Here is a 55,568-nt window from a genome sequence, read left to right as displayed (position 1 = left end):
AGTGCAAGGTTATGGTGACGCAGTTATCTCGCGTTTACTGCTAAATCGGCACAGAATTGTTTTTACAACTGTTTATCAGGGGACTTCTTTAGTGGAAACTGATTGATTAAAATGTCCTATGGCAGACACTATTCTATCGCGTCAGCTGGATTACTCGAAAAAGCGGACATTAGTTGCATACAAATCGTAGTGCGTTGCTACCTATATACTTAACAAAGGTTCACTTGTATACATTGCAGTTATTAACATTATAACTCGTGTGCCGATTGCGGAATTGAAGCCGTAATGTAGTTAGGTGAATAATTAGGTGAATTAGGTGAAGTCACGCGTCACGGCCACTTTATTCCTGTACTGTTTGGTGTTCCTGTGATGCAGGAAAACCAATAATTGTTGTAAATAAATAGAAATAAGTAAAATGTCGCATACAATCTAACAGAAACGTGCTTAGCACCGTTTTCGAGAAGTGCGTCCTCAAAATCTGTGGGGAATCGAATTGATGTTCCAGCGAGCACTTATCAGAAATGAATTTTTTAGAGATTTAACAGGGTTGACAGGAAACCGGAGGAAATACGGGGACTGAAAATTGTCTTTCATGATGATCAGTATTTTTCTTGTCTGCGTACTTTACGCATGTAAACATGTCGGTTCCGGAAGTAATTAAAGCAGTCGGTTGATACCTCGCTGTACTTGTGGTTCCTTCTTTGTCCTGTGTTGCGCGTTTCATTTGCCCTTTACCAAAATGTATAAACCAGCCCGACTAAGCGCGCAGTTTCCCGCTTCCATGACGCAATCTCGCGCGGCAAACATATCATTATGCAGGCACGTTCAGGAAACGCCCCCTTCACTGTCGTCACATCGAGGACGTCTGTGAGCCCGTTAAGGGACCGTTTACGCTCGAGCCGCCCATCGCCGAACGCCGCACCGCACGCGTGCGGTCGTCCGATAAATTGCACATATCGAACACTTGTGCACTAATTTCGGCTTACACTAGAAAACCGAAATGGCACACATCGAACGCTTGTGCACAAATTTCGGTTTACTAGTGTAAACCGAAATTTGAACACTAGTGTTCGATATGTGCCATTTCTCGCACCACCGCACGCGTGCGGTGTGGCGTGCGGCGATGGACGACTCGAGCTTAAACAGTCCCAATAAGAGTGCATCGCTGCGGCTTATCGGGCTGAGAGTTGCCGTTCTTGCTCAGTTAAATGCTAGCCGGTCAATCGGGATGAACTAGCATGACGGTCGAGCTCGTCGCGATGTCGGGGACGCGATGGATTAGGTCGGGTCGAGCGTGTAACGAAGGACCGGTGGCGCTGTTCGCGAGCTTTATCTCTCCTCGACGCAGGCTGGAGCAGCGATCTTGGCCCGTCTAAATCTCCAACGAGTTGACATAGTTGCTGTCGATCAGGTCGAAATGTCTCTGCCCGGCTCGTGACTGGATTCGCTCGCGTCAGTTTCATGTAATCGAAGACGATTGAATCTATAGCTATAGCGACGTCAGCACGCGTTTATGCAGCGTGCATTCGCGAGTAGGCCTTCTTCGCTAGTCTCGTACAATGCGCGTTCGCTATAGTTGCGACTGTTTTGTGTGTGAGTGTGCATGTATGTTCTTATATATTTCCCAGAGGCCAGACGCCGCGCGATGACACGTGGACGGTCCTCTTGGGGTTTATGGTCTTCTTCATGGTCACCGTGTGTGCCTCGTACCTAGCCTGGGTCTTCCTCGTCGGTGCGTTTTCGAACACTGTTCATTGAGTTGGTGTATATTTCTAGCCGGGATGAAATCGTAAGATGCAGGCGTGTTTCGTCCTCCCGATTTTCTAAGAACGAGATGGTAGAGCGCGCTCTGATGTCTCGAAGACGATAAGACCTTCCCCCCTCCGCCCCTTCGTTCCAGTCCATATGGATTCGAAAAAAAATATGTCGCTGGCTTCATTCCCAGCAGTGACAGTCACAATTCGATGACAGCGGAATGCTCGGGGACTTTAAGCGCAACTTAAATAAACGTATAATAATGTGAGCAAAATGAATCTCGAGCGCTACGACGTTTCTCGTAGCCCAAATTCTTACTTCTTGCGTTGTATGCAATCAATCAATCAATCAATCAATCAATCAATCAATCAATCAAACAACTGCGCACGTCGCACGCGTGACCATGTGCCACTGGCAGACAGGACCCACACAGATTGCGCCATAATTGATGTTAAGTAAACCATCGAGAAGAGAGGCAGAAAATTTATCCTTTTGCATTTTAAAGAAATTATGCTGATTTCACAGTATAACACGCTGTCACTGTGGGTTTGCAAAGCATTCTTGTTTTAATTTTTACGCGCGTCCTTACAGAACAGCGATGTGAGTTCGTGTCCGAAAACGTTCAGGCAACTGCCACCATAACAGAATGTCAAATCCGAGTGGTGATGCGATGATCGCTAGCGAATTCTGCGCCAGTCACATGGACGCTGAAGAAAAAAAAGAAGTTTAGTCGGTTATACACTGCGGGGAATTGCCGCGGATAGGTATACCAGCTTTATCGTGAGCAGAGGTTTGGTACGGCGGACAGAACGTAAAAGCGAGAAACAAGTCGCGACACCTTGCACTCTTTCCCTTGGTATTATCCTCACCAGTTACTCGTGACGTCATAAATGTTGGTAGCGTGTGCAAGATGACCGATTAACTGAAGAACTACGCTGGGCTACAAAGTGAGCTGAATCTCAACCTTACTGCTTTTGGTGGACTTTACGACCACAAGAGCGACCAAATACGCCGGGTGCCGCAAAACGTTTGACTTCGCATTCCCGTCATTCGCGGCGTGGTTAGGGCGCGAAACTTAAGAATAAAAGCTTGGGTTTTAATTTGTTCGACGTCGAGTTTGTTTTTGTTGAAAAAAAGTTGTCGCAGTTTCACCTGAAAGGCGAAGCATCAATTGCGATAGCAAATTTGTAGAGAGCTATACGGAGTAATGATATTAGCTTTATCAGCTGTATAAACTTGCACATGCAGCAGCACCGGCAACACGCAGAACTGTTGTCGATGCCGTCGGCGTTTTGCCCGCGTTCGTCAAAATGCGTGCGGCGTTGGTGACTGTTGCCGGAGCCTCTGATATAAATAGGCACTTCTTGAGGGAAAGGGAAAGGTTGGCGCTATCTTCTGCAGCCCTTGAGGGAGCACGGCTCAGCGCCAAAAGGCACTTGGTGCCGCAGCTAAACATCGCCTCCCTTACCTCCCCCCCTCCTCCCCCACGGCCTCTCGCGCGTCCTGAAGAAGGCGCGTTTGCTCTACATATATGGTGATTGTAAAGGAGGAAAGAGACGCCTACTTCGGCAGCCCTTAAGGGAGCACGGCGCAGAACGCGCGTTTGTTCTCCGCCGTGCGTTCACTCCCCGTGAAAGCGCGCGCCCTTCGCGCCCTTTCACTCGCACATACAGCGTTCGGCACGCGGCGACGATTTCATCTCCACTGACGTCATACGGAACCTCACGACGACGGCGACGGCGACGGCAGAAATCTGCTTTTGAGTGTCCATATAATTGCTATCGCAATAAAATCACAGCATATCCACGGGGTGAATGATGATGAGTGGGCGAAGCTCCGGAGGGAATCATCGGATCTCCCGCTTAAGGGGACGCTAGCACAAGCGCGTTAGAAACGTGCAGTACTCTCTTGTAAGGGGGAGCGGCCACAGCGTCTTACGCAGCCATTTACACATGCCGGAACGTGCACCGCGTTTGCCGACGCCATCATATGACTGCTGAGAGAGTATACCCCCCGTATTCATAAACGCTCCTCGACTTGACTTGCCACCGCCTTGGGCAGCGCGTTCGAAACGCGTTGAAGGTAAGGCGGAGAGGCCACAGCGTCTTACACCAGCTTCTTACACGGGCCGTAACGCGCTAGCACAAACGCGTCAGAAACGCGCTAGAAACGCGGCCTTTCGTTAATGTTGGGTATTTATTGCCATCGTGGTGCGTGTGTCTATGTGCGCTTCGTGGCGTAGTGGTTAGCGCCGCGTGTTCGGAAGCGAGGGGTCCCTGGTTCGATTCCGCGCTACGGACACAACTTTCGGAATTTTTTTTCATAAAACGCCGGAAGCGTTCTCCGGAAGCCGGAAGCGGAACCGGAAGTGGAAGTCGGCTTCCGGTTATACTATACGTATACATATATATGTATATATGGGTATACATACATATACGGACACACAACGCCATCTATTGAGCAATTCATAAAACTAGACGTGGCTACCTACTACGACGGGGACGAACGGGTGCCGCTATAAGGAGCTTCGCCCCTAAAAAATGTGCAGGTGGTATTTCGGAAACTTAGGCTAACATTCCAAAGTACTCATCCTTACAGAGTACCTGTAATGACACCACATGGCACACAAGGTCATTGGAAGCCTTATTAGTGCTTTGACTGGTTGGTTAATTGACGGAAGTAATATTACGCTCCCCAAAGCAATACTAATGCTCTAGGAAACGACGTAGTCGATGGCTTCGGCCTAATGTTGATTGCCGGTGGTTCCTTGACGAACCCGTAGTCTAAGTACAGGAGGCGTTTTTGTATTCTGCCTCCGTTGAAATGCGGTCACCGCGGTCGGTAATCGAACCCGTGTCCTCGTGTCTCGACAGTTGAACACCAATGTCACTGAGGCAACGCTGCAGTTTTACTCGCGTTTTGCTGCGGCGCTTACAGTGACGCTTGCTAGAAAGATGCACACTCGATAGAAAGTTGCATGCTTTGAACCATTCTTACGTCTTGATTTTCTAAGACCCATAATGAGACCCGCCGTGGTGGCTCGCAGTGGCTACGGCGTTGCCCTGGTAAACAAGAGATCGCGGGCTAGATTACCGCGGTAGCTGCGGCAGCATTTCGATGAATACGAAAAATATTATCCTGTGCCTATGTTTTGGTGCGCTGGTAAAGAACCCAAATTGGTCAAAATGAATCCGAGATCCTACATTGCACACTGTGCAGCTTCGCAGGGCGTTAAATCCCGCAGTTTAACAATAAGAAACGCGTGTGGGCCTGATGAGGAATTCTGCGAGCATGCAGTCCTAAAATTAGAGCCCCGCCCATACGAAAATGTGTGCTTACCTTCAACTAACAGTTTATTTCCCGGAGGAAGGAAAGGAAGCAGAGTCGCATTTCCTTTGTATTTTCCTCCATGCTGAAAATTGGTCACCGCTATGACGTTTCCTTTATGTTTGCATCCTTTGTATAGACTTTGTGCTTCCCTTATTCGTTAAGGCGCTGCGTTTCCAACCTTTTCATATTGTCTCCGCGGCTCTGTAATCACATCGCTGTTTAACACAAGACCTTGCGCCGTTGCAGAAAAGGAGGCTAACCTGCCCTCTTTTCCTTCTTGGATTCCCGAGAACGCTACGAATGGTGAGCAACGCCTGCACGTACATTGCGTGTAGCGGCTGCAGGTGTAACACTTTCGAGCACTTGCACAAGTAATTTACTGCAAACGCTGTAAACAACCCACACGCGTTAAACTTCGTATGGACATCAACCATTGCATTGTATCAAAGATGAACATGTCATTAAATACCTAAGCTATATTTTCCACCTTCAGTTTCTGAAGACCCCGGAAAACATTGTACGCGCTTTGTGGGAAGAAATGGGACGGGGGAAAACGAGTTGTGAGTAATTATCTTGAAAGCGGAAGAGAGCTGAACAGAGTGGTGTAGATCAGAGAGCAAACGGGGATAGCCGATATTCTAATTGACAATAAGAGAAAATACATGGAGCTGAGCAGGTCATGTAATGCTTAGGATGGATAACCGGTGGACCATTAGAGTTACATAATTTATACCAAGAGAAGGGAAGCGCAGTCGAGGACGGCAGCAAACTGGGTGGGGTGATGGAGTTGGGAGATTTGCAAGCGCAAGTTGGAATTAGCTAGCGTAAGACAGGGGCAATTGGAGATCGCAGGGAGAGGGCTTCGTCTTGCAGTGGACATAAATATAGGCTGATGGTGACGATGATCTTGAAATCTCGTAATTAACCCACAAACCTTAAACTTTAGCCACAGATAGCCCCCGACACGCTCCCTATTCTTCCTCAACGTTAAGTCGGTGCTAAATTCAATGATCCTTGAAATCTGCAATCATTGCGTTAACGGCACTATACATACCTCGATCTGTAATTTACTTACACAGTTTAAACTTTGATCGTGCATCGCCCATAACATGGCCCCATTCCCTATACAATTTGAATCTTGGTGCCAAGTTTAGTTCTATCAGGATACTGCATGGGCAAACAAAATATGCATTTAAGGATAGCTTGGTCTTGGGCAAGCTTGCACATGGTATATACAGGGTGTCCCAGCTATCACGCAGCACGATTTAAAAAAAGAGGAACGGCGTTACGCGACGCGAACCTAGTGCGTATTGTTTCCAGCACAGTGGGGTAGCCGCCAGTAATTTTTTGTTACAGGGATTTAATTAATTCATTGTAATTAATTATCTAACTCGAGAAGTACTGTCCTAATTATCAAAGTGTCAATGAGGAAGTTGTAGATCAACATGAAAAACTCCCGATACAGCTTTCTGTTGCTCAATACGTGCTACATGTGTTTTTCCGAGTGTTATATAAAGAAGCCCGCGAATACACGCAGAATTGCCGCACGACTGGCCGCTCGAGGCACTTTGCGTGTATTCGCGGGCTTCTTTCATGCTCGGAAAAACACTTTATGTAGCACGTATTGAGCAACAGAAAGCTGTATCGGGAGTTTTTCATGTTGCTCTACAACTTTCTCATTGGCACTTTGGTAATTAGGACAGTACTTCTCGAGTTAGATAATTTATTACAATTAATTAATTAAATCTCAGTAACGAGAAAAAATACTGGCGGCTACTCCACTGTACTGGAAACAATGCGCACTAGGTTTGCTTCGCGTAACGCCGTTCCTCTTTTTTAAATCGTGCTGCGTGATAGCTGGGACACCCTGTAGAACGGAAACAAGGTACAGCGAATGTAGGTATGTATATACCTACATACACTGTACCTATATTCTGCTCTAAAGGGACATTGTAAACCTGTAAAGGGGGAGAGAACGTGCATTTAGAAATTATTTGCGAAGCCCTTAACCTTCCCACTTTAAACTTTCGATGTAGGTTACCCATAACGTGAACCGCAACATTAATTCAATATGAAATTACTCCCGCATCTTGTTCTTCCAGGACACCGGGTTACGCTTTCCTTATAATGCGTATAAACAGAGAGAAAGCTAGAAATCAGAAATATTAATTTAGCCCCTATAATTAACCCACTCAATTCGATCTTTGGCCCCACATCACCCCTGACATTACCTCCATTACCGCCAAATTTAAACTCGGTGCATTCATTTAATTCTACCAGGACGCATAACGTTGCTCTTCATGTGTGACTAGACAGTGTGAAACTGCGCGTGTGGCTATACTTTGTTTCTATATCATGCAGAGGGCGCCTCGAACTGGTCAGTCACCGATGAGTTTGTGACTACGCCTCCATCTGACCGTGTGCGAAGTAAGTTGTCAACTAGGCAGATGCAATGTGCTTCACTGGTTTTGGCACGTAAAACCCCAGAAAGAAGAAGAAGAATGTGCTTCATTACCATATTTTTTTGTAACAGGCTTCGTTCCGAAAAAGGATGCATGCCAGGTTTTGTCCGTAGACTTTTTTATATAATGTCGTTACCATCATAGAGTTACTGATACCGGTTGCCATGATTGAGCATGCGCGGAATTTACCTGGTGAGAGCCAGGTAATTTCCGCGCATGCTCAATCATGCATGGTGTCTATACAGGGTGTCTATATATACAGTCTACAGGGTGCCTATACAGTCTATACAGGGTGTCCCATCATGCACCAAGATTTAAAAATATGCAAATGTCACGTAGCTAGACAGAACCAAGGTAATGTCATTTAGCCGTCGCTTAGAGATACTCATATGATTTTTTTGCATTCCGCCCAATTAAATAATTAGTGTTAATTAATCACGTCAGCTTCTCAAATATTATATTTAGATGAAAAGTGCCAAAGAGAAAATTGTATAGCAACAGGAAAAACTCCCAATACAGCTTTCTGTTACTCAATATGTGCACATAAAAGTGTTTTTCCGAGCGGAAAAGAAGCCCGCGAATGCGCGCAAAATTGCCGCGCGACTGGCCACTCGAGGCACTTTGCGTGTAATCGCGGGCTTCTTTCACGCTCCGAAAAACACTTATATGCAGCATGTATTGAGCAACAGAAACCTGTATCGGGAGATTTTCCTGTTGCTATACAATTTCCTCATTGGCACTGAATTTCTCGTTGACAAGCGTGTACCACGTGCACACTCACGTGCACACTCATGCTAACTCGTGCATACTCATGACAAGATTGCAGTGCAGACACAACATGCTAAAGAAATGTATACACACACTGCGTCTGTAGCTTTGGCCAAATTTTTATGTCTTCTATACCCACTCGTTGCTCACATTGGTAGCCGATATAGCGGCTGGCTGAGCCGTGCCTGCTGCGGCCGAGGCCATTCCAAGCGAACACACGTTGATCAGAAGGCGATAAATGGCGGAAGATGTCACGTGATCGAATGTCATGACTGCGTATGGCGGGGCCCATGGGTATGACGCTGCAAAATGTCTATACCGGCTCTTGTTCGTTTTATTCATACGACTCATCAGAAGCAAGACTGAATGTCTGTTCTTTTGATCATCGTTTCAAATACACCGTGCTGTACGGTATACTAGCTGTTTCTTCGCATATGCCTTCGCCCTCGCGCGCACGCAGGCAAGAGCCCCTGGCTAACGCCGTGATCTGCCACTACTCGTTTAACGAGGCTGCCGTCCAAGCCCTAGCGCCGGACGGCCTGTGCGACTACGCCTTCTGCGAGCAATTCTACCTTCCCTTGCACAAGGGTTTCGTCGAAGGGCCGGGCGTGGACCAGGAGACCTTCATGATAGCAGCCAGCAAGCACAGCAAGACGGAATACGGCATAAGCTTTCCCTTCTTGTGAGTAACTCGTCGTTATATGGGGCAGGATGAGAGGAAAGAACGCAAAGAATTTGGCGATCACGATTCTGCTGGACGAGTTGGTATCGAAGCCACCAGACAGGACAGCTCCAGAACACCAGACACCAGATAGGACGTCTGGTGTTCCCTTCTTCTGTACCAGTTTTTTTGCGCTTCAAGTCAAGTATGCAGCCTCAAAAACTCGCCCAAATTTGAGCTCTTATCGAGGAGGCGATGGCTTAGTACGATGCCTGCACATTTGCTACTTTTGAAGGCTCGTACGCAGGAAAAATGTCGCGTTGGCTACCTGGCTACTTTTTGGCCACATTTAAGACCAACATGCCCTGATAAAAACTATCAAGAAATGAGTTCATGATTATGCTCAAATGGTACACTTCGCGGTACTACACCTCTTAAAGCACAAGCAATGAGCACAACCATCATCATGCGCGCTTGTTTGAGGATTTACCATATCAGTACTTTTTTACCATATTGAGGATAAGGTCGTAGTGGTGATTAGGCCTGGACTGGTGACTCAGGAACATTACTCGTTAGGAATTTGTTGTCCTTCCGGAAATGGCTCCTAACGTAAACGCAGCTACTTATAGCCGTATCCTTGCATATATATTTATAGCTGTACTAAATATGTATACTTAAGGAAGGAGCGCCGACAGGACAAGACGCTGGCTTCCAACTTACGTTTTCTTATATGTTACGGCGGGTTTAACGCACAGGGTAACAAAATGGTTAGAGGGAACAGTCGCGCAGTGAATTCTTCGGCTACCATGGGAAGCATGTGTCGTGCATGGATTTGCATATCTTCGTGCTTGTGGTTTCAAACGTTCCTCCAGTGCTATTCTATTACGCTTTATGATTTCTCAATTTCCAGGCAACCATATATTTCTAAGCGCATAAAGGCAATAGCTTTCGGGGCGCATGCGTAATTATCGCGAACTGTTGTATTTCCGACGCAATAGTTTGTCGAAAATGATCTACCTGCAAATTAACAAAGTCGTTTGAAGCCAGAAGGACGAAGCTGGGGCAAATCCACGAATAACCAATCATTCTGATGCTGGCTGAACTTGCAGCTGCGATAGACACTAGTGTCAGAGGTCTCTCCAAAAGACTTTCGTAGAAACTTCTATGGACGTATGTACTTATACCTCGGTGCTGCCGCACACACCGGCACACCGGCGCAGAACATGACGCACAGTATGATACCAAAAGGAACACGACTGTTTACTGGGCTTTCCTAACTTAACGCGCCTGCTTCAGAGACGCTTTCGTATAGCGTGGCATGCGGGGGCAATGCAAGCGAGTGGCAGCAGTCAACAGAAAAAATGGACAAGTTTGCACTCGGTCGTGCAAAGCTTAGGCACAGCAAAACTGTCTATCCTCAAGTCTTACTGGCTGCTACTGCTAGATATTAACTTGGTTGCTGCTAGGTCTTAACTTGGTTTAACTTAACTACGCATGTAGGGAAGGTATTCTCGAGGGATCAGTTTCGGAGGTAGCTTCCCTTTTGGGACATTTCGCGTGACTAGCGCTGGACGCGTCGGCGCCTACGAGCGACAGCGTTCCTGGCACGCCAGAAACGCCGGCAGGCTAACCAAGGTTGGCACAGTGCCAAGAACGCTGTTGATTGCCGACGCCGAACGCGTTGGAGGCTAGCTGCTCGATACCTAGCGAAAGTTGACATGACTAGGCGCAGCCCCTTTTATGACAAACTCCGAGGCCAAGCGCATGTACACTGGGCGAAAGCTGAGCACAATCTACGGGCGGCGCGCAGCAGACGACACACAGGGATGACGTCACGGCGCATGCGCAGTAGCGCGCAGCTAGCGGGAGCTCGGCGGAGCCGTGTCTGTCGGGCGAAGCGAGCGCGCGCCTGCGCAGGCGGTTACTAAGCAACGCGAGTTGACGGCATCGCTGCTGTTTCGGCGCATGCGCCGCTAGGCGAGGTTGGGCCAGATGGTGCGCAGCTGTGGCTTGGTTGTTGCTAGGCAACGGCACGGAGTTTTCTGTGGACTTCGGACGTTTCTTCTCCATCTTTCACAGCTTCGCTCTTAGAAACAACATCAAGTTGAGGCGGGTCGGAACAAGTGCAACTTTAATTACAATTACAGCTTTGATGGGACACTAAAGGGAAATATTGGGTTGAACTGCATCTGCAAATAAGGTTTCTGCAATGGCAATACGCCCACTCCTATCACCAGAGCAGACGTGTCAAGCCAGGAACGACACAAAAGGATAGACCAGTGGCGACGCCGCCCTGAAATTTCTGCACTAGCTCGCTGTGTCGCCATGAATTTTGGCTGATTATACTCGGCTCTATTTAATCGCTTATTGGTGAGAAAAAAGAACGAAACATTGCATTCTAAGGTAACCGTGGGCACAACTTAGAACATTTCGAAACATTTTCCTGCGCCGAGGCAACCCGAAATGCGAGAAAATGCCTTAAAATTTGTGACATCACACTGACGTACAAGCGCCGAGTTTTGGGCGCGAAATTCAATAAAGGGAAGTTTGGTCATCATATTCGCCAGTAATAATCAGCCACTTCTCCCATAGCTGATAAAAATAGACCTTTGAAACGATATTTTATCAATGAACGCGTAAATTCGCCTAGTGTTGCTCATTGTAATGTCCCTTTAAAAGACTGTGCGTTAGGTGAGAGAAGTGACAACCAAGGTCTGAGAGGGTGGGGGAGGAGGTGAGGAGGTAGAGTAGGGAAGGGCCGCTATATGGTGCGTTATCTCTTCTGTTCTCCGTATTTTACATTCGCCTCGTATAGTTAAAGGAATAATATGACATGATATTGTCGCGAAGAACGTATGCCGCGGCCGACCTTGAGGAATCCCGAAACGGGTTTGAACGAGTGTGTGCACGTGTAGCACGGTCGCTCCACGCGCGGCTGTATCGGCAAGGGGGGGGGGGGGGGGAGGTTCATTAGGCATGACCAAATTTGTTGTTCACGGTCTATTGTTGCGACCATGTCTGAGTGGTCGCGAAAACTCTGGCCCCTATTGGAGCACGACGGCTTGCCTGATTGGCTAGAATTGGCGATTGGTGCAGAGGCTTGCGTCTCCCACGGGTCCGCGGGCCCCTTGAATGCTGTAGAAACACATTTAAGGAAGGGGTTTTGAGTATTTTGGAGAGAGCAAGGACACAGCAGCCCACGGCGCCACTTCACCACGGGAGACCAGGCGGGTCAGGCAGGCCGTCGACGATCGGTATGACATCGTTTCATGTATAATATGTGTGTGTACAGTTTTAAGGAACCAAGTTAATGCCAAGTTAAATAAATCTAGTTTCTTCAAATGTTACATCGCGTTGTTGTCGTACCTGCCGATCTGTACTTGCCGCTGCCAGAGCTCATTCCCCCTTCATCGTCGTCTCCCCGGTGAGCTGATGCGTCCGAAAACTAACTGGTGCGTCACTTCGCTACAACATTTACAACTTTCATTTTTTTGGTGGTGACTGAAGGCCATATATCTCAAAGCTCGAATAGACTTTCTACGGACCTCTTTCGTTTTCGTTCCCTAGGAGGTGTATATGTCATGACGTCATGATGGAGAAGGTGGTCGCGTGGGAGAAAGAGCATTGTGACGTTTTGGCACTCGCTTGCTTGTCAGCCATGCTGCTACTCACACGCACGCACATGCAGGCAAACACACTATGGGTGACTAGGTTTTTAAGGAAATAAATGTGAAGTGATGCGAAATATATATTTTTCTTTTTTTGTATAACGATAAAAAAAAACAAAAAAAAAACGTTTAACTCTGCTTGCCTCTTTATTTGTAGATTATTTTTTTCCGATTACATTTCTTCATTCACGTTCGCCGCCAAAATAGTTGTAAAAGTGAATCCGCGAATTGAATAAAAGATGTAACGAAGCCTTAAAGACATGATGCCTTTGAATGAAAATTTTGGTGTAATGAGCACTCTTGAAGTTGTCGCAGCCGTTCTTTTTTTAGCCTCCAAACTAGTTCCGCATTCGGGTTCGCAGATAGGCTTCTAACAGCGAATAGCAAAGGAGCCCTTTGTTTTTTTTTTTGTTTTTTTTTGTGCATGGAATGAGTGATAAAATTTTATCGTCAGAACACGTGATTGTGCTTTTGTTTAGAGACAGTCGGATAAAAAAAATTGCGTGACGATTGCAGCCTACGCAGTGACCGGCCGGTTGCTGAGCAAGACAATGAGCAGAGATAGTTGCAATGAACCACTTTTCGCGATCCCCTGGTGCCGCGGCGCCCTTACGCATATTCATGCGGCGCTTTTCACGTACTACGAGCAAAGCTGGGGAAATGATTATGCAGGACACAGCGCTCTGAAAACGACTGTTTTACGACGCAATAACAGCTTTCCCATCGGAACCCACGCCCTTAATTGAAAAATGAAGTAGTTGCCTAATTATTATCTTCTGTGATTGGTTATGCAATGTGTGCAGAAAAATTACACTGGGGGTGAAAGAGGACTGATTACCTAACACTGTAGATCTCATACCTCTATAACGTATCAGTGTTCCTTACCAGCATGCATAATGTAAGCTGGGACCCCCTGCATAAACTCCGTCAAGGAAAGCAGTTGTGGTCATGATGATCGAAGACAAGTTCTCTTGTCATAATGTTGATCACTCCAAGTGTCCATTTGCCTGCACCGTCGTGCCTTTTATAATATATATATATATATATATATATATATATATATATATATATATATATATATATATATATATATTGACACGTGTACTTGTTTATTTTTCTTCGGTGACCGCTTTCACCGGCTAACAAACGTTAAACGTTCTTCGTGTTAAACTTTTCTCTCAAACGTTCCGGTATTCTTCGTCACTACGACGTGAAAAAATACACACGTTGTTTTCAGGGCCATCAGTATGGTCCGCTATGACCTGTCTAGCGAGGCGGCCCCTACGAGCGTGTCTCGGTACTGGGCCATGCGCTTCTACCACTACGGCTTCGTCACCATGGATCTCGGACGGAGTTCCAAGGAGCTGAAACACGTCCTCGTGATCTTGAAAGTGAGAAGAAATAAATCTCATTTGTACAAAAAACAATGAAATCTTATTTGAGATATAACTTAATTAGTATACTAATAAATTATTTAGTAGTTTAACTATCCACACCTGAAACTTCGCTCCAGAATATCAAAAGCAAGCTCCCTGCAATATATCAGCATTTTCAGGCACCAAACTCTTGCACCCGCCTTGGTGGCTCAGTAAGCTAAGGCGTTGCGCCCCTGAGCGCAAGGTCGCGGGATCGAATCTCGCGGCCGCGGCAGCCGCATATCGATGGAGGCGAAATGCAAAAACGCCCGTGTGCTTGCGTTGTAGTGCACGTTAAAGAACCCCAGGTGGTAAAAATTAATCCCGAGCCCTCCACTACGGCGTGCCTCGTAATCAGAACTGGTTTTGGCACGTAAAACCCTAGAAAGAAGAAGAAAAAGGCACCAAACTCAGAGTAGCCCATAGAGTCTACGTTGGACATTGCAGGGTTAAATCTGCTTAGTTCTCAAATTAATGGAAACATCAACTGCGCGGCTAATATCAGTGTAACACTGAACAAGGCATCTGAAAAAATAAGACACTGAATGATTTATAGAGTTTTATATCTTAATGTAGGACTGTGCGCAAGTGCATAGCGCTGAAGGGCTCTGGATTTGACTTGACCTCCTGCAGCTCTTGAAGGCGGAGGGGAACTTTGCAAGACGAATGTGTTCATATTGTTGTGATTGCGACCACCTTGGCTGGCATAGCAAGGATGGTTGCTACGTGCTCGATCGAGTGCTGGCTTCCCCATATCTCGCAGTGCGGTTCGTGAGTCCAACCAGTTCCCCGGTGCCCGCAGCGCGCCTGTAGCTTCCTGCAGGACTCTGCTCCATCGCTAGCCTCTTATCTTAGTCGCGCATTTGTAACGTCTGACGCGCAGCTCAAGCTCGCGCGTGTCTGGCGCTACGACAATGGCGATCACTTGACGGTGGTGCAGCCGCTACGTATACAGTAAACTTATAGTGGCTTATACCGCTTAATTTAGGTTAACGATCCCCTGTGAAACAAAGCAGAGTCCTTTAATGAAGAAGTAAATATTCGGTTAGGAAACAAACAAGGTCATCAGAATCCGGAGACGCTGTTTGGTTGGCGGGGTTTAACGTCCCGAAGTAACTGGAGGTGCTAGGAGAGGCGTCGTACTGGAAAGCGGGGATAAACTTGGCAACCTAGAGTACGAGTGATGAATGTCTCAAAAGAACGAAGGAGGCGGATGTAGGGTACTACACAATAGCCGTTCAAAAATATGGAACTGCGTCGGTCTCGCGAAGCAGGGGCATCACTGTGGACAATCTTCGGACACGTCTAGGGCCGAAGGTCCTTTTTAGCGATAGTGCGGAACACCTTCGCAGTCCTCGTCATCAGCGGGGGTAAAGCCCGTGACCTCGTGCTAAGCAGGTCACAGCCACGGGTACATTCGCTCGATCACTAACGCGCGTACACACACACACACGCACACACACACACACACACACACACACACACACACACACACACACACACACACACACACACACACACACACACACACACACACACACACACACACACACACACACACACACACACACACACACACGCACGCACGCACGCACGCACGCACACACACACACACACACACACACACACACACACACACACACACACACACACACACACACGCGCACGCACGCACGCACGCACACTCCCATCCGCACGTTGCGAATGTATACTGACCTTTTTCTCTTGCCGGTGTGTGCAGATGGTCAAGAAACTGGTGGCCCCTCTGGCCAAGCGCGACGGCAGGCCGAGCTACACGGCCATCGCGTGGAACGAGAAAGACACGAGCGCGGTGAAGGGAGCCGTGAAAGTGATGAGGTACGCGGGGCACGCAGGGTGTCGGGCTCGAGCTTGCCTGTGAGGGTTTGTATACTACGACGTGTCGGGCTGAGGCACCCGTGCAGGCAGGTCGTCTCAGCCCGAAGTCCAAGAATGAGGCGACCCGAGGCGCTCGGTGTTTAGTGACAGCTAAGGAAAGCCATAGTAGGGGAATTCATGTACTTTTCGTGGACGGGAATATTGTCATCCACCCAAATGATAACATAAAACCGATATAGAATTTCCATAAAGAAAGCTCCGCAGTTGAAAAAATCCTTCTAGTCCGGGGATCGAACGTAGGCCCAACACCCTTCCGTGGCAGTCGCTCTACTTTCTGAGATAACAAGAAGGCTAGCAGATCACAGAGTGAGGCCGAATTTATCGACAACTGCGATAACAGGGACACAGAACATGGCAAGATATTCTGGTGGATGACAATTTTCTCTTTCATGGATCTTACGCCACCTTGTGGGCTTCCGCAGAACTGTTCTGCCACATTATTCTTTTTTATTTATTAAACTGCAATTACTAAGAATGGAACGATTGTTAAGTTTGCGGTGATCTTTATATTCTTGCAAATAAAAAAAAGTTAATTAAAGTAGAAGAATAAACAACTTTTGCCGCCGATGGTAGCTCCCGCATCACATTTGCGGCATCCGTCCTCTTTGTTGGATATTCATCTGCGTTTATTCAAGGAGGTTTTTGTTTAGAAAAAATAACCTCCTTGCGTGTATGTCTTATCTTGCCCTGTGAGCGCTAGCCTAAACCATCTGCGGTCATGGTAGCATATCTAGAATATAATTTAAACCACAGGCGTTGTGCTATAGCGCATGGTGGCGTGGCGGAAGTTGCTCTTCCCATTATTCGGCTACTAGTGTCTTTCGCTTTCGAAAATTATTTATCTGCAGCTGAAAACAGCGCAGAGGTAGCCCGTTAAACTTGAGTCACCTGAGACCACATTAATCATACACCAACCACGCTGCGGCTCGCTACATGAATTTTCGCACGGTTCGCCACACCACATAAAGTGAGGAGTGCAGAAAACAGCCGAAAACGGGGTTTTAAAATTTTCGTTCAGCACCCAATTGATACAAGCACTTCAAAATTTACCTGCAAACTTTGTGAGTGAATTAGTTTTCTTTTTTTTATATAACCGTGAAAATAGGCATACAGCCTGTTTGGGCGGTTCTAACAGCATCACTGTAAAAACAGCTTTAACAGCTTCACGGTAAAAACGTAGGCGACAAATACAAAGCCATCAGCTACAAGGTTGTCCATGAAGGTAAATTCACGCAGCCAAAATGCCTTTGGGGATGATGTTTGAGTTGATAGGTCGTCATGAAGGAAATAGAGGTTTCAGCCACGACTGTGCGACAAATAATGCAGTGCAGCAGGACACATATTAACCGGAGCTCCTCTCCAGTTATATAGTATGAGTTCAAGCTCAACGCGTACTGCAAAGTTGGAAGCACGGTGTGCTTGTGTTGGCAGTCTGGTTCCTGCATAAAAGATAGGGGTTGCTGATAAACATCCGAAAATGTTAAGGCACATCCAAAACTATCTTGGGTACTGTATTCGTTTTATTTATCTTTCTTCTCGCAGTAAAATAAAGTTTTTTTTTTGTTCCAGCACACGAATGTTGTCATTGATTTTGTGAGATCAAGCTGCCTTTCTTCGTGTTTCAAAAGAAACGTTTAAGTGGTATCTCGCGCTTGCGCAGCCAAACCTACATGCAGCTGACACATAGATAATGAACTCTCTAATGGCAGGAATGTTCGCAACAAACATATGTGAAACATGTCTGGTACCACTTGCTAGCTTGCCTGTACTATAGGAGCCATGCCTGCTACAGCGTTTTTCTTTAATGTCCATTAAACAATTTGATACACAAATTACTCCTCTGTTGGATTGCGATTCTTCGTTTTGTATTGCAATAAAACATTCCATTTACCTGTGCATACTTGTAAGTTTCATTTTGAAAGCCCTTTCATGGTTGTCCACTTCCTCATTGAGGTTGGCTGTTCATATAGTCTACCGGGTGTTCAAAATTAAGCTTTACGGAATTTTTAAATATCGCCTGTGGCAGGTAGCATAATTCTTATCATTGAGCTGGTTATTCTACGAGGCTAACATTAGTAGTACGATAAATCGAAACACATATTCAACTAATTAACAAAAACTGACTAATGAACTTCTTAGTTAATTAGATTACGACACATATTACAATTACGAATTGTAGCCGGTGAGTTACTAAGACGCATCCGCTTGAAGTGAACTTCCAGGATGACACCAGTTTCCAGATGTTATTTCCTAAAGCGTGGGACGAAATACATGGGCCTTCCAGTTACTTTTGTGCTTTAATGTATAAAACAGCATTTTGGGGAAAATAAAGTCAGTGGACCAACACTGCATTTTTACGGCGAGTTTGATGGCGCATATCTCCAAACTGGTGTCATTCTGGAAATTCGTTCCAAGTGGATACGCCTGACAAGCTCAGCTGCGACAATTCGTAAATTGCATTATGTGTCGTACAGTAATTAACTAAGAAGTCAATTGGTTAATTTTTGTGTAATAGTTAAATATGTGTTTCGATTTCTCGTGCTACTAATGTTCGCCTCATCGAATAACGCAGCTCAATGCTAAAAATTATGCTACCTGCCACTGGCGATTTCTAAAAATTCCGTAAAACTTAACAATAAACACCTTGTAGACAGTTTGCGCATACGTCATCGCAGACGCCATCTTTGGGTACTAGCAGGTCGAGAAGCGGCGTAATCAAGAAACATGACAGCATGACAGCACAACAGGCGCGTCTTGCGTCGAACGTCAGACCGATAACAGTGATAAACCGGTGAAAAACAGTCACCGTCAAAAATCAAAATAGTGTGCGCATGATAATAGGGTGCAAAGATGTCATCGTAGCCGCCATGATTAGGTACTAGAGCAGTGAGAGCTGCCTCCGTGACGTCACATGAAAACTATCTTATCAAGACTCACGCACTTTTTGCTTATCACTTTCAATGTCACCGACTGCACACCTCCGAGTGCGAAATTACAGTACCTTTTTTGTTTTTTCCCCGATCACCCGTTGCAAAATACAAAGGAAAATTACGAAACGTAAAAAGAATGCACCTGCTCTTTGATAGACAAGGTCACCGTGGTGCGGTACGCTTTGACGTTCTTCGTTTAGCGTTGTCAATGACTATCTACCCGAGTACAAGCACTTAGGCGGGACAAATGCTGGCGCATGCGCAGATAGATACGCATTCAGCAATCTAACACGCAGATAACGCGCCTGCTAATGCCAGGATTTTTCGAAATCATGTGTCCTTTCCGGTGGCTCGAAGCCCACAGCGTTTGCCAAGTCTCTGGCACCGTGCTTGAATTGATTCAGCGAAGGATCAGCGACGAGAAACACGTGTACGCACTGCAAAATGGCCATGGTTGTTTTGGAGCACTTACACGAAGAACATCCGAATGCAGCTGATCAACAGGCTCATGCACAGAAAATGACTGATAACGGCACAAGCTGGCGGTCCTGTTGACAGCACGGCAGTTTTGTCTCGGCGCCGCAGTAGAAAACGCTGTTGCCGAAGCGTTCCAGGGGATTTTAGGCGGCCCGTAAAACGTCGCCTTTAAGAATGCGTAGATCGTTATGGAAAGAAAAGCTGCTGAGGCAACTGGCATATATTGGGAAACGTCGACGATGCGAGCGACAGATCGCATGGCAGCCATGTTTACGCTAAAGGGGCCCTAGAGGAGCAATTCAAGGTAGCTGCGGCGTTAGCTTGGGATTCTCGAGTGAAACACTCGATACGTCTTCGACTCGCGGAGCGTTTGGAGTTGAGGTTGATCCGTGAAATAGAAAACCGCCCTCAAGGAGTGTTTCTAGTAGAGAGTCGAGTCGAGGAGCATTTGTGAATACGAGAGTCTCACACTGCTCATTGTATTTCGCCAGCTATCGCGTTACTGCCTTGCGTTACGGCTGAAACGGTTTCTTTTTTTTCTATTTAGAAGATCAGTACCTTCATTTTACGCAAAAAAAGAAGAAAAACAAAGAAAAAGGAAAGAAAACAAAAGAAAAGAAAAATGAAGATGAATGTGTCACATCAGTTCTCCTGAAGCGCGAGTGAATAGAAATAGTACGGTTAACTGTATTAGTAAATCACACTTAGGGGGGGGGGGGGGATAGCATCACGACCGCTGTAACTGTGAGGGGTGTCTTGGCAAACCAGAAAATACGCAAAAAAATGTGGTTGATCCCTCTTATATAGGAATCGGTATAGAACACGAAAGTGAAACGTGTCTTCACAGAAGTAGTGTAATGTTTATTGCACATTGATATATAATGTCTATTGGTGTTTTGTGGCTAAAGCGCCCTTAGGCGTTGATGCACCCACGCTGACGCCTGGTGGCACGTCTCCTCCATCACGACTACCAACGTCGATGACCATGAGCAACCGTCGTGCATATGGAAGCTGCACTACGCTGCACACGCTAGCACAACGCGAAAGACGAAGCACGTAACTGACACACTAATACAACGCGCAAGACAAAGCACGTAACTGAATCGTCACCGAGTCAAATCAGCGCGTACAGCGCGTCGTAATTGCAGCCTCCGCGATCAACTTCAGAAACATTTTCAGAGCTAATTGCGGAGGCCACGCTCCGCTGTGCTGAGTACGGTGAACGCCACCTAGGTGGCGTTGGTAGTGCTTCTTGATGCCAGCGTCCCTTCGAATGCTGGCATCGAGGCGTCGGAGTGCTGAGACCACCGAAGCGTTCACTGTCGGTGCGCGTTAGTGTCATAATGCAGTACTTCTCTTTTCTGCTCGTAGGCGGCGGCACCGCCCCGAGCAAGAGCGCGGGTACACGGAGGAGTGTTAGATATATAAGGCGCGTCTGTGTAGCTCTCTGCAAATGCGTTTGTGGCGCAATGGGTTAAACGCTCGGCGATCTATCGTCGCGGACCGAGAGGTCGTGGGTTCGATTTACAAATTTTGCATGTTTGTGGAACTTTTTCTTCTGGTTTCTTTCTTTGTATTATGTTCGTGTACATTGTAAGAACATCATTCCGTATTTCCGTATGACGTATTTCCGTGACGGAAATACGTCAGTGAAGTCTTGGTGGACCCCGGCATAAAACACTTTCGTGTTAAAAAAAAAGTCGGGTGGCGACGCTACGCTGTCGTTCCTGCTCCTAGTTCGCCGTGACGCCATGGACTTTTATAGCGGTTACTCCGGCGTGGTTCATTGTTTATCGGCAGATAAGCTGTGCATCGAATTCTAGAGGAACCAAAGGCCAACCATGCTATAGTTTCTAGATTGTTTATCCGTTCTATAATGGCCAATACGAATAAATACATGAGCAATAAATACGACCAATAAACGTGCCAATGCGAGCAAGTATGTTGAGATTCGTGCCATCAAATACCAGGTGGTAAAATCAGCGTCGTGCTTTTTAAAGCAAACGATTATCCACATCCGAAAGATAGAAGGACGCAGTGTTACTAGCGTTATCCCATTGGTTGCGGCCGCTCACCTTCTGTTATGACGAGAGCCGCTCCTGTATAGATCAATGTCGTCTGTGCCGCTGATGACCAACGGATCTCGCTGGCGAGGCACCCCAGAGCAGATGACGGACAGAGGCGGGGTCGCGGTTGCATCGTCAGAGTGGGTGACCACTCCATTGCGCGAGGGCTAGTCAACCGCGCCGGAGACACTGGAGACGACTTGGACACCAGGGACAATCTGACTACTTATAACGATCTCGTTAAGGCATTTTACCTTAGTCGCCGAACGTTCCCCCCACCTCACCCCAAGTTCAGCCGGGCGCAGGCTACCACCCTGCGTCTGCTACAAACAAATACGTACCCTTCACCCGCCCGCAGTGGCGCACCGACGGGGGGGGGGGGGGGGGGGGATTCGGGGGTTGTAACCCCCCCCCTCCCCCCCCTGAGGCCGACTTAACCCCCCTCTTTTGTTTAACCCCTTGTCTTTCCTTAGGCATTTGAGTGCTGCAACTAAGATGTAAGACGCGCAATCGTCTGCAAACTCGCAAAAAGCGCATTTTTTGACAATTTCCTTTGAAGAAATCGAAATTAGTGCTGTTTAGATGGTATTGGCAAACTGTCACCCCCCCCCCTCCCCCCTGGCAGAGATCCTGGGTGCGCAACTGCCCGCCCGCCTCCACCTTATATTCCCTGAAGTTTACAATACCCCCAACTGCCGATGCTGCGACACTCACCCGGCTACGCTTCCGTATATGCTGTGGGAGTGCCCAGCACAGTACACACACATTAACACCACGACCCTCTCGTCGAGGTTGCGTGAGGCTCTGCGGAGCTCCGCCCTCGACGACCAAACCTGGGCGACCCAGCACGCCCGTGAGGCGGCGGCGAGGCAAGCCCTCGATGTCCCCTCATGGGAGGCTTAGGCCCGGCCATCTTAAAGTGCGGGTTCCGCAATAAAAGTTTATTCCTCCTGCTTTTACCAGTATTGTATAGCGTTGACGGTGAATAACTAAATGCTGCCAAAACTTTGAGTTAAGGCTCTCTATAGGGCGAACTCCGTGCCCAGAAAGGCTAACAGCACTCAAATCAACGGCAGTGGCAGCACAGTTGAGGTCATCCAATCTGACTTCACGGGTCCAAATCTGGCCGCTATTTATGTATGTGTCATCGTACATTTTATCGCTGGTGATCGCGTCCATTCGAGAATGTACAACAGTATTTGCGTCGCGCACGCTGAATGATTATACAAGAAGACTCTTTCGCTGAAGAATCAGTGACAACATTCAAGAAATTTCGGATACACTAGGTGCGTCTTGCCACGAGCGAAAGGAGTTTTATTTACAAGCACTTCTTTGAGGGTGGCCTTGAATGCGGACCAGGTGGTAAAATCAGCGTCGTGCTTTTTGAACCAAACGATCATTCACATCCGAAAGATAGAAGGACGCAGTGTTAGTAGCGTTATCCCATTGGTTGCGGCCGCTCACCTTCTCTTATGACGAGAGCCACTCCTGTATAGATCAATGTCGTCTGTGCCGCTGATGACCAATGGATCTCGATCGCTGGCGAGGCACCCCAGAGCAGATGACAGACATAGGCGGGATTGTGGTTGCATCGTCAAGCATAAGGGCTGCAGCTTACGGGCGTGGAGTTTGTCGATTCAATCTTGACATTTGACGCAGCTCCTCCACCAATCGACGGAAGGTTTATTTACAAGGAATATGCTGCTAGAACAGCCACTTCGGGCAGCGCACGGTAACCTAACTTCAGCGTAGTGTTGGAAGCGTTGGAGATGCTTCTGCTGCGTTTGGTGTTCTTCACTCTTCGTACAATAAAGTTTATTCATTCATTCATTCTTCACACGAGCAACAACTTGATAATGGCGATACTCCGGTGAAAATGGATGCCGCCAACAATTAAACAACGGCGCATGGCAGTCTAATTCAGAGTTCACCTACTAATGTCCTTGCCCTTTAAAACGTTTAGATCGTCGTTGACTCTTGTGCAACACGCATTCTTTTGCAGAGAGGTGCTGATGCCCGACTTCATCATCGTACATGGGCATCGTGTATATCTTGGGCAAAATCCCTCGCCAGAACGAGTGTCCGCGCCCACCAATATATTTGTCGAGAAGGACGCCAGCAATATTGTGCAGACGCTTGTAAGTTTTCGTATCCACTCTCACGAGAGAATTTAGTGAATGCTTTTTTTCAACTCGGAGTTTTCTTTTATTCTTGACTGCGTACACGTGGGCGCTTTTCTTGTCTGTCACTCTGGTTGCCACCAGAAAAAAACAGGCGTCATTCTTTTTTTCTTCTTTTTTTGCTGGATCATGGTGGTTGAATAAGAAACGTGGCAAAGCTGCGCCGATACCTCAAAGAACAAAGCGCTCCGCGTTACACGCGGCCTCCAATATTTCGCCAGCGCTCCACCGGTGCAATCTCAGAGGCGACGCGTTAAGGCACGGTTGCACTAGTGGAAAAACGCGCGCTATGCGCCGGTGGCGCATTGCGCCACCGGCGCACTGAGCTTTCTTTTACAATGACAGCTCAGTGTCCTTGTAAAGCAGCGCGAAGCGAGTGAGAGGACGGCAAAAGAGGAGGTGGGGCGAAGACAAGCGCTGTTTAGAAAGGAGGAGTGCATAAGCACCTAGTTGTGAGGGCCCGAGAAACTAGAAATAAACTGCAGTAAGGTGGGAGACCGGGCCAGTTGGATAATTGTCCTGCCGCTATAGCCGCTGCTGTAGCTCAGTGGCTATGGCCTCGCGGTGCTGAGTTCGGATTGTGGGTTTGATCCCGGCCGCTGTGGCCGCAATGCGATGGAGGCAGGGTGCAAAAAGGCGCTAGTATCCCGTGCATTGGGTGCACGTTAACAGCTGGTCAAATACATCGGGAGTTCCTTACTACGGCATGCTTGATAATCAGATCGTGGTTTTGGCACGTGGTACAGCAGAATTACATTTTTAAGCTTTTTCCTGCCTCCGAAAGAATGGGAATGGGTCTGGGAGCGATCTTTTGCAGCGTGTTGCTCGCTGAATACCGAGGACACCAATGGGGAGAGCACGATTCAGTCACGTGGCCACAACAAGGACATAGGGCGAGAAAAACTGCTTCGACAAGCTATCCCTAACTGTTCAGCGAAATACTGCAAAGTGCTTCTCTGTGCCTAAAGGAGGCTGCGCATTTCCGGAGAATAACGATGGGTTAAAAGCCAAATGTCAACAAAATTGTACTTGACTATAGCATTAAATAGAAATGAGTAGCATATATAGTACTATTGAAGCAATAGTGGTCAAGCTGCAGGGCTAGTAGTTGCCTAATGTTCTTATGAACAGCCCGTAAACAGCACACCAGGAGACGACGCGTGCACCCAGTGGTTAGCGGATATGGCACAAATCCCACACAATGGCCTCTGAGATTTCCAGCACACCGTGGGCTTAGCCTAATCTCGGAGGTGATGTCGAAGAGCGACGCTGGTTGCCAAATTTGTGGCTTTACGTAATTTCCAGCTTAACGATAATGGTGGCGCGATAATTTTTTTGTCGGTTTCGGTATCAGAGACATCGATGTTTTGGAGTTTCTCGTGACGCATTTTGCACGGAGGCTATCTATCTACGTTATAGTCAACTGTAGTCTTCTGTGCCGTCCAGAATTGTGTTGCGATTGCTATTCGAGAGGCGCGAGCATGGCGCTACATGATCCATATTCCTTATTTTACCACTGAATGAAATTTTGAGGTTTGAAGTGCCAGAATCACGATCTGATTATGACGCACGCTGTAGTGGAAGACTCCGGAATAATTTTCACCACCTGCGGTTCTTTGACGTGCACCTAAATCTAGCGTTCTTGCATTTCATTCCCATCGAAATGCGACCACCGTGGCTGGGTATCGAACCCACGACGTCGTGCTTATATCAGTGCTACACCATAGCCACTAAGCCACCCCGGCGGGTCGTTTTACCACTGTGAGTTGGACACTTTAAAAGAGCGATTGCCTTCTATATTCACCGAAATGGAGACCAAAAGAATTCAAAGCGCATCTTGTCGCCACCAGCTGGAGTGGTTGCAAGTTCTGGTCGAGCTCACGCTTTGTGCTCTCACGGGTCGCTGGTCGTTATTTACGATTGCCCAGCTCATGGCACAGCTTCACTAAGGAACTATGGGTATCTTATGCTAAACGATGTGATTTGATAATTTCTTACCGCGAAATGCGGATTTATTGCCTTCGTTCTTTAGAGCAGGACGCAGCAGATATCCAAAAAGAAATAGCGTGACGGCAATTGCCACCACCCGTGCTGGCTGAAATGAGGTACTTGTATTTATTACATGTCTGCCCATCCGGTCGTACGTGGAAGTCGAGGAAAAAGGTAGATGAGGCGCGCTTGCGTACGCGGGATGTCGCATACGTGCTCTCTAGGAACATCCCTAGTGAAACCCTGGGCTCTCGAGTTGGCCTGTCTAGCTTGCCTACAGCGGCTGGTCTTTCTCAAATGGGATTTTATTTGTTTTCTATGAGCTCATCGCTTTTTCACGCATTGTTCGCCGTCGAAAGGAATGACGGAACTATTTGTGGCGCTCCTTGTTGCAGGGCCAGGCGGTCAAGTCCTTGAGGGAGCTGTCGCGCATGCGCATTCCTGCTGCGCTAGCGCTCTCCGTGTCGATGTCGGCCTATGCGTACAACCTCAAAAACGTGGGTGAGCTTCCGGATGGCGCTGCCGCGATGTTCCAAGAGGCAAATTACAGCAGCGTGCTACCGTTTGTGGCCTACGAACACGTAAGTACGAACACTACGCGGCAAAAGAAGCATCGCAAGAGAGCCGGGAAATCGCGGACTGTATAGGTTAGTACAGTCGGTGCGAGGGAATATACTTGTATGCTATACCTACCGGATTTCACTAATGGAGTCTCGAAGCTGTCAGCTTGCGAATATAGGATTGCATGTTATCCAGCATGGTCTCGGTTGTGCACATTCTTGCAGTACGACAACGAACAAAATGAATCAGATGTGTGCCGCGATCGCTTTAGCGGTGAAATGCGCCAAAACCTAAGTAAAATACAAACAAAACCAGGCAGGTCTTGAGGAAACCACTCATATTTCCCCAGCATGGTTTCATTAGAACGTTGTTGCCCGAAATATGCGCGAAGTACGTTCCGTATGGTTGGCATTTCATTCGAACGATCATAGCTTAATTGATATACGTCGAATCTCGCATTCGATCAGTCATATGTAGAGCTTAGAATGGCTAAAAATACAGAAGGAGTGGGTGGTACAGAACGCCGACGGTCGTCCTGGATCTCAGCGTGAATGTCTTGTGTTTTCACGCTGTTATAGAAATAATCATTTTAAAACAACGAGTCAAAGCGTCTTGCCAGTTGCGTTGCCTTCTCCCAATGTTGCAAGAATGACGATCGCTGAACCTGACGAAGTGTTGCGTGGATATGGTCAACAAAAGCGACGTGGCGTATATATATTGCAGAGCCATGCAATTACGCGTTTGGAGATATAGGGGCTCTTCGAGAAACGCATCAATGTTTCCAGCATTCGAGTAAAACACCGAGAACTTGATGGAATTACAATAGGGGTGTGCGAATAGTGATTATTGAGGCCGTATCGAATACGAATCGAACAGTGCCAGAAGCGAATCGAATATCGAATACTTTTCGAATATTGAACAGCCGTTATCACAAAATATAAAACGACATCCCAGTATTCTTAAAGTTAGCAAGTTTCTCTCATTGCGTAGTACGTTATGAAGCGTTGTTAATTAAAAGCACAAAGGAGTATTAGGATCAAACAAGTAGTTTCTTCATGTGCACAGGACTCTTCAGAGAGCGCGAATGATTGCTGTATTGCCTGTAAAGTCTGGCTACTTCAGCGACATAGCCTGCTGCACTACGCAAGCTCTCATGTTTTATGTCTGTACTATGCCCGCGACGGGATAACTTCCCATACTTGTGCCCCAGTCTTACGTTTATTTGGGCGCAATTGACGTTCTGAAAAATGAGAAAAGTATTCGAAAAATATCCGCATTTACAAATAGTGAATATTCGATTCGAAGAGCGAATCGAATAGGATACTATTCGATTCGTTATTCGAAAGTTTTGAATATTCGCGCGCCCCTAAATTACAATAAGGAGTAAGGAGCTTCGGCGGCTGCGTGCCGATGCTTTTGGCACAATGCCTGAAAACAGCAGCTTGAGTGCCTGATTGCGGAACAAGTCATTTCTTAAAATTTCAAACTTAAGTCGTTCATGGGTTTGCACGAACCTTTTAGTCCAAGAATCTGAGGGTGCTTTTCAGGGTTCAGCATAATGATTTATATCGAAGAATACAAGCCCTACTTATGTAGTTTACGTTTTCTCTCTCTCTCTTTTTTTATGTCTTCGGTCAACCTTTACCACAGGCTGTCACCACATGTATTGCTTCTGGTCTTTACGGACGGTGTTGTTTCTTTCATGACGGTAATAATTTTAACTTTGCTGCAGGTTTGTGGCTACCCAGGAGATTTTTTCTTCTATAGAGAGCGATACAACTCGACGTACCACGTGAGGTACCGATACAACCAAGACGGGCGTCTCTTGTTCTGGGACACAGAAGGAAGCCTCCGGGAAAAGGTGAGGGTATTTCGCGGGATGGATCTCTGTGACATGGTGAGGGTTCGTGTGTTCCAGAGTAAGCGAGGGCGTGGTAATGCATAGGAAAAAAAAAAACAATATGCACGGTATGCGCATGTTGTCCGCGTTTTGCCAAACATTTTGCGACGTATACTTCGCACATACCGAAGCATATATATTAGTTTTCGTGGCATGCCATGTTAGTTCGTGTCCCGGCTGAAAACGGCCGTCCTCGTTAGATGATCGCGAAGCTAAGCATAAAGAATCAGGTGTGAGGATCAGTGGGAAATAATTTAGCAACCTGCTCTTTGCAGATGACGTCCTGTAACACTAGAGATGACTTGCAACAAATGATCCAAGACATTAGCCCACAAAGCCTAAGGGCAGATTTGAGGATTGATGCGCAATAGGGTAAGGTGATATCATGCAGGGTGTCCTATCTATCATGCACCAAGGTTTAAATGTACGCAAATGCCACGTAGCTGGATAGAACCAAGGCAATGTTGTTTGCCGTCGCTTGGAGATAATCATATTATTTCTCGCATTCCGCCTAATTACATAATTAGTCTTTAAAAATAAATTAATAGACTTCTCAAATATTGTAATTACGGGGAAATGTGTCAATGAGAAAATGGTAGAGCAATATGAAAAACTCCCGATACAGCTTAATGTTGTTCAATACGTGCTACATAAAAGTGTTCTTCCGAGCATGCATGAAGCCCGCGAACACACGCAAAGTACCTCGAGTGGCCAGTCGCGCGGCAATTTTGCATGTATTCGCGGGCTTCTTTCACGCTCGGAAAAAAAAAAAAACAACTCATATGTAGCACGTATTAAGCAACACAAAGCTGTATCGGGAGATTTTCATGTTGCTCTACAATTTTCTCATTGACACCTTTCCACGTAATTATAACACTTGAGAAGTCGATTGATTATTCATGACGAATTATGTAATTAGGCGGAATGTAAGAAATAGTCTGAGTATCTCCACGCGAGGGCAAACAACATTACCTTGGTTCTGAGCAGCCGCGTGACATTTGCATATTTTTAAATCTTGGTGCATGATAGTTGGGACACCCTGTAAAGTCCTCGCAATAAGCATCTTGTGATTTCGTGAACGTAACTCTGTCGATGAGTTACATTTGCGTACACACAACTCTGACGTGGTGAGTTTTCTGGGTTTTGCGACGCCGCGTGACATTCAAGGTGCAGCCCGAAAACGTTTAACCATTAGAGAAGCGCCAGTGGCGAGAAAAGTGTAGAATCAGAAATAATTAGTTTTCTTTTTATAATCATGCATAATCAGTGTTTACACGCCATAGTGCATAGGGAGTTTTCACGCTTTTCGTGATGTCGCGTGACAGACAGGCGGCGAAGGGAGGGGGGGGGGGCGAAAAATGTTCGACTAATCGTGGAGGGCTAGTGATAGAATTGGAACAGAAGCAGATTGAAATAGTTTGAAACATAATTGAATAGACCGAGGGCTATTCTCAGGGCCTTGATTGCGACCGCCGCCATTTACCAGAGGCGTCAGCTCATATATTTTGCGTCTGCAACAGGAGTGCTGGAGCGCCGAGTGAATGGCACGCGAAGTCGTGTCCCGAGTGCGAAACCTGTTTAGCAGCGTTAGAGTACAAAACTTGGCATACGGTGGCATACGACCACTCGCGAGTCTGTCCCCAAGTGTAGGCATTGTTCGGCACCATCTTAGTCCCGCAAAAACTTCATTATCGACAAGCAAAATGAACTCGGTGGGCCACTTCCAATGAATTATATTATCAACCATCGTTTGCAGGGGCTAACGTACGTGTGCATAATTAGTGAGACGTTTACTGTTTTTTCGGAGATCTCGTAGCTTGTGCGGTTTCTTTCTTGCAGCTACATCGCTGAAGCTTATAAGACAGATGATATTTGATGCGTGAAATGCTCATATTTGAAATGTGCTTTAGACCTCTCAGGTACGTTTTGCAAATCTAAGCCAATGACACTGTTTATTTTTCTGCAGCTGTGTAGAATCAAGCGGAACAGTACTGACGTCCAGTACACTGTGGCGGCGTACGACTTGGACTGGGATGACCATGACGATACCTGTTCGTTCGCCAACTGGTTCGGCGCGTACAGCAGGGTGAAGATGGTGCGCGTGCTCAGCGAGTTCTTCCACTACGGCTTCCACACTAAAGAAGACGAGATAGACTGCTTGGTGATCGGTGACGAGTTTTAGGGTTGGGGTCCCCTATTTAGATCTGCGAGCAACCTGTCAGCGATGCAACGGCAGCGCGCGCTCTCACACCTGTGCTGTGCGCGGAAAACATAACTGGGCTGTTCTTGCACGGATTCTTTGCAATTCATTGACGCCCTCATAGCATCTATCATTCTGTTGCCACCTTTCTGAAAGTTTTTAAATTTGTTTTTGTGCTATTAATGCAATGGCTTCATAGTCGACGCGTGGAAGTGAAATCCGCACGATCATGTAGTTTTCCCCCGACATAAAGAGTGTTCTGATGAAGTTCCTTACGATGGCGTGTGATCACGGACAGAAAGAGAAATAGAGAAAAGCGTGAGTGAGAGGGCGAGACTGAGGTAGAGGTGGCAAAGGAGTTGTGAAAGAATGCGCAGAGCGCAGATAGTTTCATAAAAGGTAAAAACCTTACGCACCCGAGAGGAAATGTTCCGCTCATATATATGTGTTCAAGGGCCCCTCAGTAGGCTCAACTGCAAATTTCGGCTACCCATGATGATGATGATTTTTATATGCATACTCTTGAAGCGGGGCGAGGAAAAATAGCCACCTAGCCTGCTTGATTTAATCAGATTTTACTACATCTATCGCTACAAGCATTTTGCCTATCATGATTTCGATCTTAACTTTCTTTTTGAAAACCTCTATCACTGTACTGTACCATTACCCAGAGTTGCAATGACTTCAATCTCTTCCCTGTTTTTCTTCCACCAATACTCTACCTTCTCTTATCGTGACTGCTGACCGGTGAACCCTTGCATAGTCTTTGAATCCCAACACCTTTGAAGGTGGACACTCCCACGGGTCTCGCTGGGTGAATACCTTGGCATTCCATTACGATGTGCCTGTGGCGCATATTTGCTCCGGTATGTTTTTGTCCTCAGGCAGCCTGCTCAGGCTTCAAATAGCAAGGCACTCCCGTTTTCGTTATCATACAGATTTTCCATCCTGATTTTTTCACTGTCATTTCTGTAAATCTCCATGGTACTTTTTGTTTCCATCATTTCCATCCACTTTACCGCCTCTATTTTTCTCACCTTCTTTTTTATGACTCTTGGTAGTACATTTACACTTTCAATTACCTTGTACTTGGTTGACAACTTTCTTCACCTCTTCCTCCATTCCGTCTCCACACTTTTGAGGCACTAATACTTATGCAATTTAGCCGGCCATTTTTTTCATCCATGTACCTTATATAGTCTTCAATACTAATCTTGCTCTGCGCTTCTCACGCTTCAAAAGAATCCCAACTCAGGTCACATTGCTCTGCCTCATTTGTGGTTCTACCGTGAGCCCCCCAAACTCAGTCGGCCCACCGACCGCATGGTTAATCTCCAACTCTGACAAGATTTCTGATTTATAGCACAGAATTGCATTTGCGCAAGTTAGCGCCGGAGCCAAATGCCACTTTTCAAAGCTCCTCGCACCAGCTCGTATTTATTTTAGCCCCAAAGGCTGCTTATGCTTCATTATTGCTGCACTACGCTTCCCTAGGATATTTAGTCCATCTTGGTGCTGTCATGCTTCATTATTGCTGCACTACGCTTCCCTAGGATATTTAGTCCATCTTGGTGGACCCTTCAGTAGGTCTTTCATTCGTTTATCTATACATCCAGGCACTTACATTGCTTGACAATGGGTATGGCTTGTTGTTGAACTGATACCCCATCATTACTCGTCTCTTAATTAAAAATCATAATTCCCGGTTTTTCTGTGTTAAACTTCAGGCCTAGGTTTGCCGCTGCGTTCCACAGATATTCGCAACTGTCTGCCAATATCTTGCGTTGTCCGCTAGTAGCACTACGTCGTCCGCATGCATCAGTCCGGGGATCTTCGGTTGCACCAGTTTCCATTATGCATTCAGGATAAATCAAACACGATTCACTCTTTTCCAGTCGTATACCCTTAACATAAAGCGTGAACAACACAAAGCGTGAACATTAAGCGGACACAAGGACACCTTTATTTCAGTCCTCCTCGAATTCCCATAACTTGTTGCATTTGCGGCCTTCCCATATGATTTGTACTGGGTTGTCCCTATATATCTCCCTCAACAGCCCCACGAAATTGTCATCTATGGCCTCGTACTTGAGAATATCCCATAGCAATTTCTGGTCTACGTTGTCGTAAGATTTTTTAATATGTAGGAATTCTATACATAGAGGTCTTTTGGGAGCTACTGAAGTCTCTACGCACCGAGTTAGTACAAACGTATTATCCTCTAAGCGTCTGCCTGGCATGGATTCATTGCGTTGTTCCACAAGTATGTAGTTTTTCTCTACCCGCTTTGATAACTCTAATTTTATGGCTTGTATTTCCATTCTATATATCAACGACGTTACTGTAACTGGCCTGTCCGAGCTCATCTTATCGTTATCACTTTTGCCCTTCTAGATATAGTGCACCCTGTTTTCACGCCAGGCAAATTCAATTTTCTTTGTTTTAATCCCTTGGCTCCACGGGCTAATCAGCAGTGCCCTGCTCTTTGGACCCAGCTGTTTGATTAGCTGTATTAGAATTTCATTGGGTCCTGCGGCCGTGTTATTGGGGACATTTTCTTTTCCATTTTTCCAGTAAAAGCTTTCTACGCCAAATTTTGATCTGTTAGGCTTCTCTGTTCCTGAGTCTGTTTGCGTCTGGACTTACGATCTTTTCCTTGCGCAAGTTATCTCTAATAACGTCTCTGATGTTAGTGAATTTCGCTATGCACAGCACACAGTTACGGAGACAAGAGGAACACTGACTTGGACGAAAGACAGAAACTGACACGAAGATTCCGCTTCTTCGTGTCAGTTTGTGTCTTGCTAGTAGTCAGTTTTTCTGGCTAGTCTCCGTTAGTGTGCCATTCATAGTGTAAGCACTATGAACGCATACACTAACTAGTCCAACTCCCCACTATGTAAAGGAGGGCTTGTTGGCCAGTTTGCTTCTCTGGTAGGCTTGTTGCTTAGAGCTAGCATACAAGAGATTATTGGCCAGTTTCGAGCTCCTGGTAGCCCTCGTGCCTTGAAGCAACACGCGAAGGTTTGTTGGTGAGTGTTCAGCTACGCCAGTGTTAGGTAGCATACGAAGGATAGGTGCCAGCGTCCTGCTCCTGGCAGCTTTGATGTGTTCAGGTAGTATACGAGAAATTACTGGCCAGTTTCTTGCTCATAGCAGCCTTGATGCCATGAAGTATCTATGAGGGTTTATTGGCCAGTTTCCTGCTCTGGTAGCTTTGATCCCTTGAGATAACTTGCTCATAGCAGCCTTGATGCCATGAAGTAGCTATGAGGGCTTATTGGCCTGTTTCCTGCTCTGGTAGCTTTGATCCCTTGAGACTAGCATACGGGACTTCTCGGTAAGTGCGCGAAGAACAAGACTGCATTAAATAAACTCGAACGCAGACCATAAACAGGCAACAGGTGGTCGTGTTTGTCTAGTTTATTTACGTTCTTCGCACAGCTCCTAAGAATTGACGTATTAAGCACCAACTTTGGTTTGAGACAGTTCTTCACCATACGAGAGCTTATGAGCCGTTGCATTGTCCTGCTCTTTGCAGCATTGATACCTTTAGGTAACATAAGAAGGTTTATTGGCAAATTTCGCGGCTCACGGCAGCCTTGATACCTTAAAGTAACAAAAAAGGGTTTATTGGCCAGTTACCTGCTGCTGGGAGCCATAGTGCCTCGAAGCAACATACGACGATCTATGGGCCAGTTTCCAGCTCTTGGCAACCTTGATGCCTTGATGTAAGTTACGATGGTTCATTGCGGTCACAAATTGAACAAGTTGGTAACGATCCACACTGATGCAGCATCACTTACAGCAGGGACGAGCAAACTGTGTATGCGCAAGCGTGGGTAGCAGGAAGTGATATTGTGCGGTATATAGGGTGCACCTGCTAACTTTCGCGATAGGGTAAAATGCATCGAAGTACCCTATAGGCGAACACGACCAATGCGTTTGTGAGTTTGCGTGCGTGTTTCGCGATGCTGTTGAAAGAGTTCTCGTTTGAACACGATCGTAATCAGTGATCACAAGCGCCCGGGCTTTATGCCCGGTAGCAACAGCCGCAATTCGGCGACGCGGGATGGAAAAAAAGCGCTATTGTGAGGAGATTTGCGTGAACCTCCATGGATGAATATTAATTTGTAGTGCTTCACTGATACGTCTTCCGTTACCATTGCATTGCTTTGTGAGGTCGCCCTGACCAGGTTCATTCTATCAATCAAGAGAAATACAACTTGTGTGCGTACAAAGCATTCACGTGCGGTGTTTATGAATGCTTCAGAAATAATATTGCCCGCTGTGTTTCGGCCGCCGAAGTACAAATATTAGTACATATGTGTAAACATACGAGGTTCATTCTAAAGGCTGTAAGTATACGAAATTCCATATCGAGCAAAATGCTAAAGCAAAGGCACGTCCCCTGGTTTCTCCGCACCTGCAGTGATTTGAACGTCGGCGTGCGACTTCAAAAGTCGCCTCCTGCTCATGTAAGCGTACATGAATAGAAGTATGACTACAGACAGCAGAACGGCGCCCAGGGACACGTAGAGGAAAGAGTCGGGGTTGCGGTCAATAAACTGTCCGACGAGAAGCGCTGGCGCGAGGTTGCCGATACTACCCGTGACCACGACCACCGACATCATTTTGTTGCTAATGTTAATGTATTCAGCAGTCCATGCGACAACCGCGGCCTTGACGGGTCCTTGGCCAAATCCCGTGATTGCACTGCCCACCCAGAGCACGAGCGCGTTACTGGAGCACCACACCGTCCATAGCCGCTGCCGTGGCCACGAGAATACCATGCGTGAAGATAAGCGTGACTAACGAAGACACTTTCATGGCTACTATCGCCGCGACCAGTCGGCTCGCTGCGAAGAAAAAGAAGTACACGGCGACGACCCGAGAGGCATCCGGCTTGGAAAAGTGCAGGTCGCTTTTGACTGCGAAGGTGGTCAGCATCTGAGACGTCGTGCACTCGAGGGCGACGTATACGCACTCGAAAACACTCAGCAGCGCCAACGAGATCCGGCTGTAGCGGACGTCTTTCACCTCATTTCCGTTCTGTCCTCTCGCAGGCCGCCGTCTGAAATCGGAGTTGTCAGTGCAGTAAAGAAGTGTCATCGAGATGACCAGAAACAAATAGAAAGCGCTGACAATCGCAAACGCGTAGTATACTGTGCTTTGGCCGGACCCGTCAACAGTCTCTTCGTCGAACAGAGTCTTGACTGCGGAGGACTGGTTGCCAGTCTCGTTGGATGTCGGTTCAAAGCTATAGCTCAGGTCGGACGCTTCCCGTAGAAAGTTAGAGTTGCCGGCGGCTCCGAGGGACAGAAATGGCTTGGCTATAAGAGGAGCCATCAGCGAGCCGACGGCAAACGCGAAGTGGAAAATGTGAAGCGCTGGACTGCTGTCCTCTGGCCACATGTTGATGATCCAGACGTTGGCCCCTGCGTAAAACAGTATGACACTAAGCTTTCAAAAATGGTTTTTACTCTCACAGATCGTGTCACATAATTTACAATGCAACTGCGAGTGTTGCAAGCATGCGCGGATGTTCTGCAAACGGGAAACAAAGATTTGAGGAAGTGACGCAGGCCAGCACTTTGTGCCAATAAAATAAATATATGACCACCTGCAGCTATGCGATAAGTATAGGAGGACGATCCGACAGGGCAATTAGGACGTCATGAACAATGCTTGAAGCCTTAAAGGAAATACTTGTGAGTATTTCCGTGTGAGTCCCAGCGAGATCTATCGACGCAGCTCGTGCGGCGTGTGCTCCCGCTGCAACTTGTGACAAGAATGCACTTTTTCTCCCGAAATTTTAAGCATCGATTAGAAAGCATAGAAAAGATGGCTGTAGCAAAAAAAAAAAAACAAAAAAACAAACGCGTCTTTTGTAACTTTGGCTTTTGAAATGTGATTCTCAGTTGATGTTTGTTGCATTGTTCAAAAATTTGACAGTCACTTTAGCATACGCTAAAGAGAATGAATGCGAAAGCGTGTGCGCTCACGAGGAATTCATTATATTACTTGCCGTTCTCATTCGAATGCGTCGTGAGTTTAAAAAATCAAATTAAATTCTGGTGTTTTATATGTTCCAAAACCACGATATGATTATGAGGCACGCCGTAGTGGGGGGGACTCCGCGTTAATTTTGACCACCTTTAACATGCAATTACTTCCTATTACTTGCTCTTTCCCACCAAAGGTAGTGGGTTCGAGTACCTTAATTAAGCGTGCCCTAATGATTTATTACCTAATTAAACCAAAGGACGTAGGTTCTAGTGTCTTAATTAACTATATCTTGATTAAATGCGCTTTAATTAACTTCGCCTCAAATAACACCATGCAATCGTTGAGGATTCGACTCCCACCAACGGTCGTGGATCCGCGTGCCATGATTAACTATATCGTAAATAACTGTGTCTTAATTAACTTTGCCTTAAGTAACACCAAAGGTCGTGGGTTCGAGCGCCTTAACGAATTCTATGTTAATTAAGGTAGAGTTAATTAAGGCACTCGAAACCACGACCTTTGTTGGTGGCACCATGAATTTAGGTGCCGTAACACCGGACGTCGGATTTTTCGGCCCATGAGCCATCTACGGTTTTCGTCTTAATAAATTGTTTTCTATTTGCTTCTGTTGTTCTCGTCGTATTTCGCGTTTTATAGCCTTAAAAACGGCGAGCTTTCACTGAAGTACTTCGGTCTCTTGCTTTTAAAAAACGCATATCCTGGCATTGAGTGTTCTCGAACAAACGAGTGGTTCTAGGTTTCAATATTTTCGGCGGCATCGGATACTTATGTTCCGTGACCCACCGTAAAGGCGTAATCTTATATAGAACTGAATTAAAAAAAAACTAAACCCGATTAATCTTCACAGCTGAATGGATAAGAGTCCCGCATAGCACTAGCTAGATTGAGGCATCTCAGTCACATCTCTGCCGTGTGAAATCGCTCTAGTGGCTGAAACGATACTCTAGTTGCACAATCGAAATAACATTGCTCACAATCTCGGAAATAACTCCCCTTCATCATCATCAATATCAGCCTATATTTTTATGTCCACTGCAGGACGAAGGCCTCTCCCTGCGATTTCCAGTTGCCCCTGTCTTGCGCTAGCGTATTCCAACTTGCGCCTGCAAATTTCCTAACTTCATCGTCCCATATGGCTTTCTGCCGACCTCGACTGCGCTTCCCTTCTCTTGGTATCCATTCTGTAACCCTAATGGTCCACCGGTTATCCATCCTACGCATTACATGCCTGCCCAGCTCCATTTCTTCCGCTTAATATCAACTAGAATATCGGCTATCCCCGTTTGTTCTCTGATCCACACCGCGCTCTTCCTGTCTCTTAACGTTAGTCCTAACATTTTTCGTTCCATCGCTCTTTGTGCGGTCCTTAACTTGTTCTCGAGCTTCTTTGTTAACCTCCAAGTTTCTGCCCCATATGTTAGCACCGGTAGAATGCAATGATTGTACACTTTTCTTTTCAACGACAGTGGTAAGCTCCCAGTCAGGATTTGGCAATGCCTGCCGTATGCACTCCAACACAATTTTATCCTTCTGTAAATTTCTTTCTCGTGATCAGGGTCCCCTGTGAGTAATGGACCTAGATAAACGTACTCCTTTACAGACTCTAGAGGCTGACTGGCAATCCTGAATTCTTGTTCCCTTGTCAGGCTATTGAACATTATCTTTGTCTTCTGCATATTAATCTTCAACCCAATCCTTACACTTTCTCGATTAAGGTCCTCAATCATTTGCTGTAATTCGTCTCCATTGTTGCTGAATAGGACAATGTCACCTGCAAACCGAAGGTTGCTGAGATATTCGCCGTTGATCCTCACTCCTAAGCCTTCCCAGTCTAAGAGCTTGAATACTTCTTCTAAGCATGCAGTAAATAGCATTGGAGAGATTGTGTCTCCTTGCCTGACCCCTTTCTTGATAGGTAACTTTCTACTTTTCTTGTGGAGAACCAAGGTAGCTGTGGAATCCTTGTAGATGTTTGCTAAGATATTCACGTATACCTCCTGTACTCCTTGATTACGCAATGCCTCTATGACTGCTGGAATCTCTACTGAATCAAATGCCTTTTCATAATCTATGAAAGCCATGTAGAGAGGTTGATTGTACTCCGCAGATTTCTCGATTACCTGATTGATCACATGGATATGATCCATCGTAGAATATCCCTTCCTGAAGCCAGCCTGTTCTCTTGGTTGACTGAAGGGAAGTGTTGCCCTGATTCTATTGGAAATTATCTTGGTGAATATTTTATACAATACTGAAAGCAAGCTAATGGGTCTATAATTCTTCAATTCTTTAACGTCTCCCTTCTTATCGATTAGTATAATGTTGGCGTTCTTCCAGCTCTCTGGTACACTTGAACTCTTACTCCAATTACACAGAATTAACTGCGTAAATTGAGTTTAACACAGCGCGCAGGCTCAGTAACCATGATGCGATCGGGCCAATGGCGTCGGAAGCGCTACCTCGCGACTGGAAGCCGAAAGGCGCCACGTTCTGCCACTGCATCCAGGCGGAGTTTGCAAACTGGCAAAGTAATCTAGTAAGGGTGCTTGGGACCGGGCGCAAGGGGAAACTGGTGACTTAATCACCCACGCCAGAGGAAGAAAGCGGGAAGGTAGCGCGGGAGTGAGGGAGTGCGGCTTTTGCTCTGCGAGCAATTAACTGCGTACTTGTACTTTGCGCGGCGACGGGTAGTCGCGCGCACCGTATCTTGAAAGCGATCTGCAACACGGCTCCTACCTTTGTATGCGCTGTGCTTTCGCCGCTCAGTTTCTGTTGAAGCGATAGACCGCATGAACTTTCGCTCGCTGCTGCTGGCGTGCTTGCTCACCCCAGCGTTTTGACAGCGATTGTGTGCGGTTTGCGTTCGCACCGAACGCGTGCGGCGTTGGTGACGTGTTTATGAAGAACGTGCCAACCATTGACGTACACCTTTTGGCGGTGTACCGTAGAAACCGTAAGGCCATGGTCACTGTGGTCACTAAATAAATATTTTTACATTTATCATTCTTTAATAGTTGAAATAACCAATTACACCATCACATCCTAATAGTCATAATTGTAAATACATAATTCCCACCATAGGACAGCTTCGCTGCTCTTCCATCTCCACCCCAGTGGAGATGGAAGTTTTTTTCCTTCCTTCCTTCCTTTCATTCTTGTCCCTGTCTCATACTACGCGCATATCCAATGCGGGTATGCGCCACACGTGATTTTATTATCCTTAATCATGACGTAACTGAAGAGCATGTGATGTTATTGATGTCATGACCTGTCAGTCATGTTAGTAATATATTCATACCCTTCCATGCTAATTTTGGTATATACCAAGCGAGCGAGACGCGAGTTTTCGACACGTTTTCGATGGTGTTTAGCGTGACACCACCGCCACCGCCAATACTTGTGAGGCAATACAAGCTTCGCTTGAAAAACGGGTTTGTCTGTCAGGCACCAACACCGAGATGCATCCCTTGCTGAGTTCAAACAAGGGACTTAACTAAGTTGCGAATATATATTCTGGACATTTCTTTTTCCCACTTATACTGCAATGTTGAATTAGCATTCATTAAACCCCTATGTATTGTTTCTTTCGAGGTGGTTTCTTGTGCAAGAAATTTAATTATATTGGTGCATGTAACTTTCTATTTTCACATCTGAAGCGCAGTATCCTGACTGCGCATTTGAACACCGAAGTGGAAAGTGCCATATATGTGTTGGACTTGTAATAGACGAGCACCAAAGTTGCAGTTAGGCGTCTCTGGAGTATGTCCGGTCCTCCATGAAAAAATTCTTATAGGCAGCGTTTCTTTAGATTCTTTTTATTTCCAGATAATCTGCTGCCGGCGATGTTCAAATTTATATAATATATGTAGTTTGATGTGCATTTTAAATTGCTAATTTTATTTCGCCTCAGGATTATCCGACACTATATGTTCATTAAAGAATCATAAAATGTAACGGTAATGTAACGACACATTTCAATGTTCGAAGTGTAACAGGGACGCGTTCCTTTCGCATTAAAGGAACTTGTAACGGGAACTAGGTTCAATATTGGGAAGGATCGAGGAACGAGCTTTCGTTCCTGTTTTGGAGAAACGTGTACAACGCTGGTTGACATCTACAGGCAGAAACCTTGCAAAAGCTTGTCGGTAATGGCCCCCGAGCGCCACTTTTCAACGCGTCTTGTTCCTTTTGTATGTCGATAGCGGACTAGCCGTACAGTTAAGTTGGACGAGCGCCAGCTGATCTATCGTCTACCAGGCAGCACAGTGAATGCATGCGCATGACGCACGTGATAAATTTACTTTCTCCTCTCTATAGAATTCTTATCTGCCTCTCGTGTCCCTATATTTACCTCCCATCCACAAGAATGGAATACAATGGCGCACACATGCACCTGCTCCCATTATTCTCATCGAAATATACTTCTTCCTTCTCTAAGGGAAATGCTCTTCTCTGATAAGCTGACTTTTGTGAATCGCGTATCATTTAAAGCGGACCACGTGACCGCAGCTCGCTTAACTGTCCGCGGTCTCGGTACAGGCTGGCGAAATACCGTCGGACGCGGTTATCACGCATACTACCGCGATAACGCGAGGGTAGCACTGAATAGCGAGTTCATGCACTGAAGCACGCTGCAGGCTCACCTGTGCCGAATGCTCCCAAGCTGAGACCCATGAAGAAGACCATGACGTGAGCTACAAGCAGCGCTCCACACAGTGGAACCATCAGCACCGTTATGCTGGTGAGCAGCAGCATAATGATTGACGTGAGCTGCGTGTTGTACGTGTCGTACAGCTTCCCTCCTAAAAAGGCGTGCCGTGGAAGAAATGTATTGCAATATATATAGAACTTCTAATGCTTCACATAGTGGACTTTTGTCAATCCAGTCGCTAAATTTACACAACACAAAACAAAAGTAAAGCACAATGCTTACTGTTGTGAGCAGTTGCTTATAAAAAGTGGGCTTACATAGGCACCGCGATGTTTCCGTAGAGCTAGTACATTCGGACTGATTCAGGAACTGCACGAAGAAGCAATTCTTTTGCCTTTACGGCATGGTGTCGCTTGACGTGAGTGCTTATAATTTTGCAGTGCATGATGACGGCGCAGTATTCCGAGCTGAAATTGGGTAATGATTATGGTATGCATTCCGTCCATGATTTCGCCATGGCAATAAAGCATCGCATGATACAGACGCGTGCAGGGCCACTTAATGGCCCAGATGTGGGTGCCACTTAACTATCATCATCAGCCTATTTTTATGTCCACTGCAGGACGAAGGCCTCTCCCTGTGATCTCCAATTACCCCTGTCTTGCGCTAGCTAATTCCAATTTGCGCCTGCAAATTCCTAACTTCATCACCCCACCTAGTTTTCTGCCGTCCTCGACTGCGCTTCCCTTCTCTTGGTATCCATTCTGTAACTCTAATGGTCCACTGGTTATCCATCGTACGCATAACATGGCCTGTCCAGCTCCATTATTTTCTCAATTAGAATATCGGCTATGCCCGTTTGTTCTCTAATCCACACCGCTCTCTTCCTGTCTCTTAAAGTTAGGCCTCACATTTTTCGTTCCATCGCTCTTTGTGCAGTCCTTAACTTGTTCTCGAGCTTCTTGGTTAACCTCCAAGTTTCTGCTACATATGTCAGCACTGGTAGAATGCAATGATTGTACACTTTTCTTTTCAACGACAGTGGTAATCTCCCAGACAGGGCTTGGTAATGCCAGTCGTATGCACTCCAGCCCAATTTTGTTCTTCTGTAAATTTCTTTCTCATGATCAGGGTCCCCTGTGAGTAATTGACCTAGATAAACGCACTCCTTTACAGACTCTAGAGGCAGACTGGCGATCCTGAATTCTTGATCCCTTACCAGGCTATTGAACATTACCTTTGTTTTCTGCATATTAATCTTCCACCCCACTCTTACACTTTCTCGAGTAGTGTCCTCAATCATTTGCTGTAATTTGTCCACATTGTTGCCGAAGGTTGCTGAGATATTCGCCCTTGATCCTCACTCCTAAGTCTTCCCAGTCACTTAACTATACTTTTGTGCAACTGTGCACGTCTGTATACCATATTTTCTTTTGTACCACTCCCCTCTATAATGCCTCTGGCCCGGAGGGTATGTTAAATAAATAAATAAATAAATAAATAAATAAATAAATAAATAAATAAATAAATAAAGAAATAAATAAATAAATAAATAAATAAATAAATAAATAAATAAATAAATAAATAAAACTCAGGAGAAGAGGCGATGATGAAAGCTAAAACTACATACAACTCCAGCGACATGAATCCGTTGCGCAATGAGAAAGCAAAATTTAACTTAGGCCCTGCGTGTGTGTGCGCGAGCTTACCGCGTCCTTCCTCCCCCATCTCTCTATTTCATCGTTCTATACCCTCTTTCCCGTACCCCAGAGTAGCGTAGCCAACCCGACGCATTTCTGGTTAACATACCTGCCTTCTCTCTAACTTTCCTCCTCCTCCTGCTCCTCCTCCTCCTCCTCCTATATTTACAGCGAATAACTACTGTCATGATTCAAGGCTGAGCGAATACAAGGCATTGCAAAACGCACACTCACTACTGATAAGTTGGTTAAATTCCCGTCTTGCCTGATATAACATTCAGTGTGCATTCTGGACAGTTGATACAGTAAACTACACATTCGTGTAACAAAAATTGACGAAAGTATCAAGCAAATATAGGTTTACTACCCAGCAGAGATCCAAGCAGGCCTCCTACGCTGCGCGTTGTTATTAGATGGGAAATAGTTGAAATATCGGCGCCGTAGATTTCCCCCAAGTCCAGAAGAGCAACACCTGCGAGGGCTGTGATGAGACCCTGCAACGAATACAACGGCTTGTTCAATTGCGTTCATGGGCCACTAACTCCAAAACTTTACATCTACATGTTATGTCGCAAAAACTAAGGTCATCGACAACGATTTAACATTACTTTCCCATAATTTTCAGCGACGTGGGCACTCGTGAGTTCTGAGCTGATTGCACGTCAGGTAGCGCTGAAGCATGGTTAACCTAACTGCATTAATAGCGCTTGCGATCAGTTGATACGCCTTGCTTTCATTATTCTCCCGAAGCCTCGTTGTAGCCTCCACGAAGTATTAGCGAGAGTCCCCCTTGTTTTTCGCTCAGAAAGGCCTAACCGTGGCTCATCTTATGCCATCTGTCGTTTCAAGAATATAATTGTGGACTGGCTGATCCATAATGATAACAAAGCAGCAATAAAAACAATACGAGAAAAGAAAAAAACCAGCTGCGACGGTAATTTTGCGGCCGAGAAGCAGCACAGTGCGTTAGTTGTGATTAGTTTTGTTAAAGCATACATATATATTTTTAATTCGCGCATCTTTAACGTTGTAGGCCAATTCCGCAGAACCAACATGTTAGTATGCGGCAGTGGTCAAGGTGATCGCGGGGACTAACCCAGAAATTGAGCCGGCTCACATATGTACTTGCGGCGCGCAGACACTCCACATGCCTAGTGTTTGTTAAGAGATATAAAATCAGCACGAAGTTGTTGCATGATGACACGATCCTTGCACAAGGCTATGCGGCTGCAGCTTTTATTAGTGCGCCAGTACTCGCTGGATACTTTTCACTTGTGCTTTCCTTGTCTTCTGTATTGATTCTGTAACTGATGTTGTGTACGGATTTACGAAATTATTTCGCTTTCGTGATCAAATATAATTTGCAAGCCTGAACTCGAAACATATATGCTCCTAATTTTCTATAGCTGCTCGAAACATCATTTTAACACCAAACACGCGATAGCAGTTCCGATGCTTGACTAAGGCAAAGCTCATTCCAGAGGGATCCCAAATCCGAAGTACGATGACGCACCGATCATTTTGGCTACGCCAAATATTTCGATATTTCGATGTACCGGATATGTTGAACGCGTTCGTGCCCCCTGATTGACGGCGCATTGTTTGCAACACATTAGTCGAACACCAACCATTTTTCGCCCCCATATCGTGTCAACGTTTAAGCGAAAACTGGCCCTGTAGGTCTTTCACCAATGCCCTAATTTCTGCGACGACCAGCAAGTCAGTTCTCACCATTCCCAGATTTCCGAGGCTCACGTTGCAAGTTCGGCCCAAATTCAGCCACAGGCGAACACGAGGGGAGAAAGTCTTTTCGGGGGCACTGCAGTTTCTGTGGGAAAGGAAGAAAACATGGGGTGACGTCGCCCTCTTTTTGGACAATCCCCTGTTTTGCGCATACGTCAGTGTCCGGAATTATACACAAAGCGCGATGCCGGCATAGACTAAGCATCTTCTTTGTTTGCTTAACAGTTACGCAGTGTAGATTTCTCTCCGGGCTCTGTAAGCTCGTCGATGGACGTCACTGGGCAGATGCACTGTAAAAAAGCAGAAGGTTGCAGCGCTTCGTGGACATGGGCCGCTATCTTGTACGCGTTCGAAAAGCCGGCGTTCGGTTTCGCCTCACGCGAGTGGCCTATACGTGGTTATAGGGCCACGCGGCTTGGGCAATCGCGTGAGACGAAACCGAACGTCGGCTTTTCGAACGCGTACAAGATAGCGGCCATGATATCGAAATGTTGATAAGATAAGCCAAGGCTGAGAAGAAGAGAGTGGGACGCGAAGCAGCGAACACCACACATTAACGGTGCATGTGCAGTGTATATATCGCTGCCGCTGTTCGACGGCGCAGCATGCACCGACAGCCAAGCGGTTCTCTGTTCGCTTTTCATTTCGCCGTGTTAACTCCTTAAAACGCACAAAGTGGATGTCGTCCGCGGATGCAGTTAAGAACTCGCGTGTGGTGCAACCTCCGCAGACAATTCGTCTTGGCGACAAAGAGGCGCCCGAAACCCGCAACATGTAGTCGTCGCTCAGCGCACCTTATTTCAACTGCATATCTCCACCTCTGACACCCATCCGACATCGGAAGTAGAGCCCATTGTGCGAGTGTGCCTGCTTTAGTAGCGTCTCCTATAATCATGGCCACAAGACAATCGAGCTGTAGCTTACCATATACTATACGTACGTGCTACACATTTCACCTGTTCACAAAATCCACACTATAGCGTGCGGTATCACGAGAGAAGCTTTTTTCCATCTCACCTTGTGTCACTTCCGTTCCGCAGCTTGTGATAGCGTACTTCTTTAAAAGATTTACGCTCGGCGCTTTTGATCATTATCTTACGTAATTAGATATGTTTTCGTTTTTATAAAACTCGCAAAAACCTCGAGGAGACTCTCTACGACGTGGGGCCGTGTGATGTCGATATGGCTACTGCGCGATCGGCGGATGGGAGTGCTCAGTCAGGAAATTCAACATGGCTTTGAGTTAACTCGCCACAGAAGGCAGCTGCTCTCGCTAAAAATCTGCGTAGTGTTGTTCTCTCGACAGACAGCGCGCAGCAGGGTGCATCGGTGTAAAGTTATTTAGAGCACATGCAGCTATGCGACAGCGGCCGCACATGACAGAAAGGAAAGTGACAACTCGGGAGAAGGCTGGCGGGGACGCGCCATCACTGGGCGTCTTTCTTTCTTTTCTTTCTTTATTGTTTTATTAAAGTCAGTATTACACATTGGCTTAGGGGACACGGCTAAAGGAAAACATTTGCCTGACTGGGCGTGCCACCCGCACAGCTGCAGCATGGCAAAATGGCAGAAAGACGCTCAACAGATCCCACACATAAAACTAAACTTATCACACATGTGTGTAAACAGTACAATGCAAAATTCACGGAAAAAAAAAAGAAAGATGAGAAGCTTGCCTTATACAGTTTGCCGAGGACTTCAAGCACGAATAAATTTGTATGAAACATTTTATACTCGTAGCTTAACATTTGCACCGATAAGAACAATTCTTTGATAGTCTTTCTAAAATTTTGTATCGAAATGCCAGAACTTAGGAGGTCCAATACTGCGGGGTATTGATTTAAAAGGTCACGAAGTCACACTGCCAATTTTTGAACTCCGTGTGTTGTCCTGCAAGGTGGTTTAAATATCAGACTTTTCCTGAAGTCATGGCTAATCATTTTACCATGATATTTGTTCCGGACAGAACATTTGTCTACCCACGCAGAATTGCCTCGAAATTTCCAGAAATAATTTCTGAGTGTTAACTTTTAGCATTATGAATATTTATATCCGATATAGTATGGTTTAGCAGACACTGTACGTCCCATGTCTGCTATTGCGCGCAGCGCACAGTTTTGAAATGTTTGAACAGACCTTAAATTATATTGTGTAGTTGTCGACCAAACCAGGTAGCAGTAAGTAAATCGATAATATGTAAGCGCATTGTAAATTGTGCCTTTCAAATTTATCGGTAGTAAATAACGCAATCCGTGTCATGCACCTAACGCACGAGCAAGAATAAGTAGTTTATTGATAAAAAAATGTAGAGATGTCGGCGGGAAAAGGGAGTATCTAGCCTGCTAATCTACTGAAGAGAAGAGAAGAGGGGAAGAAAGAGGGTTATAATGGTAGAGGATAATGGGAGAAACGAGGTGAAAAAACACATCGCAGAAATGTTACTATCACAAGCACGATTCCAGGCCCGTGTCGCCTAAGAAACGTGACAAAGCACGCATTGCCTCTATCGTGTGCCAACTCTGTGGCCATGCGCCTAGCAAGAGGTCCTCCGACAGTGGTCTATTGTATAAATGCCTCAAGGTAGCTGCCAGTGTCAGTCATTCGCGTGCATACTCAGGGCACACCACGAGCACATGGTCTATAGTCTCTACAACGCCACACACTGAACAGTCCGGGGAGTCTGTCCGTTCAATGATGTGCAAATATTTGGGCGTGAAAGCGACCCTTAATCGCAGTCTGTGTATCAGGCATTTATGAGGGCGTGGAATTCCACGCAGAACAGGAAATTGCATATCGGGATCCAGCCTGTTAAGGTGGACGTGGACGAGCGTCTGGCTGGGCCCAGTATGTTCTCGTCGCACTCATCATTAATTTCGACAGGAGGCATGTGATGTCCGGTCTAGAGAACGGCACTACAGTTCGCAGGCCATTGCTGAGGGCGCGCCTTGCTTCAGCATCGGCCATCGCATTACCATTGAGCGCACAGTGTCCCGGGATCCATTGAAACACTATTCGGTGGTGTTTTTCTTGAGCGCATGAAAGGAGCCTGGTGATCTGTGGTGCCAGAGCCTGATATGCGGTGTGGCGCAGGAAGCATCCCAAAATTAGCAGCGCAGGTTTTGAGTCCGTGAAAATGCACCGCTCTTGAGGTCGTTCCCCGCAGATGTGGCGAATCGCTTCCCGAATAGCCACAAGCTCTGCAGCGGTTGATGTTGTAGAATTATGGTCTAAAACGAAACCTGGAGTCATCTGCTGGGCGGGTATCACCACAGGTGCTGTCGATGCCTTTGGTGACGCGGATCCGTCGGCGTACGCATGAACATAGGTCTGGTATTCAAACCAGATGTATGCCAGAGCAAGTTGTTGTAGTCAACTAATGGGAACCAATGATTTCTTTAGTATGCTGGGGACATGCAGGCATACCGAAGGTTGAACCATCACCCACGGTGGTTTGACGGGGTGATATGGAAGGGCATAGCCTGATGTTAAGTGGGGTAGATGGCAGCGGAGCGCACTTGTGAAACTTCTGTCCGGCTGCTCATGCAGAATCGACGTCAATGGATGGCGATGGTGTCGTGTGAGTAAGCGTAAATATACACGAAGCGGTCCGTGGAACATGTATACCGATAATGGGCATACGAGGGATTCCTCAATTGTACCTTTGTTGGAGTCACAACGTGGCAAGCCGAGGCATACGTTGAATGCCTGCTCTGGAACGCGCTCCAATGTCCGTAAGCAGCGAATGTTCAAGTTTGAGTGTATCGGGAGTCTGTAGCGAATGTAGCCTACGAATAGAGACTGATAAAGTCGTAGTAAATAGTCTTCCGTGGGGCCCCATTTCTTGCCTGCTACGAAGCGAAGAACATGGCAAACAGATTAAATTTTGCTTCAGCGTATATGCGTGCCTCGACCATGACAAACCGGCGGTCAATGATAATAATGCCTAAGAATCTGTGGTGGGAGACATAAGGTATTATAACACCGTTAATGGAGATCGGGTAGCGGCAGACGGAGATGCCCGTGAAGGCAACCACAGCACATTTTTCAGCAGCTAAGAGCAAACCCTGACGTCGTATGTATCGTGAAGTAGATCACACAGCACGTTGTAATCTCGCACGTAGTTGTTGGCGTGTTGTACCAGAAGCCCAGATGCAGATGTCATCTTCATATACACTGATGTGGATGTGAGCTGGAACTTCACTCACCAGGCCAATCAGTGCCACATTAAATAATGTTGGGCTGAGAACTCTTCCCTGAGGAACTCCACGGCATACCTGATGACGATTATTCTTGCTGTCAGGCGTGGACATGTAAACGAAACGGCCGCTGAGGTGGCTCACAACCACAGGTAGAGCCGGCCGCCAACGCCCAAATCGTCTAGTGCATCGAGAATGGCTTCATGAAGGATGCTTTCGTATGCCTCTTTGATGTATAAGAAAACAGCGGCGACAAGTCGGCGTCGACGTTTTTTATGTTCCACAATTCTAACGAGGTCAATGACTCTGTCAGTCGAAGAACCACCCCGCCGAAAACGGGTCATCATGTCCGGGTAAAGATCATTACTCTCCAGAAACCATTCGAGCCTCGTCAGGACCATTCGTTCCATAACTTTTCCAACACAGCTGGCTAATGCGACTGGCCGGTATGAGGGTAAGCTCATAAGGAGTCTTTCCAGGCACGAGCAATATCATTTCTGAGCGCATCCACGTCTGGTTACCAAGACAAATTCTCAGAAAATATGGTTACCATAAGTTTTCCAACACAGCTGGCTAATGCAACTGGCCAGTATGAGGTAAGCTGATAAGGAGTCTTTCCAGGCTTCAAGAGAGCAACCAGGCGATACCAGAGATACCAAGAGTTAGCACTCGCTTTTTTATTGTGTCCATGATTTGTGCCTGTATTTCGAGTAATGAGGTTGCCGAAGATTTACTCTTGCAGAAAGCATACTGGGGGCTTACATACAAATACTTTATGCTCGTTAAAAAACCCGGAGATTCTCTTGTTAAAAACATACTCAGCAATTTTCACGAGAACAGAAAGCACGGAGATTGCCCTGTAGTTCATATCGTTAAATGTGTAAAGGGGTGTACTGAACAGTTCAGATGGTAGCGTCTGTTCGTAATCGAAAAGGCAGGTGACGCAGAGCAGGAACAGCTGGTTGTACGAACGGCTCCCACTCGGGCTAAGCACTGGCGATCCGGCTGGCCTACTGGTTGCACTGCAGGCATTGAACAGTCGATCTGGCTGGCCTTGTCCGTGTGCTCTTCTTCTTCATTACAGTTGGGTCACTTTTATGGACAACAGTCACTCAGGCTAACTTCATTTTATCTGGTAACAAAGCGCTAGAAAGATTAAGATTACAAATGTGCCAGAGGCATGCTTACAACTTTTCTAGAGGCCTTCAGAGGCTTCACTTTTATGTCATCTGCACCGGAAGCACTGCCGTCTTTTAATGATAATATTATGGTGTGTATCTCGTACTGATCAGTGGCCGCCAAGAATACCGTATAAGATCACCAACTTACTATATACTCTGTGCAAGAGACCTGTGCAGAATTTTGTATTCCATCAACATGAATAAAATGAGAATTTAATGTATTTGCAACATGAACGTCTGATAAGCCACTATTATGAAACTGAACTTTTTTTTTTTTTGCAGAGAAGTTTTTCTTTTTACCTCATTGATCGTTTTCCACGTGAGATTTGAATTCTCTGTGATGGCAAAAAAAAAAAAAAAAAAAAAAACTTGTTCATGTGATATTCTTGTTTGACTTCGAATTTGAGTTTATTTCTCACAGCGTGCACAAGGTGGGATGAGAAAGGTAGAAAAAAAAAGGAAAAAGCTGCACCAGGGCAACTTTACTGGCCCCACTCTTCTCAGAACTAAGCAGCACAGGCGGCAAAGTACTTACATACGTAGCAGAAATAAACTCAGCGGGCGAAACTTTTGAAAGCAATAAACAATCTATATTATACAAAGTTAAGCAGTAGCGCACCCAGGATCTCTGCCAGGGGGGGGTGACAGTTCGCCAATACCATCTAAGCAGCACTAATTTCAATTTCTTCGCGGGAAATTGTCAAAAAATGCGCTTTTTGCGAGTGTGCAAACGATTGCGCGTCTTACATCTTAGTTGCAGTACTCAAATGCGCAAGGAAAGAAAAGATGTTAAACAAAAAAAAAGGGGGGGGTGGATAGGCCGGTCTCAGGGGGGGGGGGGGGGAGTTACAACCCCCGAACAACCCCCCCCGTTACAGGGGCGGGGGGAGTTACACCCCCCCCCCCGCCCCCCCCCCCCGTCGGTGCGCCACTGAAGTTAAGGACACGTGTCAGATATCAAAGGTCAAGTGAAGTAAGCATTGACACTGACTGGGCAGATATGTGATATCATGAATAAAATAACAATTGCACGCAAACGTAAATCAACAAAAGATAGAGGACAATAAAAAATCCGAGGGCAAATAAGCAACTCTTATGAGCTGTGAATGCGAAAGCATTAATGTCCAATGGGCTCCATATAACAATCCTAAGTTTTCTAATGCACTTAATACTATTCTAAACCAGCGCACCTTGACATATCCTAAAGCCGATCTCGTTCTTTTTGGCGATTTGAATTTTCCTGGTATTAATTGGAGCGAAGAAACTGCAACGGCTAACACAACTGAAGCTAGATATATTATCGATGTTTGCCTTAACTATAACCTAACGCAGTTAATAACTCAGCCAACACGTGTCACTTGCAATTCCTCTAACATTTTGGATTTAATACTGACAACCCATCCCGATAGCCTGTCTTCGATTCACTATCTCCAAGAAATTAGTGACCATAAAGTAATTCATGTAGATTTCAGTTTTTGCCCTACTGCCAATTCCTCGCATAAGAAAACAATAACCTTATACGATAAGGGTAATTATGATGCCATAAATAATGAACTTTGCACCTTTTTACCGACATATGAGACCAATTTTCACCGATCGTTCTGTTCAGGAAAACTGGCTTACCTTTAAGCAGAAACTAACCGAGCTAATACACATGTTCATCCCTAAAACTACTATCCGCGTGTAAACAGCCAAAAACCATGGTTTAACAAAATTTTGCACCGCCTAGATAACAAGAAAAAAACGTTATTCCGGAATGCCAAACTTAAAGGGGGCGCCCAAAACTGGGACAAGTATTATGCAGCTGAAAAAGCTTATCTCACAGGAATCCGTAACGCCAAATTCGCTTTCTTTAACAATAATTTGCCTAATATGTTAACTAATAACCCCCGCAAGTTTTGGCAGATAATTAACCCCCAAGCAGTAGCTTCTACCACTCTCACTAACGACTCTGGAGAGGTTATTTCAGACGCTGAATGTGCCGATGCTTTTAACAAGGCCTTTTCATCTGTCTTCACTAATGAAGTAGACATTTCCTTACCTACGTTTTCATGTCGTATCACGTCTTCCAGGCCGGAAATCGTCTTTTCTGTTGATGGTATCTCATCCCTCATCGAAAAAATCAAGTTGTCATCGGCATCTCGACTGGATGACATTAACGCAAAACTGTTGAAAAATGTAGGGCACGTTGCTTCGGTTTATTTTGTTTAAATTTTTTTCGCAATCTCTTTCAACAGGTATCATTCCAGATGACTGGAAAGTGGGAAAGGTCGTTCACGTCTTCAAATCGGGTAACAAAAGCTCACCTCTGAACTACCGAACAATTTAACTGACCAGCGTACCTTGCAAACTCATGGAACACGTAATTTACTCTTACATCACGAATTTCCTCGAGTCTCATTACTTCTTTCACAATTCTCAACATGGGTTTCGTAGGGGTTTCTCTTGCGAAACCCAGCTTGCCATCTTTGTTCATGACCTTCATGCTAACCTTGATGTTAACGTACAAACCGACTCCTTATTTCTTGACTTCGCGGAAGCCTTTGATAAAGTACCCCATAAACGCCTAATTTTAAAATTATCCTTCTTAAACTTGCACCCGAATGTACTAAATTGGATAAAATAATTTTTGACTAACCGTTCACAAGTAGTGTTTACAATATAAATTATCCAGCCCCCTACCAGTGTCATCGGGGGTGCCTCAAGGCTCTGTCCTCGGTCCTCTTCTGTTCCTAATATACATTAACGACCTGCCTTTGCATGTATCCTCTAATATCTGCATGTTTGCTCTGCGTCATTTACCGAACCGTTACTAGCCCATCTGACCATATGATTCTACAACAAGATCTCGACCACATAGTAAAATGGTGTGATGACTGGCTAATGTCCCTAAACTCTACTAAATGCAAACTCATTTCCTTCACTCGTCAATTTCCCCTTCACTTCACTTATAACATAGCTAACGTCCCCGTTGAATCAGTAACCACTTATAAATACCTTGGAGTTACCGTATCTAAGAATATGTCCTGGAACACGCACATTGCTAAAGTCACGTCATCTGCTAACAGAACTTTGCGTTTCTTAAAACGTCATTTGCGTAACGCTCCGGGACACGTTAAACTACTTGCTTACAAATCATTAGTCAGAGCTAAGCTAGAGTACGCATCTCCCATCTGGAACTCACCCGAAGTGGGTCTCACTAATACCCTAGAATCCGTTCAAAACCGTGCTGCTAGATTCATTCATGCTTCGTATTCATATGAAATCGGTGCTTATTTCCTCAAAGCCGAGTGTAACTTATCACCTTTGTCTTGTCGCCGACGCATTGCAACCCTCTCTCTCTTTCAGAAGTTATTTCACTTGCCACTTAATTGCCCTCCTTACATTATCCCGGCAGCTCACATATCTCATCGCACTGGTCATGTGCTACAAGTTTCTCGCCCCCGTGCCCGTACTAAAACATTTTCTGCTTCATTTTTTTCCCAGAGCAGCAAAAGACTGAACGGCCTTTCTCGCAACATCGCCACTATCACCTGCCCATCAAGCTTCATGCATAGCATATCTAATGTATCATCGGCACTGATCGTTGTGTCAACAATACTGTGTGTAAAAAAAAAACCCCACCCCTTATGTAATACCTCCTCGGGAGTCTTTAAGGAAATAAAAATGAAATGAAATTGAACGCCGCTGAGCGGTCCTTCGAGTTTTGCGCGGCGAGTAATGTACCATATCGGTACGTGCGGCCCGAGCCAGCAAGCCGCAGCAGCCTGTGGAGCAAACGCCGCATGTCACCGACGTCCTGTGCGACGAGAGACCTGAAGAAGCGCGTCACGTGACTGCGTCGCCGACGACAACTCGTCTCCCGCGCGGCGTCACGTCACCGTATCTGCTCCGTCGAGACGCGCCGGCTGACGTGGCGTCACGGCGATGCCCTCTCCTAGCGCAACACCTGGCGCGCAAGCGTTACAGGTGTTCCGATTCGGCCGCTCCGCTCCGTCGGGGAGCGCTTTTGACGTCGCGTCGCAGCCAATGGGAATTTAGGTGCCGTTTCCCTGCTACAGACGCCGCCGGCTTTTTTGATCAATGGGCCATTTGATGCTTTCGCATCAAAATAAATAATGAAATATATTATAGAAGGCTGTCTTGGAAAGTGCGTAAATGGAAAACTGCGGCCGTGTTCCAATACTCGACGTAGACTGCGAGGCAACCAGCAAGGCGGACAGTAATTACCTTAAATTTCCTTCAAATTCTCAAAAAACCTGCAAAGAACAACACAGCTTAACGACAGACGAGATAAACTTACTCCATTGGTCTTACATAGACGAGTTGGCAGCACTACATTTTTTAGAGCGTTTTAAAGTGAGTAAAGCGTTTTCTCCACAGGATCTATTTTATGCCAAGCATTATACGGCCACTAACAACGGGGTTGGGAGTTGTTTGTTCAGTGAGCCTCGAAAGGACCCCTTTAACGTGCCCAGAGTCGCTGAAAAGTGCATAATATATAAAATATACGTCATGAGGGTGCGAAACGCAAGTTTAACGATCTAAAGAGCTCTCGTTAATTCACTAGAACGAATTAAAAATGTGATAACAGCGCAAAATGGGCTTTAGGTGACGAGTGCGCGGCCTATGAGTCACATATGGGCGCAGAGGCACGCTATAAGTGTTCCTAGTGTGCCAAAGTACATTCAGCAGCAATGCGGGGTCGCAGGGTCCCCTAGGGGGGCCTGTGCCTTCTTATCGTCAAGGCGGTGCCGGTGCGACGGTCTCTAAGGCAGGAGGTGGTGGCGCTCTACGCATGCGCAAGCAGTGTCACGTGATAGGCGCGGCGCCGTGCTATGCGTAGATGTAGTTTGTGCGGTGATAGAAGTGCGCGGCCTAACAGAGTGAGCTATGCGCCATCTATAGGAGCTCCGTAAAGCGGAGCGCAACAAACGGCAGTACGCCAGTCTCATCGACGAGCACAACCTTCGCACGTTTGCGATGACTCCGGTTGGGCAGTTTCGGCCTTACTTTTCTGCTACGCCATGCAAAGCCTTATGACGTCAATGGGGTCATGCTTGTTTGGATTCACTCAGCGTTAGCATATTGCGCCAGGAGAAACGAACGTGCCGTCAAACAAAAGAATTTCCCATTTCGCATTGTGAAATGTGTTCCATCAGCGCAAACACATGCGGAATTGAAAAGAAAGAAAAGAAAAAAATGTCACAGTTTTGCCCTAAGGGCGAAGCGATGAATGCGATAGCAACACAGCAATGTCATACGAAGTAAGGTGAGCGGCTTTGGTAGCAATATGAATTGTAGTAAACATGAGCTGATTAAGTAAGCAGGTGTGCTGCGGCGTAAGTAGACCGACATGAAGAGAGACTCGATGACCACGAGAAGGCGCGTGTGAAACGGTGGTGTTGATGAGAAGCGCTTCCCGTGGGCAGCGCGTGCGAAGGGACACACCTGTAGCGCTGCACTGCCGACCCGGGCAGCATTGCATGTGTAGCGTGCGTTGGAAAATGTGGCCCGACTATTACTAACTGATTGAAGAAGCGTGGTGTGAGCGCGCACAAACAAACATGAATAGATCACACTGAATGACTGCAGACAACGACCGTCAAAACGCTGGCAGCGAGCGGATATATACGCCGCAGCAGGGGGCGAAGGTACGCGCGGTCTATCGCTTCAACGGAAACTGAGCGGCGAATGCGCATGAAGGTCAGAGCCGTGTGGAGATAAGAGACGGTGCGGTCGAACGAACGACGAGCGCGGTTGTTGGCAGCGTAGAAGTGCGCCCCCC

General features: G+C 46.3%; 2 protein-coding genes across 2 annotated transcripts; one reads left to right on the top strand and one right to left on the bottom strand.

Annotated features, from left to right (window-relative positions):
* Positions 1–8,749: 8,749 nt before the first annotated feature.
* On the top strand, positions 8,750–30,568 carry LOC119452446 (uncharacterized). Its single transcript, XM_037714595.2, has 7 exons — positions 8,750–8,997; positions 13,882–14,035; positions 15,801–15,916; positions 23,452–23,587; positions 26,014–26,199; positions 27,912–28,040; positions 30,046–30,568. The coding sequence occupies exons 1-7, from the start codon at positions 8,750–8,752 to the stop codon at positions 30,259–30,261; spliced, it is 1,185 nt and encodes a 394-aa protein (XP_037570523.2). The 3' UTR covers positions 30,262–30,568.
* A 3,125-nt stretch (positions 30,569–33,693) lies between these two features.
* Positions 33,694–45,531, bottom strand: LOC119453475 (sodium-dependent glucose transporter 1A-like). Its single transcript, XM_049668169.1, is given in 6 exon segments — positions 33,694–35,030; positions 35,032–35,717; positions 40,953–41,111; positions 43,028–43,154; positions 44,392–44,488; positions 45,421–45,531. Coding segments are annotated over 6 exon segments (1,503 nt in total). The 5' UTR covers positions 45,495–45,531; the 3' UTR covers positions 33,694–34,670.
* Between the last annotated feature and the right edge of the window lie 10,037 nt (positions 45,532–55,568).

Source organism: Dermacentor silvarum, chromosome 5 (assembly GCF_013339745.2).
Source record: "Dermacentor silvarum isolate Dsil-2018 chromosome 5, BIME_Dsil_1.4, whole genome shotgun sequence".
Classification (NCBI taxonomy): Eukaryota; Metazoa; Arthropoda; class Arachnida; order Ixodida; family Ixodidae; genus Dermacentor; species Dermacentor silvarum.
Note: the sequence above shows the minus strand (reverse complement) of the source record. Positions and strands in the feature narration are given on the sequence as shown.

Excerpts from the sequence above, each read along its gene's own strand:
- LOC119452446 (XM_037714595.2), top strand. The coding sequence starts at position 8,750 with ATGCCTTCGCCCTCGCGCGCACGCAGGCAAGAGCCCCTGGCTAACGCC. Across the intron at positions 8,998-13,881 it reads GGCATAAGCTTTCCCTTCTT|GGCCATCAGTATGGTCCGCT; the intron begins GTGAGTAACTCG and ends CGTTGTTTTCAG. Across the intron at positions 14,036-15,800 it reads ACGTCCTCGTGATCTTGAAA|ATGGTCAAGAAACTGGTGGC; the intron begins GTGAGAAGAAAT and ends CGGTGTGTGCAG.